Source organism: Neopsephotus bourkii, unplaced genomic scaffold, assembly GCF_033783945.1.
Source record: "Neopsephotus bourkii isolate Nb327-2 ecotype Australia unplaced genomic scaffold, CSIRO-AGI_Nbou_v1 NB_567, whole genome shotgun sequence".
Lineage (NCBI taxonomy): Eukaryota > Metazoa > Chordata > Aves > Psittaciformes > Psittacidae > Neopsephotus > Neopsephotus bourkii.
Window position 1 is genome coordinate 1,919,164 of NW_026901068.1, and position 72,089 is coordinate 1,991,252.

Sequence of the window (72,089 nt, forward strand, 5' to 3'; positions counted from 1 at the left end):
GGAGTGGGATTAGGGGTAACACTCAAACTCATCACTAACTCACTTGTGGTGTAGAGGTGAATGCTGGCTCCGCTGTGAATATTGTAAACAACTGGAATTGCACTGTTGTTCAGCATAGTCCTCATCTGCAAGGCTTCTCTGTTGCATTCCCCCTGAAGTAATTTCTGATTCTGAGGGGATATTCTAATGGATAACTTCCCTGCTGAGGAGACTAGTTGATTCAGGACAGAAAGAGAGAAAAGTGACAGTCACTGGGACTGGCTTTAGGGAAGTCTCCCTTTATGGCTAATACCAGGAGATTAGCCAAGGCTAACCTGGTTAGAGCACCCTTCCTCCATGGGAGTAAACAGCACAAATGTTGTGGCAAGTACTTTCAGGCTGTTCCGTGGGTCTCTTCTAGTACCTCAAAAGAGGGAAAAATGAAGGGACTAATAATGGGCACACTTCTGCTACGTGGACCACAGATCTGAAATAGCGGTGAAATATTGAACGGCTTAATGCAAAAGGAACACTCAAGTTTCGAAGCAAACTTAAAAGGCTGCAATGGGTGTAAGAAATGCATAATGACAGATCTGTTGCTAATAAAGTGAAAAACCTGAGGTAAAAAAAAAAGGCAAATAAAGCAGGGCATCATTGCCCTTCTTTCTTTTTATATATCCAGTAGCATCTCTGGTTTAACTGAATATTATATGTAATTGTGACTTTTTCCAAAGAAACTTCAATAATCTCATTTTAAAAATTAATGAGTCAACACAACATATGCTTTCTCTTATCTCATGCTCAAGTTAATGCAAAAACACCTTGTGATATTATAATTCAGTTGGTAGAGAGGCGGAACTATCAGCAGCTGTGGCTACACAGTATTAATTTAATGAAATTTGTTAATACAGTGTGAATGCTCTCATGAAGGTATTCTCCTCACCAACATAGGTGTTTCCACTGTCCTGCTTTCTAGGAAACAACAAGCTGTATCAAAGCTCCCCTGGATGGCAAGAGCCTTGCCCTAGTTGAAACAAAGGAGCCTCTTAAGAGTGATGCACTTACTGCAAGGCACATTTCCCCCCCTTCAGTTTATCCCTACATTCTGTGACCAAAACTTACACCTGCCTAGTCAAGTCAGAAATCTGTTAGCTTCAGAAACTTAAGGCATCCTGGAAGCTATAACTGTATTATCACCAGAGTAGTCTTCCACTGCCTCTGTCGGTGCTGTGCTGACGTTACTGAATTCCAGAGGATTCAGCTGGGAGGCAGAAAGCAGTCCTTTTCTTGATTTCATGTTGCACGGAGTAATTGGAGATTGCTGTTTCTATCTGGGACATCCGTGGTTTCTGTAGCAGGAAAAAATAAGTTGTTAACCAAGACAATAGAAAAAAGTTCTGAAACAGATAAACTGAAACAGATAAACCACCGGAGTTTTATTTAGCCTTTCTTCAAGGCACATGCTCATGATTCCTGAACTGAACATGAATACTCTCAGAACCAAGGCTCCCAGTCACTCAGGTCACTACACATTGCTGGAGTCAGTGTCTAGGGCCAGGGATTTCCAGTGAAGGTTTGTTTCCTTTTTGGTTGGAAGGTAGGGGTTTAATGCTCTGTTTGCTTGTAATGGTGAAGCTTGCTGCAGGGTATTTCACCCTTTTTTTGTGTAATATTTATTAGCTTAATGTTGCCCCTGTGGTTTGGGCTTCCTGTTCCTCTGATTAAGATGGACCCAGTGCTACCAGCATCACAAATTCTGTTCCCCTCTGAGATCTGTCATGTGCTGCCACATGAATTTCAGTTTCTAGAATCATGCTGACAGCATTCACCTCTGTATCTGCTGTCATCAAGATATGAGAGCAGGGGGTGATGGCTGGAGAGATGGATTTAAAGCACATAACTTCCTTCTCTCTGTGCTAGCCCAGATGGTCTGGGTCACAGAAGCTGAGTTGTCTCTGAATTGCTGTGATTAGACATTACAAATTAGTTGGCAGCAGTACAGGCTTAAGGTCTAGCTGTGCTTCTTCCATTCCAGGGTTTTTATTTTGCTTAGTCAGGAGCTGCTCTCCTGCTGTAATGCATGCAGAGACACTGAGCTTTGATGCAAAGAGTAGAAACACAAGAAAAGGGGTTGCCTCATGCTTCAGGCTATGCTGGGGTTCATACATTTTGTATTGACCCATTTGGTTGTTTTTTGTGTGTGTTTATACCCTGAATGAGTTAAAAACATCACTTAGAAAAATAGGAAGCTGGAGATAAATTGTATGACCTACAGGTCTAAGGGGTCCCAGCAGAGGACATGGAAAAGTCTGCATGTGCCTGGCAGAGCACAGAGCCTGCCTTCCATACGGGGTGGTTGCTCTGGTTCCTCTGGAGCTTCTGGCAGAGGAGGTCTGATGTGCAGTGTGGTGGTGGTTGCACAGCACTTTGCCAGGCAGTACTGGGCTCACAGGAATCAGGATTTAAGCTGTTGAGCTTTTCGAGGCTCAGGGAGAAGAATGGGAAATGGGGTAAAGAACGGAGGGCAGGATAGTGGTATGGGTGGGATGAGCAACAGCAGCGTATTTCAGGTCTGTGTTTTCATGTGTCTGCTGAATATTTGGTCCCTGAGAAAGAGGTGGGAATAGGGCATGAGATTCACTGCATCAGCATTCAATGCACCATGTGTACTCCCCATGTGGTTGGTAGAGTGCAGTACTGCAGCAAGAGGCAGGTGGACAGGGTGAGCCTGGGCCTCTCAAGGGAGCTGGAAGCCAAGGCAGACACTGCACAAAAGTCAGGAGATCTAAGAGTCAGCGCTCTGCTTGGGATGAGTCAATGGGAATATGACATGTATGGCTTCAGTTTTCTGTCTCCCTTTCGATATAGTTTAGCCAGCTTGAGGCACTCGTCTGCCTCAGGTATACTTAGCTCCCTGTTTACTACTCAGCAGTATCATAGAATCATACAGTAGTTCGGGTTGGAAGGGACCTTTAAAGGTCATCTAGACCAACGCATGAGTCTTGCCCAGATCACCTTCCTTTGTGCCTTACAGAATCACATCAGCTAAACAAACCCATGAACTCATCTTGGCTAGCAAAGCTTCTTTAAAATATATATTAAGCATGCTGAAATTTGGTTTCTTGGGAGCTGAAATGAGGTAATTCACTTCAACCAGTGCTGGAAAGTCTACCCTTTCCAGGGCTTAGAGCACCAAAATGGGTAATGCCACCACATCCAGATGAAAAATACCCTTCACAGCAGGGCTCTCTTCTCTGATAAACTGGACATGGGAGACATTGAGAAGATGGTAGCCACCTAGTGTGAAGGCAACTTTAGAAGGGAAATGTGGTATTTCAATTATAGAAGGTAACTACTTTTTGAGTAGGTATCTATAGTATGTATATCTATAGTAGATACCTGTTCCAAGTACCAATAAACTTGGGAAGAATTCACTCATTGCTTTTCTCTGAAGAAGTCTGTCTCCTGTTACTTACTCTTAATAATTACTATTGTTGCTAGTCAAATTTGTGTGCATTAGGTACTAGAGAATGAAATTCAACTTGCAGGAGAAAAAAAATATACTTCTGTGAAGTGTCTACCACACTTTCAGATGTTACATGCAGCGCTATTACTAGAATGTGATGTGGTGTGAAAATGGGAGTAAACTTATGTAATGGTGGAATGAATCATACCATCTGTTCAACCTGAAATTGCAAGATGTGTATTGTGCATAGATGAGCATGCTACAGATTTCTGATCTGAGTACTACTGCTTATAAGCTGGGGGTTTGTGTTTTGATGTTGACTTCTCTAGAGGGGCTGACTGTCTTCATTTCTGCGACACAAAAAATGCCTGTTTTTTTACCAACCAGAAATTACAGTGTTTTTCAACAAGAATATGACCTGCTGCCAGCCCTGATAGCAAATTGGTACATGTTCAACAGCAAAAATCCTGTAAGAAATGTGTGAGCCAAGGCACTGGGTTGTTATTTTGGTTTGGTCTGGTTCTGTTCAAATGTCACAACTGTAGTAGATTGTTATCACAGCGTGGCTGCTTTCAGGCTGCAATCCTCTTCTAGGGAAAGCGTGGTTGTGTAATTAGAGAAGAAAAAAATAGTGTGCTACTTACCTTAGCAGCCTCTGTCTGAGCTTGTAGCAAGAAGACTGCTATGCACTGACGGTACCTATTTTCATGCTGTATTAGGAAAGCATTTCGCAGGCTGAAGACTGTGGAAAAATGTGAAGAGGTGACAGAAATTCCCTCGTACAGCTGTCAGTCCAACTTTATATCCTGTTGTCTGATTATGATTGAAGAAATGATATATGTAATTGTATTTTATGATTCTTAATAGGGCAGTACACTCTGATATGGTTAGTTCTTTGTTGTGCCGGAGGCTTTGTTATTTCCAAAAGCTAATCCTTCTTTCATTTCTTTTAATGATTTTACCATTGTACAGCCATGGTGCTTTTGAGTCTAGCTGAGGGTCATTAAGAGGAGTTTCCACTCAAAGTGGACTAAATCTTCACTGAAATGAAAGGAAAACAAATATCAGAAATTAAAGAGAAAGGCCCCATTTTAATTTTATTTCAGACAAGTCCATACTACAGCTGCCAGGTAGGGAAATGGCTGCACTTGGACTGATTATGGTGGGTTTGGGTTCTCCCCACGTCTTAAATCCACAGCCGAATGTTAAAGGAAAAATGATTTCCTAATCAGAATGTATGTCGCTCTTATGAGCTTCAGATACGGGTTCCTACTATTACACTTTACATGTAAGTGTAAATCCCTTGTACAAGGTTTTGGCATTTGCAGGTAGTTCTGCTTTAAGGTAGCTTCCCAGGATTAAGAGGACACCATTATGTCTCTTATCCCTCCACTGATAATTAGCAGGCTTCGGGCTAGAATTATCCTACATAATTGTCATCCTCCTGCCCGTTACCAAAAGAGTAGTTTTATGACATTGCAATATATATAGTTTTTCCTAGTCTATGCATTGAGGTACATTTTTTCCTGAAATGAGATCAACCCTCAGTGAAAGAATGGATGCAAAAGTACATGTTAGATCAAAAATCAGGGTTTCTTTTTTGATTAATGTGATGGGTCACTACAATCACTACAAATCAGATGTTGCCATTTCTGAGAACTGCCACCAACAGCAGTCCTAATCTTTTACTGCCACCAATAGCAAAATTCTCCTTGAGACTGCAAATGAATTGGCAGCATTCCCCAAGGTCACACATTCCCGATAATATTTAAGCTTTAATTTTTTCCTGCAAAGGGGTATTTTCCATTGGCAATGAAAGGTCTGCTTATTGTTTTACACAAAATGGTGGAAATCTGAACTGCAAGCTCCCTGTAGTCATTTTTCTCACTATTTTTATTATGCCCCACTCCAAGGAGTTCTGTATTAGGAGTTCCAAGGGTTACAAGACTACAGGTAAGTAACAGAGATTGCCATAAAGAGACAGAGACTGTAATAAAGCAGGTAGGAATATGTGGGAGAGAAGTCAGGCAATGAGGTCCTGTGTGCAGGGAAGGGCTGTAGCCAGTGGCCAGAGCTTGGGCTGGGATGCAGCAGGTAACTTTGCCTATTCTGCTGATGGATCTTGGGGACCTGGGTTAGAAATACAAATCTCTGAGCGCAGGAAATGCTGACTTGGAAAAAGATCAAAAAATCTTATTCCCATCTCCATTATGGTGTTTATGGCCAGTTGTATATGGCCACATGGACAAAACAGAGGGTGGCTGCACTGCCTGCAACAGCATCCAGAAGCTGTCAACCTTGCATCTAGTCTGGGCTTAGGCAGGATCGTGGGGCTGCCCTCCCCTTGGTGAGAGGTGGGTGCTGCAGTTGCTTTTCTGCTGGGTTGGTAGGGAGACTTGTTAGACAGACAGACAGCGCTTGGGGCGCCTTCTGGAAAATGTTGTTATTCCCTGTTCATCCCCTTATCTCATCTCTAGTAATTTGCCTTTTATTGCCTACCTTTATTTCCTAGTAGTATTGATGCTGAATACTAAGTAATCTGGGTGAATATATTTCAAAGTTATAATGAATTTTATGGTCTCTAGGTTTGTTTTCTGTATCTATTGATTTTCTGTGGACCACTCTAGCTCCTTGAAATTTAACTCTCAGCCTTTAGGATTAGGATGGCTGACAGGCCCTGGAGCCTGCAGATTTGCATTTCTCTTGTTTCCTTTTGATATAGGAGGCTCCTGGGATCTGGGCAGTGTTAGACTGGGATGTGTGAGAGCCTGAATGAGTGGCTCAGACCAAAGGGAAACCTGATGTTTCATGCCTGCTCCCTCACCCAAGCTCTGATTTGTGACTGCAGGTACGTTGTTTTGTCAGGGTGAGTTTGGTCACTCTCTGTGGAGGTCAGTCCTCCTCCCTACCTCACCCAAGGGCACAGCAGCAGATACTGGAGCTGATTTCCCATGGCAGTGCATTTGGATGTCTCTAAGCAAGGAGGCATTGATGTACAGTAGGTGGTTTCCATCCTCTCAAGGGCTGGTAGGGAGGTGAGTAGGAGCAGCAACAGGAGGCAGATCTCTCCAGCCTCCTCGAGAATTGCTGCTGTGCATATGTGAGGACACCCAGGAAAGCAGTGCAGTGGGACAACTGCAGAAAATGCCGCATAACTAGGATGGGGTCGAAAGTGTTCTTGGGAAGGATGCCCAAGGTTTGACAGAGTGTGAGGACAGTTAGGTCAAGGAAATACTTGATTTGTGAGCAAGAAGTCACTGGAGTCTAGCTACCTCCTTTAGGGTGAACGGGTAATATCTGGTGCATATGCAAAAGTCACTGTTAGAGGCAGAGGAACATGGGATGTAACATCTGTGTAAGCAGTTCATGTTTCATGGCAGGGGAAGAGCTGTGAAGCCGGAGTGCCAAGGCACCCCAGGCATTTAAGGGTGGTCTGTGAACAAATAGCATCTTACCCTTTATACTGCCACACAGATAATGCACTGAGATGGTATTTATGAAGATGTTCAAACGCACATAGGCACATACCTGTAACATGGATGGGGTCAACGTTTTTCAGTATCAGTCTGTCTAGTGGGATGGGCTGGTCTAGAACAATCCACCCTCTCTGATGAAGGACTGCAGCTCAGGAGTGAGGGAAGGACAGACAGGCATTAAACTGGTGTCTGAGCTCCCGTATTTCTGGGAATAGAAGATGAAGTTGCTTAGCTGGTTATCTGCTCATGAAGTATAGGCACTAAGCAGGCCTAAATTATGTGCTTTCTCTTACCAAAGTTACTCAGACAGCTTACTTGCTTGAGGAAGCTCAGAAAAATCATTGGTACCTGGAGATCTACATCACACCTTGTACTAAAAAGCCTCATTAGAAACACAGTACGAGTCCACAGGCAGAAAACAAAAGTGCTCAAAACTCTTTTTTTTGTCCACCTTTCCCCCCCCTGATTTAATAACAGGACTTTTTCTCCGTCCCTTGGAGGTGTGTTTCCTCATCTCCCCTCGCATAGATGCAGACAGTGCCGGGGGCACCAGGTTAGCTGGGGTGCCAGATGGGTTTCAGCCCTTCACAGAAGGTTCCCCAAAATATGTACGTTGGGCAATCCTTTGAGACTTGCCTGTGGGCACAGGTCCCTTGAATCCCTGCTCCCTTCTTCCCCCTCTGTTGCTAAGGGATGGTGCTGCTGGTCTAGAGTCTCCCACTGCATGCATTCTCTATCTCCTACGGAAGCACAACACCTACTTTAAAGAAAAACCCAAGTCTTTAAATCAGATACAAAGTTCTTGAGATCAGCATAAGTTCGCTTAGCCTTAATTTACAGTAATATCAGGTCATCCACTCCCCTTTTTGGTGGCTAAATACAGATATCTATCATATATAGAACTCCCTCCATTTCAAACAACAAGGAATCAAGGCAAAGAGAGGAGACATCCAATAGACTGTGTTAGTGCTGAGAACAAAGCCAGTCTTCCATTTCCCTGTTTTCTCCTGCCTCCCCTCTTTTTTTTCTACTTGTTTCCAAAAGTTCTGATACCTCTGGGCCAAAAACTTCTCAGGTGCTGAGCTGAGTCTTGAGGGAGCATTACAAATCTTCTCAGAACCTTGCACTTTTCTGAGCCGCAGGAATCCAGCGTGTCAGAACACCACCAGGCACACAGGTAAATATTAAGGTCTTGTTATGTAAATTCTGCCTGCCATAGTGTGTCTGTGATGTACTGAGCCTAGAAGCAGGGTTTTGAATCAGTGTTACGGTTTTCTATTAAGGAGGTATCGCCAGTCCTTCATGCTGATGAGACATCTTGTATTTATCATTAGGTCAATCTTCCAAAGTACACTCAAAATATTTACCAAGCTAAAACCCGTAACAACCACAACCATGTATATCTCTATCCATTATTACCTTTCTGTGATGTTTAATTTTGGTAATTAATAGGAAATCGTTGAACAGGAAGAGGTAGATGTCAAGGAGTCTTGTGCTTTCTGAGGAGAAAACCAAAGCAAAATCAGTTTTATGGTGTGACTATTTTAAGGAATTGCTATTTTATAATGAAGCACATCTGTGAATCATGCCTATTAAAAGCATTGTATAAAATGCTTTTAACAAAGAAGCATGGTTTCCGACATAGTACACAACTATTTATCCCCTGGTCTGCACTCTCAAATGCGGTACTTAATGTCTCTTGTTGATTTTGGCTACTAATACTTGTACCTTGTAGCAGCTACCTCATGAAAAACAACTACTTGTTGTTTTGTGACTGCCAGGAAAAGTGACCTGGATCCCCTGTAGTACCTACAAAGGCAACCATTGGCATGATATAAATCAGCAACTCCTACCTGGTAAACAGTGAACCCTCTGAAAATGGCAGAGATAGAGAGGGAAGTTCCACCTTTAAATACTGGTACCTTTAAATACTGGTATGCTGTCCTCTTCACAGGCTTTTGTAGTGAGGAAAAGTTAATTGATAGCATGATAAAAGCAACCTCTTTGGTCCCCTGTACCATTATTTGACCACCCTAATTGCTAATGTTTTTTACAGGTATCTAATGGAAGAATACCCCATGCTGCAACTTACATTGTTATATCTCATATTTTCTCTGTGCAACACCAAGATGCCTTTAGCTTCATCTGCCTTAAACCGTCCATTAGGCAGTGAAGACAACACTAAGGTCTTCCCTGAGCCTTCTGTTCCTACATCTGAACAAATCCACTTCTCATAGCTGCTCCTATTCTCAGCTACAGGATTACAAAAGCCCCAAGCAACTGTAGTCTCAGTGATCTCTGTTTCAAGCAATCACATTTGCTTTAACACCAAATTTATGTGAGCCTGTTCAGGGTGATGGCTTTAGGACATGCTTCTTTCTGTTGTGTGGTATTTCATTTTACTTGTAATTTCATTTTTGTCTTGAAAGTTACTTAATTCGGGCAAGTGTCAATTGCAGGCACTTTTATATTACAGATTGCAGGCAGCTGGCTTGGTGGGCAAGAATTATGCTCATACCTCCTTCCATTTTTTTGATTACATATTGCAGAAAGAAATGTAGCCACCCAACGGCCACCCTTACCTCCTGCACATCAACAGAGCAATGAGTGCAGAGGGAAGCATGGAAAGGAGAGGACTCAGTGGCTTTCTTTCAGCTGTGCCTGCCACCCCCTAAACATCATCAGCAACCACTTCTCTTGCCTTCTGTGCAACTATAATGCTCCTCATGAAACACTGAAAAATAGACACTGTTTCTTTTGATACTCCTTTTATAACAGTAATAATGGTGGTGGGAGACGGAAAGTTTATTCACTTCTATTTCTGAGGAGGTGGTGAAGGAAATGTAAGACATGGGCTCTGCTCCTTTCTGTCAAGCCATTTTTACAGCCCTGCATCCACCATAGCATGCAGCTTCCAGCATCCTTTCACATGATGGTCTTTTCCAAACTGACCAAGCTCTCCTTCCTGCTCATACAAGGACCACATTTGCTTTTCCTCTGCAGGTGTAGATTCTGCAGCAGCTTGCCAGCAAGCAACCTGTGCCCTGCCACAGAATGGTGCCTATTTGTCCCGAGATACGAGTCTCCACTCTGCCAGCATGATAGACAGCTGCAAACAGAGATGAAGAAATCAACATGCTCGTGTGGGACCACTGTCCTACCTGTGGGGTTAATGGCATGTTGTAGGAGTGCTCTGTTCATAGAAGGAAGCCACTTGCCAGGATAATACCTTCTTGTTCCAAGGCATCCATCAAAACAGCAGTCTTAGCAAAGAAGAAATATGAAATAGAAGCAGGAAAAACCTCTGGACTTTTCAGTGATTTTCAAGGAAGCACATGGTGGATATGGTGCCAGAGAGGGGAGCTGTGTTGACATTGGTCCCCAGGCACATGAGGCACCTTGTATAGGACAGTCTAAACTTCCTGTTTTCTTACTGACACATTCTTGAATGTGACAGTAAAATGCTCCCTTTGAGTGTCAGGCATTGGCTAGTCAAGCTGATTTCTTCAGCACCTGGCAGACTGAATATCCAGATGTGACAGTAAACAACTATGCAGATTACTCATCCTGTTGGCAGCTTTCCTGTTTCTCAGTCTCTCTGTGACAAGCTCTACATTTGCTTTTTCTTTCCCACACCTGCCCGAATACAGTTGCAGAGATTCATTCTGGATCTGCCATAGCAAAATGTGATTCTGTTCAGCTAACTCCTAATACTGGGACGTTTAGGGACGTTACCTGCTAGTGTTAGCCTCCCTTCATGAAGGAGAAGTCTGTTTGTTGAACACAAAATGTTTTCACTGCTGTTTTCCCTTAGGCTTTGCTTCAAACACTTGACCCAAAAAAGAGAGGAGTGAATAGGGAATCTTGCATATCTGATAGAGAACTGCAAGGCAGCCAGCAGTCAAATTGAGTACATTTGTGCTCTTATCTCAGGCTAAATGCATCACACAGTTAATAACTGAGCATGGCTACATTTCTTCAACAGTGCTGTTGCTTAAATGTGTTTAAGCTTTTGAAATGTGAAGCTGTGTTTTGATTTTCCGGAGTGTTTTTAATGGTTTTTGCAGCCCTATGTGTGAACAGACAATCCTTGAGGTGAGACCCACTTGATGATATTACCATAATGCTTGAAGTCTGTATGTATGGCTAAGGGGGTAACCACAGCAGAAAGGTACACATGTTCCCAGGTATGCTATGTAATTTTTTCATAATGCTATTTAAATGTCAATAGAAATTTCCTTGGCTCAGCTTGAGAAGTGAAAGAGGCAAGTAAGTTCTGTTTCATAACCTTATAAAAAGGTAGTAATACTTACATCTATCCCATTTCATTATGCCCCTAAAAGCAACCTCTGGAGAGTCTTTCTGGATCACAGGATCGTACTCTCTTGGATGCTAGCTGAGAGCAGCCCATGCTATCATCCAAGGCACTGTGCACAGCCTGCATGTTCAGTTACAGTATTTGTAGTGCTCAGGCTGCAGCTGCTCCTGTTAGGGCAAAGCCATCTCCCATAACTAAAATATAGACAAGTAGCCAACTTTAGACCACACTGTAAAGATAGATAGGAAACTAAACAGTCCTCGAGGAAAAAGGCCCTTTAGAAAACTGCTTACCTCTGGGACAAAGAATCTCTTGTCACGATCCCAGACCTGAGGCCAAATTATGACCTCTTGCAGCTGTCTGAACTTCTGAAAGTTGTCCAACCACTTGACTTTACCTTCCAGATCCCCTGAAATATGTGGAACATTGGTTACTGCCAAGGCTGGCAAACCCAGTCCTGTTTCCAGAAGATGCTGAGTATTGTTTTTTCTCCAATAGAAGCCAAAGCTCCTCACAAGTTAATTCCCAGATAAAATCTTGGCCTCACTGTAAAAAATGCCTAAGCTCTTAGGTTGGTAGAACCAGAATTTCTAATTGTGCACTCAAACATGCTTCAATTCAGTGCTAAATGAAAAGGTTGTGTTTGCTAATGTGGTTGGGAAACAGGGGGAATTGTATAAAACTCAATTGAACTGGAATCTTTAAAAGTTGCTTAAAAATGCTGCTTTTTTAAAGTGTCTGGGCTAGTGAGAGGAAAATGTTTTTCACTATATACAGCCTGGTAAAAAGACTGTTGAAATTAGTGAGGATTCATTTTGAGGGAAGTGATGTGAGGTGTCCCTGCCCATGGCAGGGGGGATGGAGCTTGATGATCTTGAGGTCCTTTCCAACCCTAACTATTCTATGATTTTATGATTCTATGCCAGAAGCTGCCAAAGACTGGGACTGGGATTTCAGAAGGTGAAAAGTGGAGACTAAGTCTTCGCTGATTCAGGGCTGTTATGGGGAAAACCTTAAGGAACACGCAACTTGAACTCCAGGTTTTTGAGTTGAGTGTTACTGCAGATAACAGTTTCAGACACACACACCCACACACAAGCACCAGAAGGAGAATTCTGGGACTGCACTGTTCCTTATGTCACTGATTCTCTGATCAAAAACTGAAGCCACATCTTTGTTAGGTGTTGTGATAAAGAGGGGTCACCCCTTTGTGGTTGCTTTCCTCAGCCTGGAAATACCTGAACTCTGGAAGGACCGATATTTTTTTTTGCCAGGTATATTCCACAGGTATTCCATGGTCTTTTGGGGCATACCTAAATCTGCTGTCTGCCCACCAGAATTCCCTAGACTAGTGACAAAACAATCATATTTTCCTATGGGACCTGTTCTTTGCCAAAACCTGTACTCGTTGGATGGCCATTAGTCTAGATACTTCACAGGACTTGGCAAGAAGAGGAAGTACCCAGGCCTCTTTTAGGTGGTAATTCTGTCACTGGAGTATTTACCTAAGAAGAAGGAGACCCAGATTTATCTGTCTCTAGAAGACATTAACTCTCTGCCTCATCTCCAAAGGAGATGCTTGAGCCTTCAGCATCTAGAATGGGGAGAAGAATGATGGCAGAGAACTTACCACCATGCTGAGTGTACTGCTGGTGAAGATGAAGCACTGCCTGGCACCGTTCCTTGCCAAGATTGGTGGGATAAGTGTCTTGCTGATGTACTGTCTTTGATTTTAGTAGGGGCTGCATGAGGCCTTTGGGGAATAAATGTACTGATGTACTATGTGACTATAAGACGCTTAGAGGTGCATTTATAGCTTTACGATCAAGACCTAATTAATAAATTATATAGAATTAATAAAAAAAATTCTGTTCCAATCCTTTTTTTTTTCTCCATAGTAGCTAGAGAAAATCTGTAGCTGGGATAGCACTTCAGCTATTTTGCATAGTATGACCCTGTCATTTATTGAAAGGCCACTGACATAGTATTCCCCTTGTGAGTGCAATTATATCCTATTAAGGATTAGCCCAAACACAGCCTTCTTTGACATAAATCCAACTCAGGGGATTCTTTCTTTGAGAACTTTCCTGGTTTGTTCTTATTTGTGAACTCCTGTTAATTGTTTGCATGTCACTGCAGATGATTCTGAGCAAATACAGGTGACTCACTGATTTGGGAGTCCTATGACCTTGCCGAACCCTTGAGAGTTTGACAGCCCAAGGGGGTGGAACCAATCATTTCCTACAGAATGAAGAAGGGCTCATGATTGTAGAAAGGCATGCACATCCTCATTGCATCTCTGCAGGGAGACCAGACCAGTTCACACTCATGCACAAATGGCCACATAACTAGCAAATAGTTAATTGCACAATTGACTTTTAACCTTAGCTACTTACATATGGACTTTTCCACCTTCTCTTTAAGTGACTGGATAAAGCCTTTCTCTGTTTCATCAGTGCTCCTCTTCCAGATGTTGTTGAGGAGGAGGGGATAGCGCATCAGTCGATGCAAAGGAGAGACCAGCAGCTCTGACAGATGCAGTCTCTTGCACTGTTCATTTTGTTCACACCACTGCTGAAGATAAAGAAAACCTGCCATATGCCTCATCGTTTTCTGCATCATCAGCTGACTGTAATGAGACTGGGACTAATTAAAGATGAACTGCTCACACAGTGAGAGAAAGGGCAGTGTAAAACATTTGTGGTTTAACCTGGTAGGTAGCTAAACACCGTGCATATGCTCTTTCACTTTCCCCTCACCCAGCAGAATGGGGGAGAGAATTGGGGGGTAAGGGGAAAATGAAACTCCTGGATGGACCTAAAGGCAGTTTAATTGGGTGGAAATTGAAGGCAAAGTAAAAATAAAGATAAAAGAATTAGAATACACAAAACAAGTGATGCACAACACAATATGTTCACCACCCACTGAGTGATGCCCAGCCAGTTCCCAAGCAGTAGCACCCAGCTAGATTTAACCCAAGTTTATATGTTGAGCATGTTGCCATGTGGTCTGGAATACCCCTTGGTCAGTTGGGGTCAACTCTCTCATCTGTGTCTCCTCCCAGCTTCTTGTGCACCCCAACCTACTTGCTGGTTAGGTGGTGTGAGAGGCAGAAAAGTCCTTGACGTAGTGTAAACATTTCTTAGCAACAACTAAAACATGAGCATGTTATCCTTATTCTCATCCTAAATCCAAAACACAGCACTACACTATCTACTAGGAAGATAATTTACTTTATTCCTGCCTTTGCAGAGGATTGCTTGTTGTCCTATCCAGGATGTTCCTTCCCTGAGGGCACATAGGGAATCAAATACCCGTAAGTGAGGAAAGCAGCCCTGCTTTCTTGCCAGGCCTCAGCCAAAACCCATCCTGCCCTTTCACCAAGGGTGCCAAGAAATCACTGATGTGCACCTGGATTTCTATTTCCCTTATATTGGCTTTTATCATATAGCCCTTCCTTTACGCAGAAGAAACCCATCATAAGTTTCTCCACTCACTGTGGCATAGCTTAGATGCTGGGAGCTATTTTGTACTCAGGGAATGTGAGCCCTATCATCTGATAAGGAGCGTAATACCCTACATGCTGTGTTCCCACCCAACATCTAAACCAAGCTGATGTGCAGGGCATGTATCAAAGTAACACACTTGAGAAAGATTTTACAATGTGCCTTGATTGATTTTTGCTTCCTTTTTTTTCTGTAACAATTTCACTTTATTAAGGTGGAGGTCACCAAGTCAAGGGATTACGTGCAAAACACGTGAATGGTAGAGGCTGGCAGTACATATTTTCTGCCTTCAAAAATGCAGTCAGTTGTTCCTTTTCTGCTTTCCCCTCTTGTGTGTTCTAAGTTACAAGTATGGGCTTTCATATGTGCAGAGGAACATACACTCAGGAGGTGACTTCGTATCTGTGATACCTTCTGCAGTTCAAAATATCTGTGTAAAATGCTATCTACGCAGTCTTGCTTCCAATGAACTTCCCTAGCCTGCTGTTAAAATCATGTCATGAGGCAGAAAGGCTGAAGACATCACCACCACCATCATCACCATCACTTTACTTTCAGGTAGATGCCAAAATCTTCTCTCTGTCTCAGGTTTTCCAAGTAGAAGACAGCGGAGGTATAATTAAGGCAATAAATCTGACGTGTCTGGCAGAGGTCACCCTGGAAAAACTGCAGAAGAGTCGCTGCAAATTATCAAGAAATAACAATGACATGCCAAAGGGAGAAACAGCAGTTTTGGTTTCATAATGTGTGTCTTACCTGAGATTTACTCCCACCTAGGAAAATGGGGGAGAGACAAAGGGGAGTTAAGAAAGAAAAGACCAATTTAAAAAGTAGTTAAAATTGGTAAAGTAGTAAAAAACCCACAACAGTGCTCAAGCAGTGTGTAGGAGCACAGTTCTAACAGCTCTAGAGGTGTCAAGAATTCTTAGAATTCATTCTCATTAGAAATAAATGTCATGTGACTTTCATGTAGAAGCTGAACATAAACCCCACTCTCTATGCAACAGCTCTACATGCCTTTGCATAGCATGTCACTTTATACTGAGTGTGTTAGATAGCTCTTAGAAATGTTATGTGCCACCCATGCTAAAACTCAGTTTTGTCTGGGATTCCACCTGTCTCACAGACACCTTATTGGTGAGAAAGCCTGAAGTCAGCGGTAATGGGACTGAGAAGATAAGCTCTAGCCTCATTCCCCCTTTTTAAAATCCTAAACCTGAGATAAGGTCTGTTTTAGTATTTTCCAGAAGTTTTCTGGTGGCCTCTGCTATCAGGGAAGGTTCAAACCCATGAACTGATATTCTGTCTATATTAGTATGTCCAACTGTTCAGTCACTGGGAAGCTGTGCAGGAAATACAGTCCCTGGAGACTGCTGTTTGTACAACTGCCATGCTTACCATGAAGACTGCCCAGAAAGGTTGCAGGGCAGTGCTTAACAGTGTCAAGACAGCTGTGTCTGTTCTCTCTTGCTTAGCAGGCAAAGGCCAAAGAGTAAGAAGTATTTCAGTCCCATTGAGCTCTTAATGAAACACTTAAACACACTTGTGAGTTTAGTCTGCGGAATAAAGGAAGGATCTATGCAGTGGACTGAAAGGAGATAGGGACATCCGGTGATGGGGCTGGAGTTTGGTCTCTGGGAAAACATCTTCCGTAGAGTGAGAAGCTCACATCTGCCAGTGGCAAAGTCTCCTCAAGGTCTGGACTACTTAACCTTAAGGAAGGGAAAATATTTCCACACTTAGCACCACATACAGAGCACCTTTCCATGACCACCTCAAACATGCCAATGAATAGAAAGGAAAACATCCTACTGAGAGAAGGCGCTTCAGGCTGAGACCAAACTGCCTGTGACAGATGGTGTGTCCTTGACTGATTTGATTGCATTAAATCACCTGCATGCTATGATAAATGGCCTGCTGCAAGGCCTTCCTGGTGTTAAATAAGAATACTTGTAATTATGTTACCTTTCTGAGTATGGAGCTGAAATCCATTGGAGTTTGACTTTCTGATGTGGTCCTTCACGGCTTCAAAAAAAGTTTCCAGAAAACTGAGTCTTATCTAAGTAATGGGAAAAAAGAGGAATTAGCAGCAGCAATCTTCTGAAGTTGAGTTTAAAACAACTTTATTTCCCATCGCTGGTCCCATCCCAGTGGGGTGCCTATACTTATCTTCCCATCATTGCCAGAAGTATCTTCAGGTTTACATCATAAATGCTTTAATTAGAAGTTCAATCACATCTATACAAATATGCATTTACGTCATGATAATGCCATGTGACAAAAGCTTTGAAACAAGACTAGTTTTTCCATTTGAACTTCTTTTAGGGCAGAAGCTGTATCTAACATGAATTGACATTAAAAATTGTCTATTGGAAAACACTGCATATGACCTAACTGTGGTGATAAAGGAGTCTTCATGGTACTTTGAAGAAGATATCATCTTTCATAGTTTGAGTTTGTTTCATGCTGTTGGAGATGAGGGAAATCTCTATAAAATGCTGTAAAAAGTCACATGTTCCCCAGAAGTTAACTTTATGGGTTTGCACTGGATTGAAGGGTGCCTACATTGTCAGTCATATGCAGATGTGAGCCTGCTCTTAAGCACACACTTGCCTTCTTAACATACTATTTGCACACAAATTCATGACCAGGCTCAGCTTTAGGCCAAATTTTAGGCCAGAAGGAAACATCATCATCTGTGATACTGGTGTGAACTGCTTTTGTAGGTTCACACATGGCTTTTTTGGTGTATTTATGGAGACAGTGTTGCTTATAAGATGATGCTTATTGTTTCATTATGACAAGGGTATATTTTATGCCTTTTAGAACATGCATTTTTTGATGGATTCAGCCTGCTGTCAGGAAGAAATGGATACAGTAAAATGCATGAAAAAAGACATAAAAGGTACTCAAAGCAGGTATTTTCTCCAGAATTTGATCACTGGTTTATATACAAGTATGAGTAATGCATGATCATTTAATATTCTTATTAGTAAGGACAAAAAATTAGAAAACAAAACAGAAAATGTATTAAAGATAGTTCTCTCTAGACGTAACCCAGCTCCAGCCAAGCTCAAAGCTTTTGTGATTGCTAAATGACACACAGCATTATAACCCACTTGTTTCCTTGAACAAGAATGAAGGAATCAGCAACCACACATTAGCTGAACTCTAGTAGTTGGCTGCATTTATGGTCTCAGTACACAACAAGTGCAAGGTGAAACACATCAAGTAAACACCTTTTCTTGTATCACCAGACCTGCTCAGGTGGTCACTCAAAGCAGCTCACCTGGTGTGAGGTTGAGCAGAGTACAGGTGACTTGCTCATGTATTTAAGCTCTGGCTAATTGTCTTTGCTCTGAAGAGCTTTCCTTCAATGTATGTAGCTGGAGAGTACCTTCCAAGAAGTCACTTTGCTATTAAGGACAAGGCGTTCTGAAAGAGAGCTCTCAAGCTAAGAAAAAGTTTTGGTTTGCTTCTAAATTTATGTAAAAGCTGCTTTGGACTTAGGGCTTCCTTTGACTTTCAGAGCTGGAAATAGTCTCCCAGCAACTGGCCACAAGCAGCAAAGAACTGGAGCTCATCACAGCCAAGCCGTGTGGTCTCCCTTCTCCTGGAAGCTGGAGGGTAAGTAGCACATGAACGTAAAGCATCCAGTCTGTGTGGGAACATCCTTCCACTCACACTGAGAGAAACCTCAGTGGAGAGGGGTGGTCACTCTTTTGTTTTAACTTGCCCTGCTGGAGTGGCACAATAGATAGCAAAGTTTTTGTGTCTGTTTGCAGAAGGAAACTTGTTATTGAAATTATTTTGCTGTTGTTACTGCTTTGCTGTAAGGGTTGTGCAGTTGGAGTTTATCTTCAAAAATCCTTTTGAAAGGATGCTGCTTATGAGAATTAGTTTCAATCTCAGGTTTACTTCAGAAACAGCTGCCAAACAAGCTCTCCTTGCTCTTCAAATGCCTGTTTACCTTTTGCTGGTGGTGTGTGAGAATAATTTGCACTGGTGAAATCTGAACCCTTGAAATACCAAATAGAGAGGAAGGAAAGATTAATTATTTGAACTAAGTCCCAAATGTGAGCACTGAATCTTAATAGAAACTTTATGGGTGGTTTCTTATCTCCTTTTATTGGGCTGGTCTCTGATCTCAATAAGGCTGTTATTTATTTTTTTTTTACTCACCTTGTTTAACTCCTCTAAGTTTGCAAGGAGTCTCCATAAATCCACATCCAAGAGAAGTTCATTACTTTGAAGATTTTAGAGTGTTCATAAATACCTTTTAAAAGAAAACAAATCGATGTTACCAACTGTTTGAGGCAATTCAATGTATCTGTACTCTTTTTTCCTGAAGAGAACATGTTTGCACTGTAATTCTTACTGAATGATTATTTCATCTGGGGAGGGCAGAAGATGACATTGTGAAACTCTTCCAGGCCTGCCTGAAGGCTAAATATTGGGCTTTGTGTGAGGAGGAGGGTATGAGTGATGTCCCTGGAGTGTTCTGTGGCTGCCACAGAGGCAGCTATGTCCCTGCTGGGTCCTCTAGCATTCTTTCTGTGTGGAAGAATTAATAACATCAGAGTCATTGTTACAGATTTCTGTAATGATGACTTTTCTAAATGCTTTCCTCCATATCCCATGTATCTGCTGCTACAGAAGTTGTTTAGAGTTAGTATGGGGGTTAAGAAATGGTTGTAATAGTGTAAGTGGAGGGCTCATGAAGGTTTTTCATCTCTTTGGATTGTTTTATTAACCTGTATTGAGTGAGAACTGCATGGGTACTTACTGGCTGTTTAAGATTTTGTAGTATTTAAGCTCTGATGGTAATCTTGGAGCTGCGCTGAATCTGACCTAAATCTGAGAAAGGCTTAAACAATGTAGATTACTGAGTAGAGTTTTTGTATATGTATGAAAAGCACTAATGAAAAAGAATAAACCCACTGAACTATCACCCAGGTGCCAGGACTTAAGAGTTAGTGAGAGGGTTTGCTTAGCCTTGTGTAAATCTTGTCCAACGAGCAGTTGACCTGAAAGCTTAGAGGGGATTTACAGTGGTCTTAAAGTTCCCTGTGGAGATCTGTTAAAATCACTGGAATATTCCTATACTGGGAAGTATTTAGAGTAGCAGGTACCTGTAAAACTGGCTATCCAAATTCAGTGGGTTCCTTCTTTGCCAAAAAAGTTTGGGAAGCTAGCACGGACTGAATAGTTCATAATTCATGGGTCACAGGAGCCTGGCTAAGATTTGTCTGTGGGTTCCTACATCAGACTCACCAAGGGGCCTGCATGTCTCCTGTTGTCACCATCCTTCCAAGGATACACCTGTTTTTAATCTTCTCAGATCCCTGAGCTTCCATCTTGCCTTGGACCAACAGCTGGTCCTGGTCAACCCCTTTCCCTTCCTGTTCTGCCCCACCAAGGAGGAATTCAGCCCAGTTCTCTATTCCCTTTTCTTTGTAGTACTTTTTGTACTGCCTGGTCTAACTTCTCAGCAACATGGAAGATTTCATTAATCTTTTCCTTTGACTAATGAGAAAACAGAAACTTTCTTTGTAGAATAAGAGAAAAGTGATAGGAAGATATTTAGGGAAGCTTCCATCCTTTTAAATGGGTACACTAATTTTTGATGTGTGTTGAATGTGAATTTGCAGCTATTGTATCAGTGTCTAATATTCTTGTCCATATTTCAACGCTCTTAAAATTCACCATGATGGAAGGAGACAATTTGGAGGTTTTGGGAGAGGAGTTGTTTTTTAGTTTCTTTGTTTTCTTGTAATATTAGAACTACAGGTGTGATGAATTCTGAGATTTGCATGCTCTATTTAGGATAAACTAACCATGGCTCTATATGAAATTAAACTAAGATTATACTGTTACAGACCAGTGGTAGAGAAACATCTAGTATGGTCAATTGGAGAGTGGTTTCAGTTCACCATTAGTGAGAAGAATAGGAGAATATCAGCTGAAGTTACTGGCAGGATCTGCAATCAGATGGTGTTTGCAAAGCACTAGAAAGTGATATCTGGAAGAAGAGATACTATAAAGAAGTTAAAAACCAAAGGGAACTGTGGAAACAGGATGAGCAGGCAAGATGGGAGAAAAACCAACTGCTTAAGTCATTCCCCCCCAGACACTCAAGGAGGGATTATAGACGGCTTTATGTCTGCCATGCTGACAGGAGGGCAAATACTTATTTTTGAGAAATGAAATCTGAACTTACCATTTTGAGAACCAGCAAATGATCCATAAAGTAGGTGCATTCACTTGTGAAAAGTTCCCACACTGCTGCTGCTTTTTTCACTTCAAACTGGCTGTCGATATCTTTCTGCTCTGTCAGTTGAGCCTTTATAAATTCATGCCAAGATTTACTCTATTGATTGAAGAAGAAAGAAAACCACCGACTATTGCAAAGAGCCTAGCCTGACTGCCAGTGTTAGCAATTCTTCTGAAAGCTTAAAGAGGCCTTCAGAAGAGATTTTAAAAACTGGTGTTTTCCTCCAAAATACCGGTAACATAAAAGTACTGAATCTGAAAATAACACAGTATGATAGTCTATGTTAGAAGGATGCTGTGTGAAAAAAATAGTGGGCAGCTTGCAAATGCTAAGGAATTTTATCTGTTGTGCTGCTGCTGGAAAGCAGGGATGTATGAGAACTTCCTATTTTCCAGATGGTATAATCAAAGTACAGAAGGACTGGGTCTTCATAAGTACTTAGATATTTTGTTTAATCCTAAGGCAGCTGCTACTACCTCAGTGACCTGCTCCAAAGTCAGTTCCTTGCTAATCCCCTTGCCCATCCATTTCATAAGAATCATAGAATCAACTAGGCTGGAGTACACATTTAAGATCATGAAGTCCAACTGCTACCCCAGGACTTCCAAAAAAACCATTAAACGATGTCACTAAGGGACTCAAAAATATACCATATGCTTATGCATTAATTTTACAAAAAGGTCTCATATCCAGAATAACGTAATGAAAAATGGTAACTTGGAAATAAGACAAAGTTTTTATCCCCTTCTTTAAATATCCTTGGTTCAGTATACTTAGTATTTTGATACCTTAAAGCAGAAAAATTCATACATGCTGCAGTCTATGATTTTAACAGTTGACAGTTTTCCAGATCAGATACTTGCTTCTGTTTGTCTTTACCCTGTTGAATAACAAAAAATATACCTAATTCATACAGTGTTTTAAAGACTCTTAAGAAGTTTATCTGGTTCAGTTCACCTTGCTCTGATCTGTAAGGAGGTTGCCCTTAACTGAGTGATTTCCTTTTATCTCCAAGACTCTTGTACACAGACATGAAGCATTGATGGCAGGTTTCCTTGTAGCTATGGGTGGGGTGTGTAGGTATGTAAGGTATTATTTATGTAACACAGAAATTTTTGCCAGGGTATGGTAATAACAAATAATGGGCTATCTCAGAAGACAGAGCAAATAAAAGGCTTTGCTTCCTTCAGCCCTGTCAGAAGGAGGGAACAAAAACCTCATGGTTGAAATCATCCTCCTGCCATAGGCATGCAAAGTTTGCAGGCTTGTTTATTTTTTTGGGCTACATGTTTCAAAAAACTCCTTTGGTCAGCTGCAGAGTAGTGTCTATAAAATGAGCTTCAGAAAGCTTGGAGAGCAGGAGGAGTTTGTCTGTGTGAGGGATCATGAAATAAATACAATTGCTTTCGGTTTGGCTTTATTTTTCAGGCCAACAGTGCATGTAAAAAGTTTAACCAATATTTATGAACTATAAATTAGTGCTGTGAGCGCAGACTTGTAAGGTGAGTCTATATGTAAGGTGTTTGCTTAAAGTTTTATCTGCTCTCTGGAACAGTATGCTCTTGCTTTACAGATTTCTGTTGTCTGAACGTCAGGCACTGAACGCAGGCCAATTTTGAAATATGTGTTTGATTATAATATTTGAAATTCAGAGTTTAAGCTCAACTCTTAATTTTGAAAGTTAGCTTGAAATGAAGCAGAAATGGTAATGCAATTTTATATACACCCACTTAACCAATGAACCCGCAAATTTCATGGCATTCAAGAGTTTCAGAAATCACTTTTGGCTAAATAACAAATGCATTTTATTGCTGATTTCAAATATTTTTCTTCATTTAAAAATTCTCAGTTTTAGGCTGTGCTCCTTCAAATGGTATAAAAATGCTATCAAATGAAGTGGGAATTATTGTATGTGTAATCTGAGTATTTGCACTGGTTTCACTTGCACAAACTCTCCTTTGATAGTTGAGATTTAGAAGATAAAATGCAAATAATATGAGGAAGGGACTGCATACAATTCCATGTTTAGAAGTGCAAAGATATCAAGACACTTGTAAATGATCTTTTTTGAAATGATGAAGAACACTCAGAACTGAAATTTAAATACCATAGTAGGTGAAAATTTTCATAACTGGAAGAGACACAGAAATGCGTTAGACAAGGAAATTAACTGAACTGTGGCGGTGTTTATGCTTATACTGGCAAGTGTGTGTGTGGGGTGCCCATGAGGACAGGAAAGGCCTAAGAAAGCATCCAGAAAGCTACTTTTATAGGTAGAGCCTAGATCCCTCCCATGTGAGTGGGAGTTAGGTAAATATTCCAGAGCCCTAAGGGCCTAAGATCTACGTTGGCACACAGAAAATACAGGATACACTGTGGTCAAAGCAATGATGAGACTGGCTTGCCCACCTTGTGCCCTCTTACCCTGGAGAGCTGCACTGGACCTGCTGCTACCCCTGAACACCTTGAATGACAGAGAGCTCTTGTGCTGTCCTCCCAGCTAAGGGCACCTCTCCTTACGCTACCCATGGGGATGGGGAGCAGCAGCACCGACTCTTTTCATGTGCAGTGGTGCTGCTGGCTGTGCTGGAGCTATCTGCCTTCATTGCAAGCCCAGGGTGGGCTGAGATCTCCGAGTTCAGCTCACCTGCTGGCTGCCATTCTCCAGAGGTAGTAAAGTAAAGAAACTCTTTTTTTACCCAAGTGAGCTGTGGGAGAAGGCAAGGTCAGTGCAAGGGGAAACAAAGAAGTTAAATCACAACTCCTCTTTTGGCAAATGGCCACCTTGGTTTTTTGGACTCTAATGGGTAAAACAAGCGTGTTATTAGTAAGGAAACAAATAACTAAAAAAACCCCAAACCTGTTATTTATATGTATGTATGTTTGTTTGTTTATTTTGTTTTGTTTTTTAAGATGAAGCCTCATATACTATACTCTACTTGGCTCAGATTTAATACTTGTGTTTAGACAGTTTGTGCACCAGACTTAAAACCCATTAAGCCTGTTGGGTTCCTCCCAGCAAGAATTATGTCTGTCTGTGATGGGATCTTGGATGATGCTAAACACTCCCACTTGCTGCAGATGATCACTGTGTGATTGCCAGCTCTTTACATGGGGAAACACATCATACCTTAAGATATTAATTGTTTTGAAGAAAGAACTGGGCTTTTTCTGCTCATTAGTGATGTCTTGGAGCTATGCAGGTATTTAAAACTCCTGTGAATAAACAACCCTACAAACTCTGAGCCTCAGATCTGTCATGGGACTGGCACAATGCTGTAGGCTGTAACTCATGGTCTTTAGTGAGGCGCAGGGAAAGCTAAGGATCTAGACGTAGGAATGCACTGGGTGAGAGGTGAGGAATGCCTGTGTTTGTTCAGCAAGAAATCTGGAACAAATTTCTTCTATATGTGGCACCTACCTTCAGGCAAGTGTGTGATTGGGAATCACAGTCAAAACTTTCTCCTTTTGGTTTTTGAAGGCCTTCATCACTCTGTCTGGGGATGGCTGGCTTGTTTGCTTTCATGAAGCTGATGGTTGTGACCTTGACTGAGTTATTTTTTTAAGGAACTTTGGTCTCTGGTCACCAGCAATCTCTCTATGTTCCACAGTAGGTATTTGTGGACATCGATTGCAGGTCCACATTTTGCTGGTGGAAGTTCTTTCAAGCAACCTCTAGCCATAAGTTGGATCTGCTACCCTTGTGATTGAACACTGCTGGAAATGGTCACATGGGCCAATCTCTTCCTTCTGCTTGAAGCTGTACAGGTTGGGATTTTTAACTCAGCTGCTTGTGAATGGAGATCCTGGTTTGGGCTCTGGTTGTGCCTGGCCTATGGAGGAGGGAGGTGATCTGTGTCCTCCCCGCCTCATCTACCTATTAGACTTTGTATTCAACAACATTCAGGCAAAAAGAATAAACTGATGGGAATTTTTAAATTAACAATGCAGTCTCTTTGGTGTGGGTTAACAGGATCCCCCACAAATGCCTCGTGTGTAATCGTTGCACTGATCCTCCCTCCCCATCACACACCCACAGACCCACATGGATGAACAAACGCCACCCTGTATCTGACCTGCACTTAGCAAGAGGGCGGTGTGGGGCAGGTAGTCCATTGCAGTGTCTGACACCAGGAGGTCTCCAGGGAACACTTTGAGTCCAGGCAGACTCACTACCACAGAGCTATGCTTGCGCCCTTCTGGTCTGTGAGATATAACAACAACATGTCATCTCTCTTTGATCATGGCTGCAGAGGAAGCTTCCGAAGCTCTCCTTTGAGCTAAAAACCCCAAATCACAGCAGCTATGAAATGATGTGCTAAAGGAACAATGAGTACAAAATTTCAGCGATCAACAGGAGATATCTAATTATCTAACTTCACATTGTTGCTGAGATCAAGGTGCTTACGACCATGGCTTGCCTCATATACTAGGTACTTAGGGAGTTTAAACACAGGAAATCCCTGGGTTCTTCTGAGATTAGGGAAAAAAGTGAGTGGAAATTTCAGAATGCGTGTTTTGGCACTGGAGAACAAAGGAGTAGTTAAATCCCATGTCCCTAGTTGATGCGTGGGTTGTCATTACTTTTAATCTTCGTATAACTTGGGTGATTTCAGGAAAAGATGGCATACTAGTGGAATAGTTAAAATGTTGGGTATATATTTTTTAATATTTAACCTTTTGGCCAGTTCATGCTATTGTTTTTAAGTCTTTTGAAATTTTTCTGTTAATTCAAATATTTTGTGTTTTGAATATAATATGACTTAGTGGCCCTGCTGATCAAAACCAGATGGCTCTTTCTAACTATTGCTGTTACTAATAGAGGGTGTTGTCCAGGATATAGATCTATCCAGTGAAGTGGCACAGGTGTTCTGTACCCAATAGCATGTTTGTGCCAGAGGCTGCTTGCATTCAAATACAGAAACTACTGGTGCACATTAAAATCTTTTTGGATTTTGCTAGTAATTCACACCAGTACCTAATTAATTGTGTTAGTGTACTGCTGCAAAGTGATTTTATTGTCTTCAACTGACTGTTGCATGAAGACTCCACTAGAGTTCGAAGGGTCAGTAGCTAAGTAGGTGAAGGAGGAAGCACGAAGTGTATGTACATATATGCATTTTTTTCAGTTACCACCTATTGTGTACAGTATTTTAGGTCAGTTAAATGTAATTACTGCTTTTGTTTTGCCTAGGCAGATATGTTACTGAATATCTAGCCACTTGGCAAAGCCTGGTGTGAAACCTGGCAGGTATGTTTTTCCCCATAAGTGCATGAATAGTCACTTGACAACTTATCAAGTTGCAGGTGAGCTCTGATGGAAAGAACTGGGATTTGCTATGTATAGCAAGACATAGAGGTTATGTTTTTTGTTAAGAACTGACAGTGACATTATTTTCAGTTGCTTTAGCTCAACCAATGGAATTGTATAGATGGAAGACTGGTCCTAACAACAGAGAGGGTTGTAGGCTAACAGGGGCACCAGGTCTTGGACTTTAAACACTTGAAATATGGGCATATTACAGCTTGGAAACTACATGCTGAGGAGTTTACAATGTGCAGTGGTTGAGTTCTCTAGGAGTTTTACCTTTTCTGGTAGTCCTGCTGAATGGGGAACATTGGATCTGTTTGCTTAACTGGGACTTACAAGGAGACTGAGGTTCATCGTGAAATTGAACCTAACACATGGTTTGTTAGATCTTTTATGGGTGGGGTCTGTTTCTTAGTTGTCTGCAAGCCCATACCAGTGCAGGGTGACCACTTCCTCATGAGGTGCGCTGAGTGCTACCTTGTGGAAATTTTAAGTGTTGGTAGCTATCGTATTAAGATGCTTCTGAACCCTTCAGTGATGCCATAATGTAATGTATTGGGCAGCTGAGTTATTATACAATCCAGATGCTGCAATATAATACAAAGATAATTCTTAAAAGTTGTCACTCCTGTACTAAGAAATTCAGGAGACTTATTTCAGGTTTGAATCACAGAAAAAAATTGGCAATGTATTATTGCTTTTTAAAGTATCTAGCCTACTTCAATTTCAGAATATATTTTGAAGTTGGAGGCTAGTGGCTTATGAAGATAAGTAATGGAAAACATAGTTTCATTGTGACTGAATTAAATAGCATTATCTTCCTAGATGAAAAAAACATTGAACTTCAAACCCACATATGTTTAAGCAAGCTCTTCACATAGGTAATCATGCCTGTGATATGTGGAAGCATGCCAAGGTCACTTGCATGTGTATCTACAATATGCCTCTGCAATCTTACATGCCTGGACCAGTTAATGGCGTACATGACTAAATGATGTACTCACGCTTCACAGATGAAGGTACAGGTATCTGTTATCAACTGGCCTGGTGTCTAGATGTCTTAGATATGTTAGATGTTTTTCTTGTTTTTTTCAGTAGAAATTAAAATACTGGAGTTCTGTGTAATGAACTTTGCCAGTTTTTGAGTCTATGTGCAGTGTTTTAGAACCTGTTCATGCCTACAGCCCCTATAGCTTTGCTCTTTTCTTTAGATTGTTTGTTTGTTTTGTTTTCTTACAAGGGGCAGAGGACTGAAGTGTTGAGTGAAACCAACCCTTGTACTTTAGGGATGACTTCAAGCACCTGGGGAATGCAACAATTCCTCCTTTAATCTACTTGTTTTGTGAAACAAGGTAATGTCATAGATTAGCATTACAAAGTTATGGAATGTTTTTAAAGACACTGAACAGCTCATGGTCTGGAAAAATAAATATCCTGTGTATATGGTTGTTTGTAAGGCACAGAGAGTTTCAGCTGATTGCCTTTTAGAGGTTTGTATCTATATATCCATAATCTTAGCCTAACTGGCTGTCCCAAGGAACAGACATCTGTATAAATCATCTTACTTAAATAACAGGTATGTTAGTTATAGAAATAACCACTACATAACAATAAAAGCAACTGAAGAGATTATGAAGGTCAATGTTGTAGCGTGGTCACAGTATTGAGATAGATGTTAGATATCATCCAAGTCATTCAGGGAGCGTATTTGGACTCCTGATTCAAAGAGTTAGTATGACACTTCACAGGCATATGACACATTAAAAGAGGAAGAGGAGCACTTTAAGATAGATGAGGCCAGCTCCCTCAATTAACTGAAAAGGAGCTGCCTTGTCAGTTACTGAGAGGAATTTTCTTTAGTTGATTGTCTTTAGGAAATAGTGCAGTCCAGTTTTCCAGTGAGTCTGATACACTGAGTGCTGCAAGGAGAAAATGAGCTCAGAGTAAAGGTTTTATTTTATCAGTGTTTCCTTCCACAGCAGAATTGGCTTTAGTATCTTGTCTTGTCCCAGCCACACCTCTCTGTCTTTTTTGCTTATTTATTTTGGCTGATTATATTTAATCAGCACCATTTCAGCATGTTGCCATGCCGACAGAGATGTACTGGTGTTCCTGACTGAGGGCTGTGTGTGGGAACGCTGTTTAATAAGAGCATTGCTGCTTTAAGAAAGACTTTTGAAACTACAGCTTGGGAGTGGGGAGAAGAGGTAATCATTAAAACTGAAGGATGGATGTACGATTTTTAACTGGGATGATATATAAGTCAGTCTTGGAGGACAGTTGCCATCTGTCTCAGTGTGATTCTAGATGGGGAGAATAACCTGACATTTCAAGCGGTTTTCTCTGGCTGTGATAAGAGGGGATTAGCTGTTAAGGAGTTAGACTAATGGTTTGGATAAAGAAGGAGCTGAATATAGCCTTTGCCCAGACCTTGGACTAAATTCAACTTGATTAAAAAAAGCTTAAAGCAGAAATTTATTTTTGTTATTAGTGGTTATTTTTACAGATGCTGGTTATTTTTGTTTTATATTTCTACATTCTAATATTAGTCAGAACAAAAAAAATAGAAATTCTGATAACATCATCCAAACCTCCTTTGGTCAGTCTTTTGTGTTGGTGGCTATGCAACAAAGCTTGTGTTGTTTTTTGTGTGATTTCTTGATTTCTAAAATGTCTGGATAAAAGTCCAGAGCCAATATATTAGCTGGCATATAGTGGCTTCCTTCTGAAGATGCCAGGCAAGTGGCATTAAATGTTCAGTGTTCTCCTCTTTAGCCATTTGCACTCGATATCCTCAAATCCCTGAAGTTTGCTACAGATCACACAAATCTTCACCTTCTCAGTGAGATACATATCACAGTTTTGAGTTTGGTCAGAGCAGATTCTTCCCATAATAGGTACAGATCACCTGTTTTCATAGCAAGGTGCAAAGATGTCTCCCTCCCCTCCTCTCTCAATCTCCATTGCTAATTAAAAATACTAAACAGCGGATTTGAAATTGCAACAATTCAGAAAATCTAGGAGGCCTGTTCTGCAGGGAACATGATTTCAGATGCACGTACACATCTGTTAAGCTTTGTCTAGGGAGCTGCCTTCTGTAATGGCTCATAGACTGCATCAGCCTGCTCCAACTCACCCAGTCCCAAACATAAGTGTACTTGAAACACAGATCTGTTTATAAACTGCAAGTTATAACAGAGCCTTTACCTGAAAAATGAGTAAACATTGGGAAGAAGAGGAGATACAGCTCAAATAATGATGTTTACTGCATTAACTAGTGAAATACTTTATGGCAGAGTCACAGAAATGTATTGGTGTTTGTTGTGGGGCTACTTCTGTCTTTGCCAAGACTTGCTCACCAGTGCTTGTGCTTTTAATATACCTCACTCACCTGCATGACGCACCTGAAATCTTCAAGGGGATCATGCAATCTAGTGAGCACTGCACCATCAGTGAGAGAGGGAGGGCTATTAAGGGAGGTACTAGCTCCAACTGCCTTGTTGTGTGGGGAAGAAAATAAACTTTGTTTCCCTTCTGTAAACATTTGAACTTCTGGAGGAAACAAACATGGCTGAATCAAAATAATTTCTAATCAATCTTTTACTGTCTAACAATTGCTTGTAAGAGCTTGATGGAAATCACTGCACAGATCTATGGTACGCAGCACCTTATATTGCTTGCACTTGAATTGCAAAATTCAAGAACTCTTCTTAGTTTGGAGGATCAACAATCTCCCCATCTAGTAGCAGACCTAGATCTGCTTTGCTCATGTATGAGAACAGTTTTGAGCTGTTCTGTTCCTTTGCTCCCATTTTCCTTCCCACAAAGTTTTGAAGAAAGTTGCTCAAGATTACGAGATGTTTAACATTCTTCAAGCAGAAACTTGACACTGTTAATCCAAACGGCCAGACCTTTTGGCATTTAGCTCTTAATGCAGAGCTATAATGGTCCAGCTGAAATACTGCTTGGAATATAGCTAAGCATGTTGGGGAGAGGGCCAGCTTTGAAAGAAAATCTCATTAAAAAGTTTAGTTTAACAAGCTAGTGATTGGTTTTGTGAAATGCCTATCTATGAAGTTGAGTTACACATATGCCTCATTGTTCAGTTTTGTCTTAGGGTGAAGTCATGGCTTGACTTCGAACGAAGATTTGGGAAGGGCATTTACCCACGCTTACTACAGGCGCGCTGATGACTAAGAAGGCCAATGTGGGATAGGCAAATCCGGCTACAAAAAGCACAGCAGAAGGTCTCCTTGGGTGGAACAGGTGGGACACGATTCTTCCTGTGTTGTCTTTTCTCCTCGAGACTAGTTCTTCGTGAACTCTCAAAGGAGTCAGCGGCATTATGTATGGTGTGCCTCCAAGTCTCCCGATTGGAGGCCAAGGTGGACCACTGATGGTAGTCAATATGGCCAAGGCTAAGGCATTGTTTCAGGGAGTCCTTGTATCTCTTCTTTGGGGCACCTCTCTTGCGGCTACCGGTGGCAAGTTCACCGTAAAACACGATCTTGGGGAGGCGGTGATCCTTCATCCTAGAGACGTGCCCTGCCCAGCGCAGCTGCAGTTTCAGCAATGTGGCCTCGATGCTGGTGACCCCTGCCTGTTCGAGGACAGTGACATTAGACACATAGTCAGTCCAATGGATGTTTAGAATTGTACGGAGGCAGCGCTGATGAAAGCGTTCCAGGAGTCGCAGGTGATGACGGTAGATGACCCATGATTCAGACCCATATAAAAGAGTAGACAATACAATGGCTCTGTAGACACTGATCTTTGTACTTTTCTTCAGGTGTTTATTGCACCAGACTCTTTTATGGAGTTTTCCAAAGGCTGTATATGCCTTTGCTATTCTGTTGTCTATCTCTTTGTCGATCGTGGCATCCGAGGAAATGATGCTTCCCAGATAGCTGAACTGCTGAACTGTCTTAAGCTCTGACTCGCCGATGGTAATATGGGGATGGCGATAATCTTCTTGGGGTGCAGGTTGGTAGAGAACTACTGTCTTCTTCAAGCTGACTTCCAGCCCAAAAACCTCAGCCGCCTCCGCAAAGCAAGATGTTAAACGCTGCAGAGCTGCTTCTGTGTGGGCGACAAGGGCGGCATCATCAGCAAAGAGCAGTTCACGGACAAGATGGTTTAGGGTCTTAGTGTGGGCCTTCAGTCGCCTTAGATTGAATAGGCTACCATCGGTACGATATCGAATATAAATGCCGTCTTGTTCGTCGAGGTCTGCTGTAGCCCTTTGGAGCATCATGCTGAAGAAGATTGTGAATAAGGTCGGTGCGAGAACGCAACCTTGTTTCACACCATTGGTTATTGGGAAAGGCTCAGAGAGTGCATCACCATACCTGACTTGGCCTTGCTGATCCTCATGTAACAGAATAATCATTTTCAGGAACTTGGGGGGACAACCTAATCGTTCTAAGATCAGCCACAAGCCTTTCCTGCTCACAGTGTCAAAGGCTTTGGTGAGGTCAACGAAAGTTACGTATAACCCCTTATTCTGTTCTCTACACTTTTCTTGCAATTGTCTGAGAACAAATACCATGTCTGTGGTACTTCTATTAGCCCTGAAACCACACTGACTTTCAGGTAGAAGTTCTTCTGCGATGGCAGGTACTAGTCTGTTCAATAGTATTCTTGCAAGAATTTTACCAGCAATGGAGAGCAGAGTTATACCACGGTAGTTTGAGCAGTCTGACTTGGCACCTTTTTTCTTATACAGAGTGACGATGATTGCGTCACGAAAGTCTGACGGTATTTTGCCTTGTTCCCAACAGCACACAACTAGCTCATGAAATTTAGCGTTTAGGGTAAGATAAAACAAATATACACATACCTTTGTATAGGCAATCTACACTGCTGAAAGAAAGTGAGATATTCTTGTTAGTTGGTCAGACAGCAAACAAGCAGTCTGACTTCATTAGAAAAAGGGTACTCATTAAGACGAATGTACTACATAGATTTAGGCATTGGTTTGTTATTTTTATTGTTGCGGAGAAAGGAGAAATCTTTTGATCTCCAGAATGTTTTCTATATTTGAAGGAGGGGGGAAATAGCTTTTGGTCTGTGGCACAAAAGTACCCAGTTAATAAAGAGCTATTCACCTATTTGACACCATCCAGTTCAGTTCAGTGAAATGTACATAGGTGCTTTGTGTAAGGGCAGAGTCAAGCATATGTCTGAATTCAACTACTTGTGCAAGTAACATATGTTCTTTGAGAGTAGATCTGCCAGCAAATCTGGCTTTTGTGGTGCCTCTCCTTTTGTCCTTGCAGTGAAGTTATGGGGGATAGCTGAATGGTAATTTACTTCTAGGGAAAGAAGAAAAACTATAAGTTAGTAAGCTTCTAAGCTAGTAAGCTAGCTCCTCCCTTGCTTATTACTGACACTGGCACTTGCTGGACCAGTGTATTTTCTTTTTTTTTGGAGCTGAACTTAAAACTGAAGGGCGCCAGCAAGTGACAGAGCTGGCAGAGGTAAGCTGAAATCAAGAAAGGGTATGGGACCTCTTCCTTTGGTAGTAGGAAACCTTACATTTGGCTCAACTGTCTTGAATGGCTTCATTCTTGGGGTTTGGAGGGTTAATAATCCTGCACAATAAAACAGAATAGAGAGCTACCCCGCTTTAGGAGGAGCCCTGCTGAAGGATCCTGGGAAATAAATCTTGTAAAACCCAAGCTAGAACTGGGTGAATTATTTTTGTTCTTTCATAGTCACAAAGCCAGTTATACTGGTCCACCAGGGATAATGGACAGAGGTGAGAAAGAGTGGCCATGTGCAGGAGCAGACTAGGCCAACCTGGTCACCACAACACAAGTCTGGAACCACTGTCTCTTGCTGATTTAGAAGGAAATATCTCCCTTCCTGATGAACACAGAAGTCGGTCTGTTATATTAAAGGAGCACAGGCCAGGCTGCAATTCATGGTAAGAACTGTGATTTTGTTTATACTCTTGGCCATGATGGACCAACACTGAACATGCAAGACTGAAAAGGAGATTGCATCATTCTATTTCTCCTACCTGGACATCTTCCTGTGGTGTAGGGCTGGGACTAGGGATTCTCCTAGTAAGGGTAGCACAGTTGGCTCTCCAAGAGTTCTGGAGTCTCTCACTGGTACTGCCATTACTGAGAGGACCTTTTTGGCTTGGCAGTTTTGATCTGGGGCTGGCAGATTTGCAATAGTTGTTTCAGACTTGGCTTTGGAAGACAGTAATTTTTCATGAACACAAGAAAGCAACGACAATGAGGAAGCTGCAGTACACCAAGGTGGACTCTTGCAAATGTGGAGAGAGCTATTGTATTCCTTTAGATTCCCTAGCTGAGCTGTGTCAGAACAGTCCTGGAATGACAGTGCTTTTGAAGCAGAGGTCATCCTTAGACGTCTTAAAGTTGAGAAGTGGAAATTCTGGCCAGAGCATGCCGGTCAAACTGGAAGGGTGTGTGCTGACTCCCAATGGACTCCTCTACAGGAAGCTTCAGAAGTGAAGGCTCTGTATAGCCTCGCCTTTGAATGTAGTTGTCTGGAGGCATGGTGGTGTCCATACAAACTGATACTACCTGTTTCACAGCAGCTGACAACATCTTCTGGACTGCTGCTTCCAGACAAGCAACATTTTCCTTATGAAGATCAGCTTCCCTGTTTAGAAGTTCCACACTAATGCAGGTTTCCTCGACCAGGTCTGGAGAATAACCAGACCTTGGTTGTTGCATTCTTTATTTGCAGCATGAAGATTTATAGCTACTAGGAAACACAATCAGAAAAAGCTCTTGGTAACTTGCCACATGAATTTTTATATGGGAAAACATGCAAATGGAAAAAAAAATCAAGCAAAATAATATAGATATGTGCACTAGCACAGGAACAGTTGCCCACACTTCAAATCCTGCTTAAATGTAGGTTTTAACAGTTTCAGGACCCAATTTCAGCAAACAATGTTTTAAGTGGCTGCTAACTCTGAGTATGCAAGCAGTGTCAGCATCAGTCAATAGAATGAATTAGGCAGTAATGAGTAACCCTGTAGTTAGGAACTCTGCCACCTAATTTCTTGTTGCCACTCCCCCCTCAATAAGTGAGTTTATGACACTTCTGTATGTGGGATAAAAATGAAATCACTAGCTCTCTGGACTCCTAATTGTTGCAAATCATTTATGTACAATACTAATTACTTGCTGAATGCTTAAGCAAATGCAATTTGGCATTTATGTAAGGTGAGTCTCATAACTTTTTTTTTTCATCAGGAAAGTATTTTGTAGTAAACATTATATAGGCAACAAATCAAAGTAATCTGTTGATTGATCAGTAAATAATCATATGTTCTGTGATTCATTAAGCTGTATTTTAAAGTATTTTGATGACTAGTCTCTCTAAAACTGGGATGACATTTTAAGTTATAGCTGAAGATTATTATTTCAGCCTCTTCAATCTATTATTTAATTCAGTTTGTTTGCTAAGAGGAATCTTAAATCTTCTCATGGTTGCTGGCTTCTTTTGGGGACTTTCATTTATTAGAATGAGTTTATTCAAATGTATGTTGACTTTTTTGTGAGCTATTGAACATCACATATTGAATATGACTTTTGTCTAATTATGTAGTCCCATCAGATTGATTTATAAAGGCACTAGAAATAAATTCTTTCATTAAGTTCAAAGTATTGCTTTTTACAAACTCCTCAGCTGTTAGAGGACTGGCATTCAGATGCTTACAGGAATAAAAAAACATATCTTTATGATGGAAATGGCTTCTTTCACAACTGTGGTGAATAGCCACAAATATATTATCATCTATTCATTCCTCTTTAATAGATAAGGGCTAATTAACTCACATGCTTTTTAAAATGGACTAGAATGAACAATCACATTCAAGACATATCATGAATAACAATAATGACAAATGATTACTATTTTCTACTTCTGAGCAAAGATATGATTGCATATGCACCATTGCTCTGAGATTTGTTAATCTTTTGAGACTTTTGTGAAGTGCAGTTGCATCAAACTGATCATTGTTTGGCCAGACATAATTTGCTTTTTATTTTTCATTTCTTTTTAATAACTACCTCTTGTTTGTGCAGAATTTTGTAATTTGACATGGAGCTTCCAGATATTCATGTTAATAGTGTTTCATTGCTGAAGTAAGAAAGAATAAAGACATCTTTTCATAGAAAACTTGTATTTAAAAATAGGATCTTTTTTGTTTTTCAGTTTAATAAGCTGCTTTAAAAAAAAAAGTCAAAACTTACTAGTTTCTTTATGAGTATTCATGAGTTGCTTTTTATGAGTAAGTAGAATAAAGCTGCAAAATATTTGTAAAAGAATTACAGTGTTTAAAAATGTGCAGAAATATGCCACACACACAGAGAAAATTTAGCGTATATCATTAAACTTACCAAGGTAGCCAAATGAAGATTTATCAACTTCCAGTATATCACATGCTATTAAATGACATTTTCAACAAGTGCTTGATTAACTTGTACTAGGCTTAGAAGTAGCATTTTCTCTTCTAATGCCACCCTCCTGACTGCTCGTATAGAGAACTAGTTTTTCTTCTTGTAGATTTGTTTCTAGGGGATTTGTTTGTCAGGTCAGACAGAAGTGGCTTCAGGATGAATGCCCATTTACAAAAGGTAACATGATCCATACATTTTAATAAACTTCATTCCTTTCATAATATTTTGGGGGTATTTGTCACATTGATAAAGTTTGTCAAGAGAAATGTCTGTCAAGTACATAATCAGTTGCAAGAGCAGATGAAATTCCTCCACCCCTTTCCAACAATCCATTTCCCTCCTCCTCCCCCCCGGCTTGTGTTTATTCATTTGGCTGGATTTAACTACACGTTGTTCATCCTTCAAGGAAGAGTAGTAGTGATATATCTCTTTATTACATTATTTACAGTAAGAGTTTAATTTTAACAAATGTACTATCTGAGCAATTCTGAACACTGATTTTAGTGTTGGAGTATTTGCAAATTCATCCAAACATCAATAATTGGCAATTTTTGTGTGTGTGTTGCAGAACTGATTGGAAACCATCAGAACTGATTGAGGCATTATTTGGTTGGCTGAACTGAAAGCGAAGCTTAGGAAAAAGGTAGCTTAATCCATACATAACTTGTGAGGAAGCACTGACTTCCAAAATCATTAAAAAATATTGTGCAATTAACACACATTTTCAGAGGGTTGAGTGAACGTTTGCAAATGCAGACAGCCTTTGCAGGATGATGCTTTCGTTTTCTGTAAGGACTTTTTGAAAATACATCCACAAACCAAAATGAGATACCCTAAAACTGGTGTGCCTTTGATTTTCCTTAGCTTTGGATGTGACTGTGGGTTAAAGAAGGATTATTCCAAGAGAATGAAATCAAAAGCAAATTGAAAGACTTTATTTGAAAGACTGTGACAGTATTATAATGTGGTTTTTTGTTGTTGTTTTCATCCAATTTAGCTTCTAAGAAACAGATAACACTACTGCTAAGACTTGAGCATTTGCTGAAAATGTCACTTAATTGCATCTGGAAAGGATAAATGTAAAGAGTGCTAGCCTGAGATCAGGGCTGACGTGAACTACTCTCTGCCATTTAGTGCCCAGACTAGTTTAGGGGGCTTCTGGTGTAGCTAGGCAGAAACCCTATTTTAAGGTCATTTCTTTTTTTAGTTCTGACTAAGACCAGTTGGGTGACAGGAGTTTTGTATTTTTGTGTTTTGCGGTTGGTGTGGGGTTTGGTGAGGGCTTCTGGGGTTTTGTTTGGCTGTTGTTGGTTTTTTTTGTTTGTTTGGGTTTTTTTTGTTTGGTTTTTTTTTTTCTTTTAATTCTAGCTGAGGCTTATCCTTAGTGTGATCAGTACGCTTATATTAACCTAGTAGCAATTATGTTATTCTAATTCCGTCCCATTTCCTGGTGCTATAAATTCAAAACCATCTTGATCTTCCTTTATTCTTAAAGGTTTAAGCATTTCCTTGGTTTAACCTGGGGGGCTTCTTGGATGTAAGTGAATCACAATTGCCTTCATTTTGCCCAGAATTCATTCGCAGTGCCTAACTTGCCTCTTATACCTAATTGTAATAAAGCAAGTACCTGTCTCATATTGGACTATGTGTGTGTACTTTACTGGCTCCTATCGCCACCTCTTCTCATATTGCATAAACTACTACCTTTCCAAACAAGTATCATCCTAGCTCCAACTATAAACTCAGTCCTAGGCAAGCCTTCCATGATCTATAATTTTCCTCAGAAGCAAATGTAGGTGTCATTTGACTGACCAAGTTCCAGCTACCTTGTATGTGCTTTCTGAAACAGGTAATTACATTAGATAAATGGCCCGTTCTGGTCAAAATCTTAATACTTGTGCTCAAACCTCAGCTTTCTGTCAACTAACTTTAAAATACAGCTCCAATCTGAAGGTTAAGTTAATCAGTTGTCTTTTATCCATCTTGTTCTGGTAGTCTCTTTTGAGCACAGCCAGTGCCTCAGTTTGTTGGCCTTTGCTGACCTGGGCTGTAATGCTGCCATCAGCCTCAGCCATGGTCTTTTAAACAGCTGAAGGGTTTGCCAGATGATTCATCCTGGGGTTAATCGCCAAGTTAGACCTATGTCCCCTTATGGATCAAGATGATACTTTAGGTCAGTGATCTCTGCTAGCTTTGAACATAATCACATCTATCCTAAATATTTTCTGAAGCCCTACTTCCCTGGTTGTTCCAGAAATACACAGAGCCAGGTGTCCTCTCTGGTCTCTGCAAGTCACCTTCTGAACTTGCACATTAATCATGCTACTGAGCCTCTGTATGCTGAAACCTTATGCTTCATGTCACCTCAGCAATATAGAATATGGCTCCTTCCCTCATCCCTTTTCCCTTTTCACCTGGCAAGTTGCTTCTTAATGCAGGAGATACTGAGATTCTGTCTGTACATAATCTCATCCTCTCATTTGGTCTAGCCTTAACACTAGAGTAGCCTCATCTGCCAGAGGGCTAACTGTAGCCAGATGGATTAAACCTGTTCTCAGCTTTGCTGCATTGCCCTTTAAGAGATAAGCAATTCTCAGAGTTTGTAGTTTCCTACTTTATCTAACCCCAAATTTAGGCTGAGGTGTAGCCTTCAGCCTAAGGTGTAGCCTTCTTTCTAAACAGGTCCTTAGAACACAAGTGAAACTTAGTCTCACAGCAGAGAAATAAATGAGTGCAGCACTGTCTGTAAGCACTTCACACAGCTCCATGACAGGAGATCATAGACCTCCCTCTAGCTGTAACACACCTAACTGGCCTTTTGGCTACTGCTAACCTCTTTAGGGTGGAAGGTCCAGAAATAAAATCATGTGGTTCAGGATTATGTACCTCTAGCTATGATGTTCCTGCAGGTCCTTCAGAGAGATTCACTCGCCCCTTCCATCATCTCAGCTGTGGAAAAACTGTCCCAGGATCTCAAACAATTGAGGGACAATATATCTGATTTATCCAGCTCCTCAGTTGTACCAACACACGTCTCAGCTATTAACAAAAGGCGTCCTACTGTTCGAGAGAGGAGATACAAGAGGTGTACGCCACGGGCCACCCTATGCTTTTATCTATGGGATCACAGAGAAGACATGACAAAGTGGGATGGAAAACCTACTTCAGTTTTGGAGGAACGGGTGAGTGAATTGAAGAGGGGAGCACGGGCCAAGACTGATCATCCCATGAGAGCTACGGCTTCAGTCTCTGGTGAGCAGTTTCCCAGGTGGAGTGGAAGAGCTGATTTTACTCCAGCTCCTGTGATAACTAAAAATAATCCCTTTCAATATGACTTAAGTGCCCAATCCTGTGATGACTATTAGGGGGGCCCTGCCTCCAGCCAGGTGGAGGTAGGGGACAATCGGATTTACTGGACTGTGTGGATCAGATGGCCTGGCACATCAGTCCCACAGAAGTATAAGGCTCTAGTAGATACCAGTGCGCATTGTACCCTGATGCCATCGAGCTGTCAAGGGGTGGAACCTATCTATATTTCTGGAGTGACAGGAGGATCCCAAGAGTTGACTGTACTGGAGGCTGAAATCAGCCTGACTGGGAGGGACTGGCAAAAGCACCCTTTGTGACTGGTCCAGAGGCTCCATGCATCCTTGGCATAGACTACCTCAGGAGAGGGTACTTCAAAGACCCAAAAAGGTACCAATGGGCTTTTGGTATTGCTGCTTTGGAGACTGAGGAAATTGAGCAGCTGTCAACCTTGCCTGGTCTCTCAGAGGATCCTTCTGTTGTGGGGCTGCTGAAAGTCGAAGAACAACAAGTGCCAGTTGCGACCACAACAGTGCACGGGTGGCAATATCGCACCAACCGAGACTCCCTGATTCCTATCCATCAGCTGATCCGTAGACTGGAGAGTCAGGGAGTGATCAGCAGGACCCGCTCGCCCTTTAATAGCCCCATATGGCCAGTGCGAAAGTCTAACAGAGAGTAGAGACTAACAATAGACCATCGTGGCCTGAATGAAGTCACACCACCCTTGAGTGCTGCCGTACCAGACATGCTAGAACTTCAGTATGAATTAAGAGTCAAAGACAGCCAAGTGGTATGCCACGACTGATATTGCCAATGTATTTTTCTCAATTCCTTTGGCAGCAGAGTGCAGGCCACGGTTTGCTTTTACTTGGAGGGGTGTCCAGTTCACTTGGAACCGACTGCCCCAGGGCTGGAAACATAGCCCTACCATTTGCCATGGACTGATCCAGACTGCACTGGAACAGGGGCAAACTCCAGAACACCTGCAATACATTGATGACATTATTGAGGGGGGCGATACAGCGGAGGAAGTCTTTGAGAAAGAGAGGAAAATAATCCAAATCTTGCTGAAAGCCGGTTTTGCCATAAAACGAAGTAAGGTCAAGGGACCTGCACAGGAGATTCAATTTTTGGGAATAAAATGGCAAGATGGACGTAGACAGATCTACACAGATGTAACCAACAAGTTAACAGCAATGTCTCCACCAACTAATAAGAAAGAAACACAAGCTTGCTTGGGTGCAGTGGGGTTCTGGAGACTGCACATCCCAAGTTACAGTTTGATTGTAAGCCCTCTCTATTACGTGACCCGTAAGAAGAATGGTTTTAAATGGGGACCTGAGCAACAACAAGCCTTTGAGCAAATTAAACGCGAGATAGTTCATGCAGTGGCCCTTGGACCAGTTTGGACTGGGCCAGATGTAAAAAATGTATTGTACACCGCAGCTGGGGAGAATGGCCCTACCTGGAGCCTCTGGCAGAAAGCTCCAGGGGAGACTCGAGGTCAACCCCGATGAACTTAATTGTATGTTGTTGCCTGCTGTGTAATACTTTTATAGCCCATCGATCAGATGTCTTCAGGTCACCAGCAACTAGCCCTGACTTCCCTCCAACCATCATCCCAACAGAGAATGAACTTTGGTAGAACCAGACGAGTTCTGCAGTAAGGGAATGATCAGCATCAGCAGGCAATGATCCAATACTGCACACAGCCTCTCCTGTTCTGAAAGACTGTTACAAGAGATGGAGCCTGACATCATGGACCAGATGGACTCGGCAGCTTTACAGGGACTGGTCCATGAACTAAGATAGGAGTGCACTTAGATAAGAGTGATGGTATATTGAAAATGTGGGATCTGAGCATGATGTGAATGGTATGGAATAAGGGGTGGATAATGTCCTGGGTTTAGCAGTAACAGTCATTTTTCTCTTTCTTGGTAGCTGGTGCAGTGCTGTGTTTTGACTTTCAGGCTGGGAACAGAGCTGATAACAATGATGTTTTGGTTTGGCCAAGGACTTTGTGAGCCTCATGTTCTGCCAGGGAGGAGGGGAAGCCGGGAGGAAGAAGAGACAGGACACCTGACTCAAACTGACCAAAGAGGCATTCCATACCACAGCACGTCATGCCCAGGATGTAACTGAGAGTTACCCAGAAGGACAGGGGGTCTGCTGGGTCAGACTAATTTTTCAGCGGGTGGTATTGTATTCTTTTCCCTTGTTGTTTTCTCTTATCATTGTCATTGGTGGTAGCAGTGGTGATTTGTGTTGTACATTGGTTGCTGGACTGTTCTTATCTCAACCCGTGGGGTTGCATTCTTTTGATTCTCCTCTCCATCCCTCCGGGAACGGGGAAGGGGGAGAGCCCCCGGGGGGGACGGGGACGTGGGCCTTGACTGCTTCCAGCCTGGCACCACTCACTGGGAGTGAGTGGACAAGCTGTCTGGCTGGGTTTAAACCACGACAGTGGGTTATCAGAGCTCGCTGGAAAAGTCCTCAACTTTCTTCCTGGGTTTTCAGGCACCATTTGTTGCCTTTATTCTTTCTTGTGTTTCCGACAAAAACAAGTGTAGTGGTTACCAGAACTGGGGCACAACGTGAGGCTATGGGTTTCCAGCTAGAATGCAAGACAATGCTGAGACCTGCAGGGCAAGCGAGGTAAGAGTTTGTCCTAGCTTACATGCTGTACATGTGGGCACCCTTATGAAGGCTTAGAACTTCAGAACACACTTTGGAGTCTTATCTCTTGGTCTGTCAGTCAGATTCCTCTAGGAGCATTTCTGTGGTGAGAAAACTGTCAGTGTCAGCATGGATACTTCCACAAGACAGGGCAGAGTTTAAATAGCTTAGACAGCACCACAGAAGACTATGCAGTAGATGAAGAGATAACATCTATTTTTCTGGGGAAACATTCACATGAGAACTTCAGTTTCTCTCCCTATGAATGCCAGCCTCAGTCATCTCATGTTTCTCAACTTTTAAACGAATAAAGAGCAATGGTCCAAAGACAGCAGTTCCCTATGTGTCCCAGTACTGATTCATTCCCTGAGCTGGGACATCCTGTACCCTGAGAAACGATCTCATCTAACACACAGTATGAGCAGATGTTTAAGGCTCATCATAATGTCAGAACTGGATGAAATGGGGCAGGGTGCTCTGCAGGTTTTGCAGCCATTGCTCCAGTATCTGAACTGAGTTCTCTCCCAAAGAGACCAAAAAAGTTACCAAAGCGGATTTATGTTCTGGTACTTTCTCATTTCTGAGTGCATAGCTTTGCAACCAAAGTACAGTCTTTTATAAGCCTACAGCCTCCTTCTCCAATCCCTAATTAAAGAAAAAGGACAGGAAGATTCCTGTTTTCAGTTAGAGGAAAGTCTTGGCTTGTCTCTGAGCTTTAGTCATAGAGCATGCAAGTTCAGCTGATCCTTTCAGTAAGTGTGGACAGAAACCTTTTGAAATTGAATCAGGTAAGTACTCATTGCCATTTTTCCAAGACTATACCTTCAACAAAGTTTGAAAATTTCATGGGACCAACCTAAATTAAACAAAACTTATTTTTCTATTTGCTAGTGAAATTTTGAGTGACTTAACCAAAGCTAGACTTACAAAAGAAGAAATTCCCATTTTGTTATTATGGCACAAACAGTACATTTTTGTCCTCTGCACTTGCCCTCAAAAATTTGGAGCATTTTGCTTGAGAAGTTTCAAAAACTTCAGTTAATGGCAGATATTTATTGCACGAGATCTCTGCCAAATGGTTAAAATCTGGCAAAACAAATAGGAATTTAATAGTAATGAGAGCAAGTACTGGACGATTTTAACATGCGCTGCCAGTTCTGCCTTTAAGAATAAGAATGTGCTTAGTTTTTTTTTAAATCAGTAGACAGCAACACTTTTACAGAAGTTAGCGAGTGATGCAGAGTGCTGTACCTCTTCTACAGGATTTCTGTATAAAGCATTTAGCTTTAACTTCCATTGGAGCAAATGGAAAATATGATTTATAGAAGAATAGCAAAGGCAAAAATATCTCACACCCCCCCCCCCCATTAATAGAAAAACTTTCTCTAATGATATAAATAGCAGACACTTTTTCAGAACTAACTTCTATGCCAATGGTCATTTTTCTGTGTAACCCAAACTATATGGAGAAAATCCTCTTTCCATTCAGAAATCAGTGACATCAACTATGCAACTAATATCCAAAGGGAATAAAAGGCAAAGGAGAAACAGATTTTTTATTTCTCAGACATTTACCAATTTTTGTATGTGGCTTTGGTTTGGAATTATCTCCAGGTATGCGTATTAGGGTATGAGATGTAAAGTAATAATGAAAAGACAGCTTAGTTTTGGGCTGAAGTGAAACAGAAATGACTGTCTTGGCAAACTTCCCTTTAACTTTGTTCTGGGCCTAGAGAATTATTGTTTTGGGTAGGTATAGGTCACTTCAAGAGTTGAAGCTTTTCCATTTGAAGAGTTAGTTCCAAAAAATATATTTAGAAGAAAACATTTTTTGAGTATTATTACATGAGCCACTTCCAAACCACAAAATTCAACAAATCTACTTATTTTAAGAAGACCTTATTCAGCTTTATTTATGCTCCCTTTATGGTTCCTCTTCTCTTCTGGGAATTTCCTTAAAAATTCCTTGGGTGTCAGCTTAAACTTTAGCATCTTGGTCACAACGTTGATATCTTTTTGTGATCTAGAGTGATTGCCTTTCCTTTCAGATGCTGTGCCTGGTTTTCATCTCTCAGCACCTAATCTAAAAAGCATAAAACCTGTGGTGTCTTGCAAAGCAGAATGCTGAAGCAGAGTTAGGAGGCAACAGCCAAGGGATCAGGTGTGAATCTCACCTGGCAGATCTGAGAGTTGCTGGTCTGCCTTCTCCAATTTCACTTCAAGTGTTTTGGGAGAGGGATTAATCTCATCCATGTTTAGACAGGCACGCACCTAAAGCAACCATTCTCGAGTCCCTATATAGTCAGAGGTAAAACCTCTTATGCACGCAGCGCTCTTCAGGGGATAGTTCATGTGACCAACATTAGGCACCTATTTTAGGATCCCCAGTAGATTTCACTATTTCCCCTTAGGGCTTTAGGTGTGACTATTCCAGATTTATCTATCCATCTTACATGAATCCTTCCCATGGTCTTCAAGCTGTCTGGCCCTCAGTTGCTAATCACAGAATGGTTTGGGTTGGAAGGAGCTTTAAAGATCATCTAGTTCTAATCCCCTTGCCATGCACAGGGACATCTTCCACTGAATCAGATTGCTCAAAACCCATCCAGCCTGGCCTTGAACCCTCTCAGTGATGGATCATGTTTAATGAGCATGTTTGCTGGTCTTACAGCATGGTGTTGTCAGCTCCCTGAAGTTTGCAAAGAGGTTGTCTAACCTTGTCTGTTCAGTAAGGAGTGGTAAGCTTGTGCCTTACCTTGAGTTTGTGTTCTGATCCATGGGTGTGACTGATGGTGCTTGGCCTCCGTATGGCTGAGCTGCTGGTGGAAACCTGCAGTTGACAAGGAAAAGACCTGGAAGGACTTCCCCTGGTTGAATGTGGCACTGGCCAGGGCAAGGATATGCTGTTCTACACAGACCATCTGTAACACGATGCACACAATCAATAACCTGCCCAAGGAGGGGGCAAGAGGTTTCATAGCTTGTTAATGCACTTGGTGGCTCTGGCATAATCTGGGTGATATGTGAATATCCTTTGTTTCTCAGAGCATTTTAAGGGTTTTGTAAAATATTTTACCTTATTTCACAAGTGACAAACTGAGAGAAAAACAGAATGAATAAATGAGCAATGAGGCGTTGTGTCTTCAACCTGGATTCCAGACCTTCAAATCAACATCTTTTCTGCAGCCGCACTTGGTTTCAGAGAGTGATATTCTAGTCTCTGCACGATAATTATTGCAGGAATAGAGGTGTAATGAAGGAAAGAATTGTAGCCCTCCAGCTGAAGGAAAAGCAACTTAGAAATGGAGAAAGGAATTATCTGGCAAATTATCAGTCAGGAATACAGAGCTGGAATCTGTGTGCTTAAGTGTTGATAAATGAGAGTGATTCTTTTACTTTAATGTGGTTCTTAGGACAGCTGTTGTTAAATTAAAAGTTGCAGAGATTTTTCTCCCAGTGACCCTCCGAACCATCTTTTTCACAGCACAATGTAAAAGCTGTAGGCAGAAGTCTAACACTGGCTCAGAAGAACCCAGTATCCTGACATTAGTGTGAGCACTATATGAGGCTGTTACGGTAACAGATATTGATGGATCAGCTATGGAATAATTTCAACATAAAGCTGTACATGAAAATTCGTACTTTTACAGTAGCTTTCTGTTAAATAGCCTGTGCTCTAGTCTAAGGATGTTTATTTTTTCCTGTCCAGCTCTGTATGTCGTACACTCAGGAAACATGCAATGTTGGTAAGAAAAGGTTTTGAATCCCCCTCACAGTTATACTTTGGCATTGGTTTATCTGGACAGCTGGACTTACTGGATACAGTAGTCCTGCCAAGACATGTTGCAAAGAATGACATCTGTTTCTGTGTGCTCATCAGTGGCTTCCCACGCGATAGTAATGAAAATGAGAAGATCCATATCAAATATCTACAAACATTTTTTCCATTCTGTGCATGGTTTTTAGGACCTCATTTGCTATGAGAGAAGAATTCTTAGAACAGAACTCCCCAGTATTTTGGAAAGTTATAAACTCATGTCTGGTATTGTCAGGTTAATGCAAATTTTTTCTCTAAATTCAATAAATTGCACCACTAAAGATTTTTAATAAATTTTCCAACTGAAGTACACGTAGGACAATAGAAAGGCAAACTAAAGGGAATTTTTTTTTGCTGCATCTACTTACCAGATGTTGGCAGGTGTTGCTGTTAGTATTAGCTGGCAAAGAACTGTATCTGGTATTATCTAGTTATGAGGTGACTGACCCTCCTCCAAACCGGGAAACATTGCATTAGTTCTTAAATAAATCTATTTTTTATTGGCAACATTTTTTCAGTGAAGGAAGGACAATCACTTTTTGTTATGGATATTCATTGGGATGACAGAATATTTATCTCTACCATGAACTGATGAGAGAATTAATGTACTATGAATTACCATGACTACACCCACTCCTATGGTCTGTTTCTTTTAGCATTAGCTTAAGGAGAAGAGGTAATGGAGGAAAACAGGGATATGTCTTATAATGAAAAATACAGGTAAACATAAAATCATTGTGGTAGTTTGTCTTTTTCCCATGTGGTAATTTTCTCTTTGTATCAGCTTAAAACCCCCTTGGAAGTTATTACAATGCAACTTGAGAGGTTGTTCTGCTGTTGGCAGTCAGTAGGCAGTGATTCGACTATTAGTTCCCCAGTGCTAGCAACTTAATATAAAGACAAGCAAAAGAAGGCACCCTTTTTTTCCTTTTTTGTTGTCATCTTCAACATAAAGCAGAGCACTCTGACTAAATAATTAAAAAAGCTACTTCATTTATAACATGAACAGTTTATTATGTGAACACCTCTGAATATCTCTGCTCTGCATCCATGCCTCCTGGAGGATGAAAGCAGAGGTGCTGCTCACTAGCTAAGAGCATCACAAAAACAGGCAATAATTTCCCTGCAGCTGGAAGTGTGCTTTCTTGTTTTTCTTTGGTGTACTGTGCTTTGTTATTTAAGAAGTTAACAATTTTTCCCTACAGTGAAAAAATCCACAGATTCACCATCTCAACAGGATATTCATACACATTTCTGTATTTTGGATCCTCTGCTAGAGCACTAAGATACCATACAGTTACAGCTATAGACTTCTATGCAAATCAGTCTCCATAGACTTGGTTTCAGCTATGTTGATGATCAACACATCTAAGTGATTTATACATTCATTTTAGGAATAAGGCTTCGAATTTTAGCTGTGTTGCTTAGAATAGAATTGCACCCACCCTCTCAGACACATATTAATCTAAAAGAAGAATTAATAGAGTCACAACCTAAAGATTAGTATAATGACAACTCTATACTTTTCACTTGCAGAAAGAATGTAATTATTCAGAGCTCAGAATGTGATTTACTAAATGGGAAAACAACAGCATAAGTGCATAGAGTGGGTTTGCTGTTACTCTGGACACTCGTTTTATTTATTTATTTATTTATTTATTTATTTATTTATTTATTTATTTATTTATTTATTTATTTCCTTCTAAAGTTGTGGCAGTTACAAAAATTAAATACAATAAACAAAACCCACAGCCTTTTAGTGAAGGTCGGAGTTTTCCATCTGGGCTGATGCTGAGCAAAAACTACTTGGTGAAAATGTCTAAAGAGATAATCAGAAAACCAATACAAACACAGATGTGTATGTTCCCTGATGGAAGGTATCAGACAGTACTGAAGACAACAGTTTTAGTGCAAAATAAGTACTTACAATAATTAAGTTTACAATCGATTATCAACATGGCAACTAGGACTCCTCTGATAAGATATCCTCATTTACAAACTGTTTATCTTCAATATTTAGTTATTACTTTTCAGGTGAATAACACCTTAAGAGGTCAGCTGTAATACTACGAAAGAAAATTTATTTTTATTTTTGTAAATCTGCTCAGAGAAAAAGAGAACTCACAGTAAAGTGAAAAGTGACAAGATGCTGCACGTAGATCTTTGTTTAAAAAAAGAAATTGTTTTAAAATTTAATTTGATAAATTAATATCATAGTTACTGAGTTCTCAGTTTTGAATATTGATTAGCTACCAGTTAGCCCATATGAAAATGGGCTATTTTCATATCTTCTCTATGACAGCAGTGACTGATTTCTGCTATACAAAAGGGGTGAAATCCTTTTTTCAGTGATGGTGGTAATGGTTCTGCCATTAAAATCAGTGAGCTCTGAGATTTTGGGCTCGTAATAAGGCTTTACCAGTGGAACGTAACTTTTATACTTTCTGGGTGGTGTTTGTTCCTGCCATCTGCTAAATAATACTTCTTTTGGGAGCCTGTCAGTTATTGCCTCTAAAAGGCACCTTGCTTTGTGCCAAGGCTGGAACACTGAATTTGAGACATTACTGACTGCTCATTCCTGGGATTTTCTGCTTTTCCTGAGATGTAGCACCATACATTGGCTAGGTTTGTATGATCTGAAAGAGTTTAGTCCCTGTGCTTCATTTCTGCAGGAGAATGATCCCAGCTCTGCAGAGCTGTCAGGCTGGAGGCTTCCTAGCCCAGTTTATTGCTAACGTATCAGTCACTAGAATTTCTGACATCAGTTTGTGCAGATCATTGCATCCTTTAGCTTTCAGTTATATTATACATGTTCAAATCCAGCAACTTCTGAGATGGGTTTTTGCATTAGTAATGTTATTGTGCCTGTAAGGATGAGGGGAGACACAGAGTCACAGAGTAATTCAGACTGCAGGTGACCTCAGGAGGTCTCTAGTCCAAACTACTCAAAGCCGGGTTGGCCCTGAGATCAGACCGGGTTGCTCAGGGCTTCCTCTTGTTGCATCATGAAACCTCCAAGAATGTAGACTGCACAGACTCTGGATAAACTGTTCCAGTGCTTGACTGACTGTACTATAACAAAGATCTTCTTGGGATAGAAAAATAAGTCCTTTTTTTCCTCATCCCCATACAATGCCTATGCACCTGGGAGAGGTTCCTAAGTCCCATTTATCTGACCATCATATATAATACAGTTTTACAGAGCAGGAAACCAACACATAGGAAAATGAGGGCAACTTGCCTTGATCCTTAAATTCTGAGATAGTAGACAGAAGTGATGTTCAGTATGCTGTAAATCATAGAATCATTTAGCTTGGAAAGGAACTATAAGATCGAGGCCAACTGTTAACCCAACGCTGCCAAGTTCATCAGAAGACATGTCGCTAAGTGCCACATCTACTGTCTCTTAAATACCTCTAGGGATGGTGGCTCAACCACTCCCCTAGGAAGGCTGCTCCAATGCCTGATAACCTTTTCAGTGAAGTAATCACACATATGTAAAAAAAGCCAGTGTCATGCTTTTACCTTGAATCACTGGTGCATTTATTCCTGAGGCAGTTAGGTATGTGCAAGATAAAACCCAGTATTAATCTGCCAGACAACAATACAAAAAGTGATACAAACCAGCACAAGAGTTATACATTTATAGGCTTCTACACCCTTCTTGCTCCTTGCTTTTTAGAGACCCCAGCACAGAGATAACCATTTTACTGTCTAACCGCCTCCCTGGAGTTTTTTATGGAAGGCAGTTGCCTTTGAAAGTTTTCAGAAACATTAGTTCAGATAGAGGTATGAGATGGAGTAAAAACAGCTCATATGTTTATAATGGAAAAAGTACATTGTTTCTAAGCAAAATAAAAGATAAAATTAAATATTGGAACTGGTATAGAAGTAACTGTCCCTCGACTGCAAGGCACTGTATTTTTGCAAAGCAAATAAGTTTTTAATTGATTAAAATATGAACATTTGGAAAGCGTGTCAGTAGGAAAAAAAAGAAGTTATTTTGTAGTCTGTGCTTGTTCAGTATAATCCAGTTTCCCTGAACTCCAAAACAATTGCAAACTAGATAAGACGTAAAGAAAAAGAAAGCTAATCTAGGGACTAGTGAAAGATGGTATTCAAAATTCACTTACATATTACTTTAAAGACAGCTTGGTTACAGGGAAGTAGAATAAAATGAGAGGATTGGACTAGTGTTGAGTCAAACACCAACAGCCTTTGCATGGTTGCTGTGTAATTATTGTCTAAGCAGCACAGGTTCAAAGCAATAGGGATTAGCCTTTTGAAATGCTATCTGCAAAGGAAAATCACAAAGAAACAACAAATCCAAGGGAAGTCAAATACAAAAGTTATGCTAACTCAAGAATACATTTACACAGTTAACCACTAAACATCAGGAAATGCCACAGCTCAATCTGGCTGTGTAATTGCGCTGCTGCTTTTTTGCTTACATTATCTCACAGGCTGACTACAAAGATAACTCAAGTCCCTCAGACAGAATCTATCAGATATAATGGCCCCAGTTATAAACCTGTGCGTTTGGTATTCCTCACTGATGTGTCAGTAAGCAGTGACAAATATGTGGGTGAGGTGAATATAGAACTTCATTCAAATGATAACTAAGAGGACTCAAACTCTGGTAAAATAAAAGCCAAAGCTCCACCATCTCAAGTGCCACTGTAAGGGGAACTCCAGATGAAATCTGGAATATGACTGGAATGTTCCTTTGAAGAACCATTAAAAAAAATAAAATAAAATCTCTGAACACTGCAAGTTAATCCCTTGCTTTTTGTAGAAAACTGAGGTCAGAAATGAACATAACATGCAACCATGAGATCCTGCCTCACATAGAGATCAGTAGTTGAGGTTTCAGAAGTGGCCTCTAACTGAGGCTCTGTGTGAGATGTTTGGATAAAGTTCACCTGTGACACAGGTCTGTGTCTCCAGTCTTGCAGATGTCATTGACACCTCCTGCTGTGCTGGTCTGCTGCTGTCACATTTGATTTTAGCAGGTTGCAGAAGGTCCACTGAGCCGAATCTCTCACCTTCCCTTGTCTTTGGTAAGCCCTGACAATAGCTACAAGACTCGGATAACAAAGTATAGCAGAAACATTTCGAGTGTGTGTGTGCACATGGACAGAAAAAACCCAAAGAGAAAATGCCAGGAAAGGGCAGCCCTCCTAGGAGATCAGGGAATTATCTCAGGGATGTGTAAGGGAGAAAAGAAAATGAAATTGCTTAACTTCCCAAGTCCAAAGGGACAAATCTCTTCTTCCCATGACTTTACAGGTAAAGTGATAGATATGTCCTCATTTTGAAAATGCATTTTGGACCCAGGCACAAAATTCTGCTTTACTTGCTTTCTTGTACTGCTGTCTGACTAAAGAACAAAGCAAAACTGTTGCCGTGTTTCAGTCAACAGTTAGAGTGTGCTAGGATGTGATGTAGTTTCTAGCTACGCTTTCTGTCTATATAGGCTGAATTCTTTTTGGGTGCTAGAAACTGCCCATAACACCATCTGTGTTGTTTTCTTTTAATCTCTTCTCATTCTGATCAGGTCAAAGTGGAAGGGATTTTCAGTGATTTATAGGTAGCTCATGTGATGTTGTGATCCCTGGAATGTGGAAGGAGTTCCCCTAAGGAGTAGTGGTATAAGACACAAGATTTCTGCTCTCCTCAGCCTTGATTCTTATAGCTGGCCCTGCAGTGAAGCGTGCTTGGGGAGCAGGGACAGGTGAAATGCATATAGAACAGCACATGGGAGGCGGTATAGGGATGTGGCTGAGATATTTAGTAGGGCAGCTGTAGTGAGAAGTCAGGAGAGATAATAACAATAGATTGAGAACTAGGAGAAATAGGAATCAGTAGGAGCAGCAGGTGTGGTAATTATCCATGCTCTGAAGTAAGTGGGTGCAGAAAAATCCATCCTTCAGCCATGTACTCGTTCTCCTTTCTTTTCTGAATATCCTTATTGCCAGTGTCTTTGACAGTGAGAGCATTCAGTGGCTACGGCAGCAGGCTTACAGGGCTGTGTAAACAAATACTGTCACCTTTCTCTTCCTCTGATAGAGTTCTCTTCAAACAGCAAAAAAACCTGGATAGCTTTGTCCAGTACCCTGTGATGGAGCTTCACACCAGACACCTTGTCAAACTTAATAAATTGTTTATCATCATTCTGTCTGGTACCACAGCCAGACTTTTCATTCATGTAACCTGTTTCAGTGTAAGCTAATGTGAGTGAACAGCTAACTAAGACTTCTTAAAACAGTGTAGAAGTACCCTACTGAAATCTGGATGGAAACTTTCACTGTCACAATTCTTTCTAACTTCCAGCTGCTGAAAGTACAAAGTTACCAGATTAAGCAGCTTGCATGCCTGCCTGCCTGTGAAATTTTCTGGGTGCTCGGGGTAAGAAGATAAGCCATGTAACATGTGAAGGCATACAGGTGTTTGGTTCAATCAGAAACTTGTGAAACATGTTTGAGGTAATTCCAGGAATTACTGGAGGGTTGGGTCAGTTTCCCCACCTCCCTTCCTTTCATCCTTTCACACTGGCATATGGGACTGAATTTTCCCAAGACTGGTTTTGATCTCATTTTCTTGAGCTGCCAGCTGGATTCCCAACCTCCTTCTGCCGGACAGACATACTTAGCATGACATTAACGTGTTTTAGAGAGGGTGGGACATGGTTAGTAAGACTCAACTTCGGAGGTCTGGTTCATGCAAGCAATATAAGAATATAGTTGAGGACTGGAAGTGTTCACAGAATGGCTGCTGCAGAGGAGAGGTATACTCTGTCATGGATGGAGGCAGCTTGCATAGGAAATATCAGAGCTGGAATGCTCTATTGCTGCAAAGCCTCATCACAGCATTTTGTAGTAAGAAATATGTTCTTCAGCAGCTTTATTCTTGCTCCTGGCATATTGTAGGAGCAAGGGAATGATCCTTCTCACAAGGCATAGGGCTTTCTTTTTTTCAGCAAGTCAAAAGCTAGGAGATCTGGGGACAAATAAATCCTGAGAAGATAGGGGAATAAGCATTTTGGGAACACTACTGAGCAGAGGATGTACCAGGCCCAAGGGGTCTGTTTATATCTTGTTTTATCTCAGTAAGCCAGAGGGAAATGCTCTTTCAAACATGTTAAAATTCATTAAAGCTTTAGAGGGGAAAGCAGGCCTTGGATAACCAGATGTTTGGATGGGGTGAACTCTGGCAGTTGTTAATTAGCTATTATAGAAGTTGGACAGGAACAGACAGTTTGGTCACAATAGAAATAAGAATATGCTGATCTTTTCTGTTTTTCTGTGTCCCACCTCCCCATGGCTGCCTGCTTGTTCCTCAGAGATATCAAACCACTGGCCACAGCAGTTACAAATGTGGTTTAAACAGCTGTCATTTTGCATCCTGCCAGCTGCTTAGCTCCCTTTTATCCTCTGTCCCAGATGCAGGGCTCTCTTTCCACCAGTGATTTACTTGCATAGTTCCTCTGCTTGAAATACTGACTGTCCTTCCTGAAGAAGTTCTTGCTTGTTCTTATGTAAGACAAAAACCAACTCCCCCTTCCCCAACGGTAATTATATTTATTGTCAAACATTTTTATTTGTTGCTGTTTGTTTATTGTTAAATACTGGCAGCTGAGCAGCCATTGTCCATGGTGGTGTGGGTAAATCTACACAGCACAATGAGCTGCTGTGTGGGTGTACATTTTCTCTCATATTTTCTTTATCACAGGCAAGTTAGAACAATATAGAGCTATTTCAGTCACAAACTCTGAGCAAGGAGTTAAGAATTTTACACATAAATCCTTCAAATTCTTGTAAGAAAAAGCATTTCAGCTTCATTCTCATAATGAAATGAATGACTTCTAAGCTTCTGGTTCTACAGACAGAAGTAGGAGAAAATACTAGTCTGCTGAAGGTCACCAATGGCTACCATCAGACAAATCCGATTGAAATCTGACCATAAAAGGCAACATTCATGTACTGGGGCTTCCAGACAGGCTGTTCCAACTGAAAGCTTCAAAGCTATGACACAGTCAAGGGTTTGCTGGGATTAAACACCAGCATCTAGATTTCCTGTGGATTTATAATCCAAATCCATAATGTGCAGCTTTGATACCTATGAGCATTTAACCTGTATATACGGGTGACTTTTCTCCCTGCAGTATGAAAGATATGGACATCTTAAATCTTAAGCAACCATTTTTTAGTAGGTTTTACTTACACTCCCATCCTGCCAGAGGAATATATGGCACCTGGTTGAGCTTGGTAATTTGGCAATACAGCAACAGAAGAGGCTGGCTCAATTACTTCTCCTTTACTCTGAAGAGATTTCTGTTTACAGGCAGACATACTAACCACAAGTGTGATTTTGCAGGACCTAGAACAAGACCATGAGGCACTTCTGTAAATGTATACTTTGGATAGGTTATGTAGACTGGGACAGACTCATGAAAGCATGTTACCTTATTACATATTTAGCAGCCCTATGATTAACTAAGACTATGAGTGAGAGAATGAAAGCTGTCTTGGGTAGCAAAGTCTGAGAAACTCTCATTTACTGGCATCTCTTTTGCTTATAGCCACAAGAGGTCTCTGACTTAAGTGACCTTGAGGACTTCGGGGACTGGAAAAGGGGTATATCTTGCTTCTTTCTATAACAAAAGGGGAAGGTAAAAAGCAGAGGAAAAAAAGGAAGAAATGGAATGGAGTGTAATGGAATGGAATAAGGCAAGGACAAATACAGCAGTAGTAAGAGGAAAGCTGCCTTCTAACATCTCTTCAACCAGCAGAACTGAGACAGGATGATATGACTCTCTTGCCAAAGCTTGAAGGATTCTTAAGGAAACAGAGATGGCTAGGAAGAAGGGAAGCTTTGGGGCAGTAGAAGCATTGCTGTGGATGCTAGTGGGAGTCCAGCATGGGTACTGTAAGAGATCACTCAAGACTATGAGTCCTAGGATTTGAAAATTACTCTTTTAGAAAAGTTCTTAACATGAAAGAGGATTTGGGGGCACAATGTGCTTTGCCCCCTTTCTGATGCTCTTATCTCTATTCCTGTCTTTGAGCTATCTTTTCTTTCTTTTTCCTTTTTTTAATCTTGTCTTTCCAGCAGTCACAGTTAGTGTGACTTGGGCTGTTTACTTGGATACGAAGCAATCCCCTGTTTTGGGCCTCTCAACCTGTGCCATAACATCTTTTGCAACTCACTCCATCCAGACTTTGTTAATATGTTCCCATGACTGCCTAAAGCACAGATTTTTCTAGTTAGGAATGACAACAGCAGATAAAAGTCTCTTATAATGGGCAAGGAGTTAATCAGGAGTGGGAATACTTGTTTTAGTCACAGACATCAAAACTTAAGTGGTAATTTGTATTATACATATTTAATAATTATTAATGTTTTTTTATTATTTTTTATTGCTGTATAAGCACTTTCACCAGCCCTGAAAATAATTCCCTGAGGACAGACTGCAGTAACTGAAGTGAGCGAACCCTCAAGAGACAGCATTGTGTTTTAAAGTGCATTAAACAAGCTCATTTTTATGACTTGGGATAAGCAGGGGTCATACATGTCTGAAAAGACTCTTTATCATCCACACAAAATCAAGTAACTATTTCATTCATTTATCATGCTGCACAAAGCCATAGAACTTCTTTTATACTGGGACTGAAGGGGAAACTTATGTACCTGTAGTCCGTTACCAGTCAGTAATGCTCACTTGGACTCTTTGATGATGATGGAATTAGTGGGACCACTTCTCACTAATCAATATTACTACCCCAAGATACTTCCTCATTTACTGTAGACTTGTCAAATGATGGTATCTAGCATACTAAAGAAATCCATAGCCATGGTAGCATGACAACCTTAAAAAGCCTCGAGAAGTTTTTAACTGGTGCATGCAATCCTATTAAGCAGTTAAGTTGATAGAAATGGTTTACTGGTTTCCACAGGTTTGAAGATAGAAGTATGTGGTGTCCTAAAGAAAATGTGATTCTGAGTATCTCCCAAAGTTTTGAGATCAAGTCTGAGCTTTAATTCAGTGCTTCCCTACATCTTTCAGTTTGTGGATTTTTAAGTTTTGACCGATGGAAAACTAAAGCCTTTGAAAACAGTGTTTATACTTAGCTAGAAAAGACCTGTGCTCTTTTAAAAATGAGTTTTCTTCAAAAGTTTGGTTTTGCAGACACATTAGACATAGTCCATAGGACTTTGAGGGGTTTGCAAACTACAAGTTGAAAACAACAGATTTACAGCATAAAGGATGGTGTTCAGTAAACCATTGATGGAACCATATAGAGAGTAAACCTGTAGTAGTGCTAGCATCTTTAATGCATACTTGATTAATTGTGTTCTTTTAATCATCAGTCTGTAAGGTCAAATGCTGCAGAAGAGTTTGGTGCCTTGTGCAGGTGTGTGTGTGTGTGTTGCTGTGCAGTGATTTCTTCACAAGAAAAACTATTCTATGGAACTACCAGAGGGCAGATTTTCTTTAATCAATGATTTTGTAAGTTGCTAAACTGCAAGGACCAATCCTGCTGTTGAATACGATTTATTTGGTAGGTGGGAAAGTTGTCTGCAGCATGTGGATTTATTCTGAAATCCAGAGGAAAAAACACTGTAGGAATTTTTCATTACTTGGATGTACTGAAGTGTGTGTAAAAAGTGTTGTTTGTAATGTCTGAGAAAAAGCCCAAGAGTAAGATAAAAAAATCTCTCTAGCTTCTCAAGAAATCTCACTATTCATGTTGTAAGTATAAAAAAAAAAAAAAAAGAGGGAGAGAAAAAACAATCCTGCACAAGGAATAAAATCATAAATGTTCATCAATTTTCCCCAGAAAAAAAAAATTGCCCCTTTTTGCAGCTTTTAAAGCAAAAAGGCTGTTAACCATTAGGGGACATATGTCACTTGCTTGTGAAGACAAATTTGAAATGAAAATAGAAGACTTTCCTCTTTTTACAAACTCTTAAACCATCATTGTAATCTCATATGTGTATTCGTGTATTCACACACACCTTCCTAAAAGATTTCCTTGTTTATATTCTGAACAGCTTTTTATTTATTTGGTTTAAATGCCTGTGAAACACGAGCTTTTCATATTTTTTGCTCAACACAAGGTGGCAGTAAGACATTGTCTGGTGACATACAATAGCTTGGGTGGCTTGTTTTCCCTCCTGTTTACTCAGCCTTCAGATAACAAAAACTCTTCTGATGAATAAGCCTTGAAAGCAAAGGAGATTGTAAGAAGAACAGTTTAAAAAGATGCACAGATAAAGAAAATACTCCAGATAAGATCCCAAATGATTTTTTACATTATAGTAAGCCATGTTTTATAACACTGTGGACAATTATCACAAATGCTCTATTTCTCTCTGGTTTTATCTTGTGTTGTTATGTTTCCTTAGGATTTACACATTAAATAGAGGCTGCTCAGTGCAAAGGTGGAGATTTAATAGGTTTTCAAGTTTTAATTTAACAATATACCCAATATTAGCTGAGATTCTGAATTTTGGAAAGGGCAAAGCTTTCTACTTCAGTTCTTTGTTGTCCAGAAAACACTTCAGTGTCACTGCATTGAATAGTAGCTGCAGTGATAAATTCCTTTTCAAATACAGTGGGAGTGAGGAATGAAGAGCGATGTGCCAGAGTATTCCACTGGCAATGTTGAGAGGTTTTTTTTTTTTTTTTTTTTTTTTTTTTTTTTTTGCTTTGGGCAGATATAAATCATATGGTAACAATCCTGTGTGCAGACCAGCAACTTGCAAAAGTAGCTGCTGTTGTTCTATTATTCATATTCATATTCCATCAGGCTCAAAGCAGATTCAAAGCATGGCTGGGTTACTGAACATGACAATATGATTAAAATTTATCCTTGTGGGACAATTCATGATGATTTAGGTCCATCTTACTCCCAGCTACCATGATTACTATGAAGAACTTATGCATCACATTTTTGGCTAGCTGTTCACCTGAAAAGGAGTTTCAGCAGGATGACCTTAACCTCCCAGCTGCCGCTTGGTTTGTCTGTAGCCTCTGTACACAAACAAAGCACCAAACAAAGATTATAGATGTTTCAGACAAGATGATTGTTGCCTTCTTGTTTCACAAGTTATACGCACATGGTTTATTTTCCAGGAACTGGTTGGCAGAGATCATGTTATTTTGTTTTCCATCAGAATGATTTACTTATAGCTTCTAAAATCCAATAGTGCTATTGATACTTTGAACTCCTGTGCATGTGAATCATATACACAACTTGGAATAAGCATCACTTAGTATCTCTCAAAAATATAGTAGTTTTATGGTGTTGAAATGCTGTTAAGACAATAATGTAGACCCAGTTCTTCCTTTGCTTACCCCTTACAGTTTTGCCCTGGCACGAATTATGAGCTTTGGGACTATGCAAAATAATACAGTTGCAGGAATAAAATTCCCAACTCTGTGATCTTGATCTTATACTAATGGCTTTCATAATGAAGAATAGGCCCTACAGAGCACCTTTATAGGATCATAGATTAGTTAGGGTTGGAAAGGACATTGAGATCATCTATTTCCAACCCCCCTGCCATGGGCAGGGACACCTCACACTAAACCATATCACCCAAGGCTCTGTCCAACCTGGCCTTGAACACCACTAGGAATGGAGCATTCACATCTTCCCTGGGCAACCCATCCCAGTGCCTCACCACCCTAACAGGAAAGAATTTCCTCCTTGTATCCAATCTGAACTTCCCCTGTTTAAGTTTTAACCCATTGCCCCTTGTCCTATCGCTACAGTCCCTAATGAAGAGTCCTTCCCCAGCATCCCTATAGGCCCCTACAGATACTGGAAGGCTACTATGAGGTCTCCACACAGTCTTCTCTTCTCCAGCCTGAACAGCCCCAACTTTCTCAGCCTATCTTCATACAGGAGGTGCTCCAGTCCCCTGATCATCCTCGTGGCCCTCCTCTGGACTTGTTCCAACAGTTCCATGTTCTCTAAACTGGTATTTGTGCTAATGTGTGATTCATACATGAACACAGGGCTTGGAGTAAGAAAATGACGTAGTGTAAACTCATCAGCTTGATTGACTATGTATGAGACTATGTTTTGAGATAACAATAAATTGAGGGTCAGAAGGAGATTTCTGGGAACCTTTTTAGGGTTCAGCTATTGCCCAAGAACTCTTAGCAAAAAGCATTTTGCATCAATTTCATAATTTTGAACGCATCATAAAAGCAGAAAACTGTTGAAGTGTTATTATTATTAGAACATGAGTTGCTGAACTAGCAAGTTCCGTGTCCTCTATTTATAGGACTAAAGGTAACATGCTATAATACTTTGCTACTATATGATGTAGATGAGAATCAGGGCTTCTGCTCTGATATATACCTGGAGTTGCCTTGGATGGAATTTTAACAAATCTGAGACTGTTCAAAATGTGACTATTCAAAATGTAAAATGGAGACTTTTCTATGAAGGAACTTTCCCTGAAAATCTCCAACAAGTTGAGTTTCAGTATCTGGTAACATTCCTTGGAAGTTTTTACATTATTTTAATCACATGCCAGAAATTGTACATTTAATTTAGGTTTGTAAACCTGAAATAACATTACATTTCTAACACTCTCATATTATACTTGGAATGGCTGAAACGCTAGTAAACAGAGCTGTTCCACTGAATGCCCAAGGGAGGGACCTGGGAAAAAATACTGCTGCACACTCCAAGAAAGAAATCTGAGGTCAAAGTGTTTTCATGGGAGACAAACTACGTGGCTGGGATTATCCTGGCAAATTGTGGGTTACAAAATATCTCTTGAGAATTTATCATAGCTAATTGCTGTAATAGCTTTCCACTTCTACATCTGTTTGTGGGTGTGGGCAGTACTCAGAATTGTTCCTTTTCTTGAAGGCTTTTTACAAGAAAGCATAGATGAGATGCCAGGACAGGCTCTCTCTGAACAGACTTGCCATGCTGCTCATAAAGTTGCTTGCTGTGTTCACATACACAACAGACAGGTTCTCATTTCTTTAGGCTTTTCCACACAGTGGACGGTTCTCTGGCATGAACCGTCTTTTGTACGTACATGAGAAACAATGTGGTCTTTGCTGAGAAGCAGGGTAACCTCAGGGTTAAAGGTACTTCAAGGAATTTGAAAGCAAGTTAAGTTGTCCACATAAATAAGGCCATTCTGTTCATTTTGAATTCCTTCTTGCTTTCTGCTTCTAATGAATACACTCAGTCGTGTATTTTTCATGCAAACACATGATTTCTAACTCTTTTTCCCACTCCCATTAATGCTGTTACAGCATTAACCACTGGTTTCAGCTGAGTTCAGACTCAAACATCTATCATTAAGAGCTGTGCCAGTCTGAAAGGATTTCTGCCTTAAATACTAGCAATTTCTGGGACCATATAAAAAGTATACCTCTTTCTTTTCTGAGAGTCCAGTTAAGCAACTTTGTGGCACAAAGTCTGGACTAGAGTACGCCTGTTACATTTACCATGACATTCACCTCCTGTGTTCTGAGGCAGGACTTCTCTTTCAGAAGTCAGGATTATGGACAACAAGAAGCTTAATAGTGGGATGGCTGAGCTTTTTGGCAAATAGTCCTTACTTTATTTTATAATTCTGGAGAACAAAAAGGACCTAGGTGTTACAGAATCAAGCTTTACTCACAAGTTCTCCATATCTTCATGCATAGAAAAGCACTAAAATTGTATCCTGAATGGAAGTTGGAGAGATTGTGATGAGTTTCTCTCCTTACAGTAAGTCATGAGGCCAAATAAAGCACAGGCAACTGGAAAAAGACACAGACTTTGGAACAATGAAGATCCTGGGATTTGTCTTTCTATGATAATGAAAAGGACTTTGCAAGTGCAAGTGAATTGTAAAAAGTTAGCATACTATGAACTGTGTATTCCTCTTACATCATCAGTCATTCATAAACTCATTTCTCATCCTTGAAGGAAAGACTCCTCATTTTCTCTGCAGTGCTCATCCCATATATTTTGAGAGCAGCCAAGCACATGAAGTACATTTTTTATGATTTCATGGCAGCGAAATGTTAGATTGGCTCTGAATGTCATTTCTATTTTTTCACTGATAGTCATCTTGACTCTGGCCACAAAGTAAGAGAATTAATTTACTGTTTCTTTGTTTTTAAGAATAAACTATCTTAGGGTTAGATCATAAATCTTATCCCATGAAATGTTGTTTTTATTTCTACCTACATAAACTTGTGCAAATGTGTTGGTAGCACTGCCTAGCAAATACCCAGTTCAGAACCACAGGCTCTCAGAGTTTGCTTATGCAATGGTGACACTCCCGCTATTCAGTCACTTGCTTGGCTGCTGGACTGGCACCGACACCTCTAGCTTAGAAGCCAGTAATCACCATACACAAAAGTAGAGATTCAGGTATTTCCAATAGGGGTTTGAAACAGGCATAAGATGTGAAGGACAGCAAATGAAAAGGTTTAAAGTAACTGTAGGAAATGCTGATGTTAGAGGTGCTGGTATGATTTGTCTTGCTAACAGATATAAATACCTACTGCAAGGCCAGAGCAATGTCTCTGTGAGGAAAGAACCAGGCTCCAAAGCTGCTGTAGGGCTGGAACACCTAAACCTGTTGCTTCTCTATAATGGGGTTCCTAAAAGTGAGATTTCTTACAGCAGAAAAGGAGAGAGAAGAGAAAATGTGCGTAAGTCTAGACAGATGACTGGGGCATTTTCCCAGATGTCAAAGCAATTTCTGGTTTTAGTCTGGATCATAGGTATACTTCATCCGTCAGTATCTTTGTATTGAAAAGCAAGAAAGTGTTAATGAGTTCTGAGGAAAAAAGTTTGATATGTTTGCCTGAGACCAAGTAAGTGAAACTTTGCATTTGATTTCATGTAATGATGAAGTTTGCATGACACAGAGGGCAGAAGAAATCTGGGCTGGGACTAGGCTAAAGAGGTGATATTTTCTTAGCTTTTTCTCTCTTCAGCTATTTAATAATCAGGTACATAAGGAAAAAAGTTTATTTGTGGCAGAGCAGGAAAATTAGTTCTAGATTTGACTGACTTCACACTCGGTATTTTCCAAGGAGCTCAGTATTTTATATGAGACACCCAAATCTGGGGCTAAAATTTCTTTTCTACAAAACAAATCAGTCTATGATGTAGGTCATTAAGCAGCTCATTACATGTTCAGGTAAGCATTTTTCCATGTTTGGTTCTTTCACCGGGAATTAATGGCTTCCATTAATTTGTTTCCTGTCTGTGTGCCAATGACTCTATGCAATTTTTCAGTTGTACTTTTTCAGTAGGCAGAAGTCATGAATTTTGCTCTTTTGCATTACACTATTGTTAAAGAGTTTTTGTTGGCTTTACATAAAGGCCATACTCACAAGTTGAAAGTAACAGAGACAGAATTAAGGCCTCCTATAAAACCCAACCCACTCAACCTGTTAATTTTCCCGGTACACATGGATGTTATGTCTATGCCAGCAAACATATCAGGATGGCATTCTTGTCTTCCCTAGCAGCAGTGCCCCAGAACTCTACCTTTAATCATGGCTTGTTTGTTGTAATAAAAAACCCCAAACAAACAAATAAAGAACAAAACAAAAAAGAATGTAAAGCTGGCCAAAGCAGAAGCTTCCAAACTTCGAAAATTTTTTATATTATTGAGACTTCAGTAGTGGCAGCACATAGAATTTTGCAGTTATTATTGGCACTAGAGAGACCACAGAAACACTAAATCCTTGTGATTACTCTAGATGGGTCACTGCAACAAAAATTGTCTGTAGTAGGCTTCACCAGCCAATAAGAATGTGTAGTTTTGTTGTCAGTACTCTGAATGGTTTGAAACCCTGGTTCAAAAGTTCACCTTATTCTTGGCTGGAAAGAATGTTAAAAGCCTTCCCTGGGGGAATGATACTACTAGGCACTGAGTTAAAAATACTGATTTATCACATTTGATACATTAAAAACAAACAGAGAAAATACCAGATTTAAAGTGCAAGTTTCAAAGTAATAACAGATGTGATTTCAGAGGGACATAATTTCCAGTTACCTAGCCTACACAGAAAGGGAATCTTCTGGATCTTTAACTGCTAATACTTCACATACCTTGTATTGAGGACATGAACAGTAAACTGTGGGTTCCAAATCCCTAGTGGAGAACTACTCTCTATAAAATAACTGTTGTAGTATCTATGTTGTACATCTGAAATAACAGAAGAGGTAAAGGGATTTTTGTTTAGCTCCATGGATGTCAAACAACCTGGTCAGCTGTTGTGGTTTGACTTCAGTCAGCAGCTAAGCCCCACACAGCTGCTTGCTCAATTCCCCACAGTGGGATGGGGGAGAGAGTCAGAAGAGTAAAAGTGGGAAAACTCGTGTGTTGAGATGAAGACAGTTTAATAGGTAAAGCAAGAGCTGGGCACACAAGCAAAGAGAAACAAGGGCATCACTCACCACTGCCTACTTGCAGGGAGGTGTTCAGCCATCTCCAGGAAAGCAGGGCTCCATCGTTCACAATGGCTACTTGGGATGACAAACGCCATCACTTCAAATGTCACCCCCCAACTTCCTTCCTCTCCCGCCAGCTTTATATGCTGAGCATGAGGCCATATGGTCTGGAATATCCCTTTGGTCAGTTGGGAGTCAGCTGTCCTAGCTGTGTCCCCTTCCAACTCCTTGTGCACCCCCAGCCTACTCTCTGTGAGGTGGTGTGAGAGGCAGAAAAGGCTCTGTGTGAGCACTGCTCAGCAATAGCTAAAACACCTCTTTATTATCTACATTGTTGTCAGCACAGGTCCAAAACAGAGCCCATAGTAGATGCTGTAAAGGAAATTAACTCCACCCAAGCCAAATCCAGCACATCAGCTTTTCTGGCCTGGCTGCTGGTCAAGTTGGATACTGGCCTTTGCAGGTGCTGGGGTAACAGTCACTGTGTCTGCACGGCATTGTGCTGATACAAACCCTTGAAAGAGAAAAGAAAAAAACCACCCAAATTCCTTATCTGAGAAGTGTTAGTGTGACAGAAACATTTCCTGTATCAAACTCTACCTCAAAAAAAACATACCTGGGAAGAAAAGTGCAGTCTCATACTTTGTGTTAACCAGGTTACTTCTCTGAATCAGGCACCTGGAATCTCTTATGGCCGGAATTACAAAGCAGAGGTTCTACTGATAGGATGCTTCCTTTTTTTCTTTTAAGAAAATAAAATATGATCCAGTCAGCAGAAACCCTTACAGCTCAAATTCCCGGTAGACTCAAGGCAGGAAAACAAATGCCCAAATGCCCTCTGGCAGTGCTACCTTGCTAACGCCAAAATATGATTATGTTATATCACTACTGAAGTTCTTTGTCTCAAAATGTGCTGATATTATGATAGATGATGTACAAATGTAAGAAGCAAAGATGATCCCATATACAGGGAGATCTTAAAGCCTCTGAGAGCAAGAACATCTTTTCCTTTCTACAAGAATGTTGAGGGTCAGCTCAAGCTCTTTTCATGAGAGAACCTCATGAAAGAGAGTTTTTAAAATGGTCCCTCTTACATGAGGCTCTTCATAATACCTGCTCAAGTGTCTCTTGTTTTCTGAGAAGACTAGAGAGCAATATGCAACAAGGAAGACAGTGGAAGCAGTACAGTCCTTGATTCAGGCTTTCATGTTAAAATGGGAATAAAATGCAAATTTCTGTCTTGCTGCTGTATAAATGCATTAAACCACAATGATAACACTGTTGAGCTGAGTAGGAAAGCACATTTTGATGCATTTTATTAATGTAATATGGTACAGACAGATCAGCCAGATTGAAGCCTGTTTTTATGAAAACTTGTCAAATTTCTTACCTTTCTTGGAAAACTTTGGGAGACTTTTAGCAGAATTTACACAATATTTTTTAGATTCCATTCATCTTACATATTAACAAGGGGATCAGTAGTAAAGCTTGGTGTTACAGTGTACTGTAGTGAATTAGGAATTTATGTGCCTGAGGGAAAAAGCGCCTTTTAAACGAAGAGATGATTGGATCCAGTACTGACTTCTGAGGAATACTACTAGTTTCTGGTCTCAACTAGACTTCTTACTCCTGATAACCATCCCCTAGGCCCGGCCATTCAGGCAGTTTTCAATCCACCTAAACGTCTGCTCATCCAGTCTGTGCTATATCAGCTTCTCTAGGAGGATCTTATGTGAGACACTGTTGAAAGCCTTACTGAACCATAAGGTAGAGAATACTCACTGGTCTCCCTTCATCTACCAAAACCTGTGAAGGTGTCTCCAGGAGGTGTTATAGCTTTCATCAGCCATGCCTCTGCTTCCTCTTGAAATTCACAGCTCTTCTCTCATCCCTCCCCTTTCTAATTTCTCTGTCTTTCAGGTAACTTACTTTTCTCCTCTTTAAACCCTCATCTTCTTTTCTTAGGGCAAAAGTCTCTTCCCTTTCTTGCCACTACAGTCACTAGCAGATAGTCAACTTGTTACAGATGTCCCTGACTTGCCATGCTATAAGAAGCCCTTTATAAAAACAAGGAAACAATCCCAAATCTTCTTTTATCCTGTCTTCCTCTAACCAGTGGAGGGAAGACTTGTGTTTTACCACTGTGACTCCTCGTCCATCTCCTGTGAAATGCTACCAGCCTCTTTCCCAGAGTCATGAATCAGGGAAAAGTAACACTATAGAGGAATGACAAGCAGAGGGATGAGAGTGGCAGTTGTGAGACCAGTGGGTCAGGGTGATAGGAACAATCATGTACTGTGAAGTAAAGTACTACCCCATTTTTGTCAAGAATGGCATGAAAATGTATGAGAACATTCATGCCATGACTCCTCGGGGATGTGCATGGGGTCCTCGGGTGGCAGTCCAAAGCTGGGATCATTCAGGCTTCAGGGGCCATTCATGGTTCTGTATGAACCAGATGCTGCTGACGTTCCTCTCCCCATTTTCAGCCACCCTGTGGTATTCTGGGTATGGTACAGTGGGGACTCCTGCAAACACAGCCCACACGCTGATGCCTGTGGAGTGCTGTGGTAGAGGGAGGGAGTGACAGCCATTCTCTAGCTTCAGCTTCCAGCCATTGAATCTTGCTCAGCCACTGCAGGCACAAAGGACAGTCCATGAGAAAACTCTTCCTGTACAATTACTCATGTATCATGGCCAGATCTCCTCTGACCTTTTCTTTGAACTATTTAATTCCATTTTGCTCACCAGTTTCTCTGTAAGACAGTTTTTTTCTTGAGATGAAGCTGGTTTTGTAGCCCTCTTTTGAATTCAACACTTAACAGTACCTAAAGGATAGTACTTAAGAATACATTTAATTCAGATTTTCTGTGTGTGTGAAACCTTGTAACACCAGAAGTTGTTATAACCTGGAATATGCTTATATGTGTCCACTCTGGCATAGAAGCATTGGCCTGTAACTGCAAAAGCTCGTTAACACTCAAAGGATGAGATTAAAATGCTTGTGAGGTCAGAACCTGAAAAGAATCTTGTAATAACAATATGGTGAATGTATCCTCATACGTAACAATAGCACTTTTTACTGAACAGCTTTCTTTTGTTAAATAACTTTGTGTTCAACCATGATGTGATTGAAAGGATCAAATAAAATCTCAGTCTGTGATTGAATTTTCTTTAGCCACCCTAATTCACAGCAATTGCAGCATTAGATTGATTTAGACCCTCAGAATTGTGAGATTTAATAAGGAAAGATCTGTTAAACACAATATTGCCTCCTTAAGAGCTTTTCTTAGACTTCAGGCAAACGACCATCTACCCTTCCTTCCTCAGTCTGGATGAGAATTCAGTACAGATTCAATGTGCAAGCAAATGTGCCTGCAGCTGCCTGAGGATGGGTTGGCTGTGCTCAGGGTGAAGCTTCATGGGGGGGAACTGAATCAGTCCGTGTGGTCAGGAAGACGGCAGTCCTGCATCCACTGCCTTGAATCCTGGCTTGTGTCTGAGCCCATCCTGCTCTGTCTGAGCCCAGTGGTCCAGCCAACAGCAGACTTAGCTGGGGCAGGAAGGGGAGAGAAAGAGATTAGGGGGAAAAAAAATGAAAAAGAAGAATGGCTGGTTTTACTATGGCTTGGTGAGCTGAACTACCTCACCGAGACAATGCCGAGTACCACAGCGGGTGGAAAGGAGGAAGAAGTGCTACCTGAAGTGGAGATCTGAGAGGCAGAACCAGTCCCTTGGCAGCAGTAAGCTGTTAGACTGGCACATTTCTTCTTCCATTTTTGGCTCTCTGCTTCATCTCCTACCAGCTTGCTTCCTTCCTGATTGTAGCACATTATCTCACATCTTGATTTGCTTTCTGCCCCCCTGCCTTCTCTCCAGTCATGTTCCCTTACCTTCTTCTCCCTGCCAGTTCCTGTGGTCTGTACATGCCAATCCAGAAACATGGTACATTCAGCTGAGGGCAGCCTAGATTCAGATGCAGAGGAAATTATGAAAAATGGCAGATGGTTTTGGCAGGGACATTGCTCTTCCAATAACCCAAGGACATTTCTCTGCTGTGAGCTACATTTGCCTGAATAATCTTTCCTTCCCTTAGCTTTGCTGCACCACGGTGGGTCTTGTGATTGCTAAAGACCTCTTGTCCCTGATGGATGTGGGTTTTAGTGTTTAGTTCATGAGCACCTAGATTTCTAACATTTGTGCACTGTCCTTTGTCATGCACACAGAATAATCACAGGTGAGCCCTGCCTCCTCCCCAGAGGAATGCTTTGCCATTAGAAGTGTCACCACGTTGACTGCTGCTGGCATGCTGCAGGCTCAGCTGTTTTGACAGAAAGGTTTCAATGATCTGGCAATCATCTCACAGGGGCTGAATCTTCAAGGCTGAAGGTTCCCATTCTAGACCATTCAAAATAAATAAGAAATAATGACTTCAGTTATGCTACTCTACATTGATATCACAAAGGAGGATCAGCCATTACTTCAGCAAGGAAATGGAAATTAAAATTGCATTTACATTGCTCATTTTAATCTATGTATTAATTTATCTCTACTTGTCTATATCATATACATGTATTTTTATTCAGCGTACACAAAAAAGTGAGCAATATTTCATGCTGCCAAATCTTTTCCTCTGCAGAATGCATACCCAAATACTGAATCTCTTGTGAAGAACAAGAGCTGATCAGTGGCAACAAATATATGCTGTGGTAAGCACAGCATAGGTACTCAGTTGTCAGCAGTCCTGACTTTCTGACTGCTCTGAGCCCTTCGGTGAGGCACCCAGTCTGTCTTCATCACAGTTCATCACATAATAAGTGGGGATAATAACCCTTAACCCCAGTGTAAACAGGCTGATGATTTAAGGATGAAAAATATATAAAATTACATTGTATTGCTTTTACTCTCAAGGATTACAAAAGCATTCTGCACATTACAGTACAGTCAGTGCTAAAAGCTTCAGTCCTTAATGGCTGCATTTAAAAGCTTAAAGTACAACACTTGTACAATGCATGACCTATTATTGCAGTCACTGACATTTGGGAAAGTTCTCCCTTCTTTTAACATGTAGTTTTGGAACTTTGCTTTTTCCAGCTGGAAGATCTCCTAATTAGAGAGCTTGTTTTTCCTTTAACAGTCCCCACAGCATTAAAAAACCAAGCCAAACTACAAACAAAAAAAAAAAAAAAAAAGCCAAGACCAAATATTCAGACTAAGTTCACAATGCAAGAACATGACAGAAGCAGAGGAGGTGATGGCAAAGTGCCACCTGTAAGAGAGCAGTACATCAGTTACAAAGCAGGGAAAACAAGCAGAAACCATGCCAACTTAGGAGAATTTCTTTGCTGTGCTTCAGTTTCAGGGTCAGGCATTAGAAAGCATCTTGGCAGTTATTCTGAAACTTCAGGTATGTCCCTTCAAAGACACTCCAGAAGTTCTCTCTTACCTACTTGTTCAGAATACAATTTTTTTTTTTTTTTGTGGTAAAAAGATGATGTACAACAAGCACTCCCTCCCTACCTGCTGAATGGAAAGAGTCCTGTGCTTATTGGATCAGCACCTTTAATCCAACACTAAGAAAACATTGCACCATTTCAGTCTCTGAAACACAGCTGTTCAAATGCCAGTTCAAATTGTCTGAGACTGCCTGTTCCTTCTGTTTCTCTAGTAAAAATGTGTGAGTTAGGAACAACATTGGGTGCAAGAGTTTACTTTTCCTTAGCCTATAAATTTTCCTTTGATTTCATATGCTTACTTTTATATGCTAAAGATTGTCAAGTTTTAGTAGCTGCCTCCTAACAAAAGAACTATTTACATGGGAGTGTACCAAAGCAATCATTGTTTTATTTGCCTTTGAGCCCATGCTGTGATCTATAAAACTCTAAATCAGGGTCAGAAACACTGCCATATAACAAGGTGAAATGGCACTTCTTGCAAAGAGAAAACCTTAAATAAATTGCTTGTTTTCAGCTCATAGACTTATCTGTTTAATAGATATTGTGACAACTACCTGCCAGTAATGCATTATTATGACTTTGCAGAAGTCTTACCACATAAAAAAGGCAATATACGTTTAATATTTTATTTTTAGTTATTGTTACTGAGATCCCTAAGTTAGTGCTTTGCTAGAGGCAGAAGGCTTATCTGAAGATAAAGAATAAGACAGCACAGAATAAGGCCTTATGAAGAATGAGTAAATTATATGTCCAGCAGTACTCAGTGTACGGAGGAGCTATTTTAACTCACTTTTCTGGGTGACTGTCTCTTGAGGAATCTGATTTTTTTTTTTTTTTATAACCTGCTTTAGACCTCCTTATTGCTCTGTAAAATTATAACCTTTCATCTGCAATTAGTCACGCTATTTCTTGAAGTCCTGTTTATCAAGCTCTGGCATTCCCCAACGGTGCCCTGTGAGCCCGGATACTCAACAGGGAGCTGTTGGCATCTGTGAACCCTTTCACTTATGCAGCCACCTGTGCCTTTGAACTTGCTATCTTCTGCCAAGTCATAAGCATACTTCTTCCTTCTATCTGTGCACCTTTGCTTCTCACTTTTACTCTGCATCAGCCTTTTCTCAACTGTGGTCACCATCAGTGAGGTGCCATGAAAAGATTTGAAAGAAGTCATGAAAAGATTCAGAGACTGCAAAATACTGGAAGATGTAGAGTTAGCTGGCAGCAGCTTGGTACTTCACTGGGTGAGGAAATGGATGCTTGTGCTTGCATCCAGTAATGACAGCCTGTTCTTCCTTTCCTGACCTGAAGGAGCTGGGCTTCAGCCAACTCAGGGGAAGCACAGGGACAAAAGGAGGTTCACAGGAAAGCATCCAAGGCAAAAAAGAAGAACCAAAAAGCAGGGTGGGGTTGCTCACTCTTTTAGAAAATTTGAGAAAAACAGCTTGAAGTTTACAATGCTTTCATGTAGCCTGAACTATTGAAAATTCCCCCTCTGGAAAAACTCATAAATGAGAAACAATATTAATGAGAAATTGTTTTCTATCTATCACCTGATTTCCTTGGTGTACCTTATAGTCTCTCTGCTTGACAAAGTAAAGCTCTGCATGGCAGGGTCCAGAGGCTGTAATCATATAGCACTCATAAATCTAATCAATGACACTAATAAAACAGATCTAAAAAATGGATCAATAAAGTAGAAGTCATCACAGTGTTCTTGAGCTATATGTTTATGACCTTATGATTTGAAAGCAGAACAGACTTGTCGTGCTCACCAGTGGCCACTCGCAAATCCCTGACTATTTGGGGAGGGCTATTTGGGGAGTTCTACAAATATAGTAATGGGAGAGTGACTATACCCCAGTCCTTGCTCGAATCAATACAGTACTCTCACAGAAGTAGAGGGAATGCAGAGCAGCACTGAGTCTACCATCCCTGCTGTTGCCTACAGCAGGATTTCCAGAGCTTCATGAAACTTTGCTAAGGATCAGTTTTCAAGGCAAGAAGAGTCCTGAATTACTAATCATCTTCCCATTATAACTGTACTATTTCATTGTTTTCTGTAAATGAACTTACTTCATTCACTTGAACCTTTCTATTGTTACCACTGTTAACAATAAAATGTAAGCCATCTAGGTACATTAAAGAAACACAGGTCTCAATATAGACCTTTGAACCTTGAATAGTACCAAACCATATCATGTCTTATTTTATTTTTAATATTATTCAACCAGATCACATATATACTTCTCAGCTTTGCTCTCTTTTGATTAATTTCAGGGTCTTTAACTGCAGCAAAATCATACCCTTTTTCCTCCCTTATCTTGAGGTGAGCCGCTTGTCAGGATCTATTTTGTTGCTCATGTGGCTAAGGAGATGCTAAAGGGGATTTGGTCTGTGAGCTGCCGGGGTTGAGCTCCAGCAGAGTTCAGATGGGGCTATTTGTGTAGATGTGCCAGTGGTCCATCCCCATATCCTACAATACCTCAGCGTAGATGTCTGTCCTTGGCTGGTGCCAGTGGCTGCATGAAGGACTGGTGAGCCCACAGAGGCTTGGTGAGGAAGCTGAGTTCAAGTACTAAGCCTTGGTGCTGCTGTTGGCAGCCTGTGGCTCTAATCCTCTTCTCTGATCTGTAGTGTACTCCTTGGCTTTTTCTACCTGGATTTGTGATATGTTATCTTACTGCCTTAAATTTCAGTGTAAACAGAATCAACATAAGTGTAAGAAAAGCCAGAAAAGACAAATGATTAAGCTGACTTCCATCACAAGGCGTTGACAGGAAACTCATGCTGAACCTTTATTTTTGAGTCCTGTACCATTCATAGTTTGGCTTGTGCGTAGGATGTGGGTAAATATTTACACAGGCAACTGCAGTTATAAATGAAGTTTACATCAGCTTTTTTTGATTGTGGTGGCTTTTTTCCTTCCCTTTCCCTCCCCAGTGGTATATTTGGAGAACCCATTTTCACTCTTCCCTGGGCAAATACATATTTACCAGCCAGATAATACTTCATTATTAATGGAATTTGAACATGGGCTCATCATTAGATATCAACAATTTATAATGGTGGAATCAGAAGATAAAAATGGGGTGAAGGCAAAAGTGCATTATAGTGATGGAGTAATGTATTGAAACAGTAGCTTCAAACCCACCATATTCATGGGAATTGAAAACTTTCTACTGGATTGTGAGAAAAATCATATAAACTGTGAATTGGAATTGGGCTAATATTAAAGGAATAAATGATTCCTACAAACCCCAAAGCCTGATTTGCAGAAGCGTGAAGGAAATGTTGGTGTCCTTTACACTACTGGGAGTTCATACCTCCTAAAAAGCAGATCCTCAGTTCAGCAATGAGACAAATTCTCATTGTCCAAATTAAGGACCAAATGAAACGAAAAATCAAGAAAAACCTACTAGCACAGTAGGAATTGCAAATCTAATGTACCTAAATGAAATCACTGTTTTCTGTTTTAACTGTATGTAAAACCCTAGATAAACAAAAGAGAAACTTGAAGATTGCTTTCTTCAGAAAGGAATGGGAAATAAATGATGACATTGTTCCTTCCTCATGTTCTTTTCAGCTGTTTGGGCTATTCTGGCATC

The 72,089-nt window shown here is 40.8% G+C and overlaps 1 protein-coding gene across 1 annotated transcript; it reads right to left on the minus strand.

Annotated features, from left to right (window-relative positions):
- Positions 1-1,118: 1,118 nt before the first annotated feature.
- PLEKHG7 (pleckstrin homology and RhoGEF domain containing G7) lies at positions 1,119-34,045 on the minus strand. The gene is given in 20 exon segments (XM_061351310.1): positions 1,119-1,328; positions 4,090-4,187; positions 6,974-7,042; positions 7,045-7,126; positions 8,341-8,420; positions 10,657-10,750; positions 11,533-11,648; positions 13,636-13,810; positions 15,298-15,411; positions 16,711-16,756; positions 16,758-16,804; positions 18,928-19,000; positions 19,002-19,021; positions 20,966-21,115; positions 21,808-21,857; positions 21,860-21,899; positions 23,779-23,819; positions 25,096-25,223; positions 33,355-33,727; positions 33,730-34,045. Coding segments are annotated over 20 exon segments (2,223 nt in total). The 3' UTR covers positions 1,119-1,217.
- Between the last annotated feature and the right edge of the window lie 38,044 nt (positions 34,046-72,089).